Here is a 72,089-nt window from a genome sequence, read left to right as displayed (position 1 = left end):
GGATTTTCAGTTTAGTGCCCAGTGTTAGAAAGCTGGATTTGGTTCCTAGGCAAGGGTCTTTCAGCAGGACAATGACACCAAATATACTTCAAGAAGCACCTATAAATGGATGGAAGCAAAGCACTGGAGAGTTCTGAGGTGGCAGCAACATTCTGCACCTAAATCCAATTTTACATCTGTGGAGAGATCTTAAAATTGCTAATGACAGAAGATAACCTTCAAATATGAGACACCTGGAGCAGTTTGTAACAGAAGAGTGGTCCAAATTTCCAGTTGAGAGGTGTAAGAAGCTTGTTTATGGTTACAGGAAGCGATGATTGCAGTTTTTTATTCCAAAGGATGTGCAATCAAATATTAAGTTTAGGGTGCCAAAATTTTTTCCTGCCCATTTTTTTAGTTTTGAGTGAAATTTTGTCCAATTTGCCTTTTTTTCCCTTTTTATTTGTATGTTGTTCAAATATGAACTATGGAAATAAATGTGCATAAGAAAATGTGTAATTGCAATAATTTTAATACATTTAATACATTTTTTTAATAAAATTCTTCATTTTTTGGAACAATTTCAAGGGTCAAACACTTTTGGCTATGACTGTATATAAACAGGATGCATAACAGTAGCACAATATTAATTTTATCATATTTTTTGCGAAACATACAATCTAAAGTCTAAGCACCCTAACTTGTCTACAGTTTCATAATCGTAGATTAAATAAACTAATTGGCTATCCAAAAAAACTCAGCTAGCATAATAGCTACTAATAATATTATCCTCATGTTAGTCTATATATCATCCTTTAAGTACAGAAATACTTTTCAGAATGAACTAAGAAGATTTTAAACCCATTAACACGTAAATTCTTACCGTTGTTTCGTCAAACATTTCAAAAATGATAGTAGAATAACATAAAACAAACTTTGCCATATATCTTAGCTGAATATATGATTTTTTTTCCACTAACAAGCCTTTTCTTTATCCCCCACCTATGAAAGTCAATCTAACAGGTTCACCAGGTGCCACAAACCACTTTCTTTATACCCTTCCTAAAAAGCCCTTTTTATTGTCTAATTGATTACTTTATATGCCAAAGTATACATATTATATAAAATGGTGGCATTGTTTTTGTCAGACTAGTCATCTGAAGAATCATAGTATTATGCCCCTGTGGGTGTGAATAACATAATTTGCAACAACAGTGTCTTCACTAGCTCCTTGTACATCCCTGTCTCCCTGGCAATGCACACTAAGGTGAGTGTCTGCACCTTGACTTCATCAGCACAATACATAGGCCCAGGGAGGCAGCGGACACGTAAGACACAAACCTTAAAGGAGCCTATAAGGTGGACTTTAAGGTTCTTGGAGTTCACAGCTGGGGGCTGTCAACTCTTACTTTTACCTTTTAGGTTACCAGAGCTCATAGCCACTGGGTCTTGCAGCAGCTAACAAGCCAGTAACTTTAATGGAGCCTTGAAGGGAGCCATTAGGTTCCTCGAGTTCCTAGCTATTTGGACACCTGGAGGCTGTGAACTTTTACTAGAATTCACAGCCTCCAGATGTCCCAGCAGCTGGAAGCTCTAGGACCTTTAAAGTTTCCCTTAAAGACTCCTTTAAGGGAGCCTTTAAGGAGGAATTTAAGGTTCCTGGATATCTCAGCTGCTGGGACATCTGGAGGCTGTGAACTCTCTCCAGAATTAACAACCTCCAGATGTCCCAAAAGCTGGGAACTCTAGGAGCCCTAAAGGCTCCCTTAAAGACTCCTTTAAGATTTCTGGGTCTCACAGCTACCGGACTGTCAGACTGCTGTGCTGCCGTATCCTGCAAACCGACAGTCCAGCATTCCAGCAGTCAGATCACTGTAGTTTGCACATGGGGGCTTCACTGTTGCTCTCAGTGAACTCATGATAAAGTCGCCCCACGTGTCAGATGCTTAGTCTATGGAGCGCAAAAGCGTGTGTTTCACGTTAATCTCCATCCAGGAGTGATGGACACTTCCGGGTGTCACATGATCACAGACCGGAAATACATCACATACCAGGGCGGGACAATGCTATGTGCCATTGCGCAGAGTCCAGCTCCGGAAGAGCAGATTAGACATTGAGCCCCCAATACAAGGATGGTGTAGGTGGGAGGAGCGCTGCTGCGTCATACTGCGCTTGCTCCATTTCTGGAGCGCAGACGCTGCAATGCAAACATGAGGCAAGGGTGATATGGACAGTGGGCGTGACGAAAACGTCACAACCTCACTGTAACAGGTCCTCACGTATTCAAAGAGGTGTGTTAGGTTAATTAGCACTAGGTTGCACACTAGAACGCTGCTGCGTCGTATTGCACATGCTCCACTTCTGGAGCGCAGACGCTGCGATTCGAACAGTGATATGGATAATAGGCGTGACAAGAACGTCACAGACCCATTGTAGCTGATGGTCACAGATCCAAAGGAGTGCATAAAGTTAATCCTCACTGGGTTACACACGCTAGAGAGCGTGGATAGGCACATAAGGAGGAGAGCCTCCACAGCCAAAGTGCACCCAGGTCCCGGTTCGAGACACAGATCAACACCATGGTTCAGGGATCATTTTGAGATATCGTGTGGATTACTTCGGACCTGCAGGGATATTTTGTTGGTTAATAAATTGGTGAAAGAGGGTGTGTTTTTTTATTTTTTAAAATAAAGAATTTTTGTGTTTTGTGGGGTTTTTTTCTTTTTACTTACAGGGTTGATACTGGAGGGGTCATAAATACCTTTCCATTACTAACCCATGGCTGTAAAATCAGAGCTGACATCAACCCCATATATTACCCTGATTGTCATTGCATCAGATCAATCGGGATGAGCCGAGTAAAGCACCACAATTGGCGCATCTAATAGATGCGCAAAATGTGAGGAGGCTGCAGGCTTGTATTTTTAGGCTGGGGAGGGCCCATGAACCCTGAGCCTTCCCAGCCTGAGAATTCCAGTCTCCAGATGTCTCCTTTACCTGCACTGGTTATTACAAATAGGCAGGAGACCACATGTTTTTCTTTTTTTTTCACTACACCTGCCAATCACAGTAATGCCAGTAGCAAAGATGGTTACATCATTACTGTGATTGGCAGGCAATCCCTAAATGTTTTGTGGCTTAAAATCGGCACCAAATATGTGGGGAGAGGACTTGAAACTCAGATTGCGAATACCAATATACTCAACGAGTAATGAATATCCTGAATACCCTACTATTCATGCGAGGAATAAATATACAGAATATATTCGCTCATCACTAATTGGCACTTTTGTCACTACTGACAAATTAGCTTTTGTCGTGACTAATAAGGGTAAGGTTGGCATTTTGTGACGGGAGGATTTTGCACTGTCAACTTTAAATGAAATTGAGAGAAATGCTTGGAAAACTGGGGTTAGGGTGTTTTGGTGTGATTAATAATTAAAGGACTGCTGTGACTATTTGAGGACGGGAACTACTAATTAATGGGAGGCTGTTATTGAAACAGAGGAAGAATGAGGGGAACTGATTTAATTTTTGTAGGAACATGAGGACAATTATGTGATGGAGATGAGAAACAATACACTGCTATCTCTTAAGGAAACATCTACAACTACAGGAAAGTAGATTGGGTGTCATTATTGTAATTACTTGAAATGACTGCTGTACATTTTGAATACTATAATTTCTTTATGGAAAATCAATTGCATATTTTATGTCTACTGTAAGTGGGTAATCCACAAGTCAGAAATACTCCTCCATTTGAGATTAAATGTTTGTGCTCCTGTAAGCCCCTGACATTCATTCTGTTATACAAATATATATTAACACACAGTGAATGATATAGCAAGAGCCAACATTACTGCCAAGACATTACAGTGAGTTACAGGTTGTATTGCAGCTGCAGTAAAAAGCAACTATTCAAATCATCTGCTATAGTGAGTGTGAAACAGCTTGCGAGTGTGATTTGTTCTGAAGTGTGATTTGGCTTAAGCACCTGACTTTAGATTTCAAGAGTTCGGAAGAAAGTAATTTGTACTGAATAACTGTTTGTATCTTTTTAAATGATTTTAAAATTAATATTTCTGCCTTGTATAATCCACATTAGGAAAATATGTTCCATTATTGATAATTCCATCCAGTGTACATCTTGTTGCATGCAATCCTTGAACAGCTGTTGGAGAGTGCATACTGTTGTGTGAGATGTGTGCATGTTGTGCACTTGGAAGCCCAGGAATTAAATCTAAATAAATAGCTGGCAACACTGGGATCCATAGAAAATATGGAAGGGAGTTTGCTGCTCACTAAGCAGGTGCTTGCTGGGGCATATATGAGGGAGGACGATGGTATGGAGCTGCAGGACAGTGAGGTAGCTATGTGAGTGACAGAAGGCAGGGTAGCGAAGATTGCCAGGGAGGCTAGTCCTGATCTGGAACACCCCAACAAGTTTGCTAAGTTTGCAGATGAGGGGAGTGTCAGTGAAAGCTGGATGAGTGTCTACTCTAGTAAGTTGGGAAATAGTAGCACAGAGCAGGCAATACAGGTGCTGATAGTAGGTGACTCCATTACTTGGAGAACACATAGGACAATCTGTCACAAAGACAGGGATAAGCGAATAATGTATTGTCTTCCTAGTGGGCGAGCGTGCTTGGCACTGTTCAATTCTCAGTTCTGTATCGGGGTGTTCAAGCATGCACGTTACTAGATCAAGTATTGTGGGTGCTTGAGCACCCTGCTCAAGTCCACACCCCGCATGTTTCCAGCTGTTTTCTAGCCACTAAACATGAATGGATTGCCTCCCAATCATGGTAATGCCGTAGCACGTTGGCTACTGGCATTACTAGAATTGGCCAACCGCTTTGCATCATGGGGTCTATATAAAACTCGGTGGTGCAATGTGTGATGCCCTGGAGTAGCCAGGTAGTCACAGGTAGGCCCCCTGCACAAACACCAGCCCCTAATAAAGTGACAGCAGCCAACCTACAAAACCCTTGTCACCTCTCTCAGTGTTCAATGGTCACACCAGGGGGTGGAGCCAGGCGGTTGGCCACACCCACTGAGGAGTCCAGAGGGCCTGAGACAGGAAACAGACAGTCAGACAGTCAGTGAGTCAGTTCAGTACAGTGGAGTGGAGTGTAGGTCAAGTACAAGTGCAGCAGGCCTGTGGCGTCAGGTCTGCAGTGACGACACTGACCGGTGCCGGGGTCGTTGCCCTGGTACCGTGGCAAGGAGGCAGATGGTGGTTGCAGCCTGCAGGAGCCGGGAAGACGGCTGGTGGAACCGTAAGGGACCGGGACAGGGAAGTGGCCCGCCAGTACCGAACCGGGGAACCAACTGGAAACCGGAGCACCAGGAGGGGTACTCAGATCCAGAACGAGGTCCAGAAGCCACTAGACCATGTTGAATTCACTGATTGAGGTCTGGACCTTAGGTCCTTTCCCATCCCAAGACCCAAAAGATGGCAACAGCCAACCGAGGGGGATAGAAAGCCACCGCACAGGCAGAGAGATGCCATGGGCCATCACCTGTGGGCAAACTAGTTCCATGACACACATCAAGCTGGGGAACGGACTACCATTGCTGAAGCATAGGCAGTCAAGTTCTACCACAGAGGTGCAGGAGAAAGGCGGGAACCACCAACCTGAGAAAGGGGCAAAGCGCAGCCGGCTGCGGACACCGACCACCATCCTTTTTGGTTTACCAGAGACTCCGGTGTATCTGTCATAGTGAGTACAACAGTGCCCTCAGGCCGCACACCGCACCACACTATCTTGCCCGCACCTCACAACCACCGGGCCCCGGGACTATCACCCCCTGCCCATGGAGGGATCAACACCAGGCTGCATAACACCATCCCCGGGAGCCTAGTTAACGGCAGCGGTGGTGTCCCCATTCACCACAACCCGTGGGTGGCATCACAAACTTACACCCTTAAACTCCATGGCCTCGGCCGTGAACTTTCCCCACCAAAATCCCTACACGTAGAGCCTACTCCCCTTCAGAGTGACATGATCCCCTGGGTCCGGAAGGAGCTCGAGCCACCCACCAACGAGCACGGACCCGAGAGGCTCGGCAGCCGGCCGAGCCCCGGGGCGGTACACATCGACTCTTCTGGCGTCACGAACAGTATTGAACCCATCCACTTATTGGTGGAAGTGTGCCTTGAAGCAGAAGTCAGCGGTGACCCGTTGAAAAATTTCAGAATCTGCCATCTTGTCACTATCCCTTAGCGCGAAGTTTCCCGCCAAACCTGTCTTCCCTGCGAGAGTGGAATCCCCGCCCCCTGGGAACAGAGCGGTGCAGAAGTTTGTGCAGCTGAAAAGTAAAGCTGAACAGAATGAGAGCAGAGTGCCCCGAAAAGACCAAGGGGGGGAGGATGAATCGGCAGCTGCTGATGAACACGGGAGAAGGCAAGGATGTTGGCATTCCGGGAGGCGAGCGGAGCGGTGCCTGTCACCGGAGTAGCGGGACCCAGAAGCGGCAGAGGTGGAGTAGCCTTTGATGATGATGATCGCGGCCCAGGCAAGCTCCCTGCAGGAACCACTGCTTGGTTGGAGCGGGAGCTGGGATGATTCTGCGTGAAGTTGAGGGCGTAAAGTTTGCAGCATGTGCTCGACTGGAAGGCGGAGGTCCGAAGGATGGTTGCTGTGGTGTGGGCCCGGGAGCAGAGGGCCGCAGGAGCCGTGCAGCGCCGAGACAAAGCCACGCAGACCCCCATGTCATCCCTCATCAGCTGGGAGCTGGAGCCCGCCAGTACCATGACCAGTGACTCCGGGGTAGCACAACTCTTGGAAGAAGAGGTACCATGTACGCTGCCCCCGTCGCCATTCCCGCTTGAAGTTTACAGCCCATGGAAATACCTCACCTGGAAGGGGAGCCCAATAACCCGTCCGACGATGGCGCAGTGCGGCCCTCTGCAATGGTGCGAAGTGCCGCAAGTTAACCCCTGAAGTTCCAATGTTTTAAAGTTTTAAAGTTGCAAGTTTTAAAGGACCCACTCCTGCAGTAAACCTCCTGCCTTTGTTGAATGTCCCCAAATTCCCCGGGAGACGCCATCCAGCACACGGGTGGAAGGAGGAGGACCTTGCCTGACTTGTTGAAAGCCGCTGCGGTTTGAATCCCAGTGGGCGCCTTCAGGGGTCGGAGCCCCTGGTGGAGGACGGCAAGGAGATAAAGGAGTGAGCACAGTTCCCGTTGCAGAACCAGTCTACCGTACCCGCACCGCAGGCAGTGGAGGACGGGGTCTTTCTGGACAGTGTCACCATGAGTGAATGTGACATTGGGGACCTGTGCTTCCCTGTGGTGGACTGAGGGAAAGTGACTGGGAGGAGGCGGTGCCGGCAGCAAAGTCCCGTTTGTAAATAATTCCCTGACCACCCTTCAGGTTCCACACTCTCCGGAGAGGCAGACTGGAGGAAGGACCTGCGGCAGAGGAGGTCAAGGTCCCATCACCAATGTAACCGGTGACAACCCTCCAGGTCCAGGGGTCTCCTGGACGTGGGGCCTCTGAGAGACTGCCGGGTAAGGATTTTTTTACCCGGCCCGCAAGGGCAATACCCGGGCCTTGGCCTATTCCTGGAATGGGGAAAAGGGGTGCTGCCCATTTCTTAGAGACAGCATCAAGGCTAGGTTTGTTTGGGTGGGTGACTGAATGACGTGGTCCCGTTCCCGTTAAATAAAACTGTTTTATTTTGAAATGTTTAAAAAATGTGCCTCCCACAAGGGATGATTTACAAAAGTATGCTTGAACTGTAAAAAGTTTATTATACTTGTATTTCTGTTTTCCCGTTTTATCTTTTCAGCAAACAAAAATAAACTTGTGGTGGTCGAGCAGCCCGCAGACGGTCTGCATTAAACCAAGGGGGAATGTGACGCCCTGGACTAGCCAGGTAGTCACAGGTAAGCCCCCTGAACAAACACCAGCCCCTAATAAGGTGACAGCAGCCAACCTACAAAACCCTTGTCACCTCTCTCAGTGTTCAAAGGTCACACCAGGGGGCGAAGCCAGGCGGTTGGCCACGCCCACCGAGGAGTCCAGAGGGCCTGAGACAGGAAACAGACAGTCAGACAGTCAGTGAGTCAGTTCAGTACAGTGGAGTGGAGGTCAAGTACAAGTGCAGCAGGCCTGTGGCGTCAGGTCTGCAGCGACGACACTGACCAGTGCCGGGGTCGTAGCCCTGGTACCGTGGCAAGGAGACAGACGGTGGTTGCAGCCTGCAGGAGCCGGGAAGACGGCTGGTGGAACCGTAAGGGACCGGGATAGGGTAGTGGCCCACTGGTACCGAACCGGGGAACCAATTGGAAACCGGAGCACCAGGAGGGGTACTCAGACCGAGAACGAGGTCCAGAAGCCACTGGATCACGTCGAATTCACTGATTGAGGTCTGAACCTTAGGTCCTTTCCCGTCCCAAGACCCGAAAGACGGCAACAGCCCACTGAGGGGGATAGAAAGCCACCGCACAGGCAGAGAGATCCCACGAGCCAGTGCCTGCGGGCAAACGGGTTCCCCGACACACATCAAGCCGGGAATCAGACTACCGTTGCTGAAGCATAGGCAGTCAAGTTCTACCACAGAGGTGCAGGAGAAAGGCGGGAACCACCAACCTGAGAAAGGGGCAAAGCGCAGCTGGCTGCGGGCACCGACCACCATCCTTTTTGGTTTACCAGAGACTCCGGTGTATCTGTCATAGTGAGTACAACAGTGCCCTCGGGCCGTGCACCGCACCACACCATCTTGCCCGCACCTCACAACCACCGGGCCCCGGGACTATCTCCCCCTGCCCATGGAGGGGTCAACATCAGGCTGCATAACATCGTCCCCGGGAGCCTAGTTAATGGCAGCGGTGGTATCCACATTCACCTCAACCCGTGGGTGGTGTCACAAACTTACACCCTTAAACTCCACGGCCTCGGCCGTGAACTTTCCCCACCGAAATTCCTACACATAGCACCAACTCCCCTTCAGAGCGACGTGACCCCCTGGGTCCGGGAGGAGCTCGAGCCACCCACCGATGAGCACGGACCCATGCGGCTTGGCAGCCAGCCGAGCCCCGGGGTGGTACAAATGCTCAGAACACTCTAGCATAGAAACAGTGTAAGGACAGCTGCTGGAGAAGGGATAGTGTATTATTTTAGCGTTATAGGCATATATGCAGGGATTATTTCCTTACAGTACTTGCTGCATGCTAAAACCGAAAGTCCTTTTCAGGGTTACATATATTTTATTATATTCCCTATTAATATCAGTCTTAGCTGCATTTAGTGTAGGGAGAGTTGCAGGAGAAGCGATAGTGCATTAGTGTTGCTTTAAAGTCATATAGGAAAGGATTGTTGTCAAAAGTCCTTTCAGTCCTACTTGTATTCTATGCTAGTCCCTATTAATACTGCTCGTAGCTGCATTTAGTCTAGAAAGAATTGCTGGAGAAGGGATAGTGTATTAGTGTTATGGTCCCGTAACAACTCACAAGGGATATGGGTAACATACTAAAGACTGCAACTTACCCTGTCGATTCCTGTACAGACTACAGATTCCAACACTAAAGCCTCTAGTGTTTTCTGCGTGAATTGGAATAACCCTAACCACAAACTTAACTAAGGCAACTTGGACCTATTCTGCCTGATCAGCTGTCGTGTGCTTCACGTTCATCCTAAACCACTGAAGGGTAGAGCAGAGTTCAAATTACCTACAGAGGGGAAGGTGTGCTGATGTTTAAAGTTATCCCACAGTGTGTAAGACAAAGTACAAAACACAAGAGAGGCTGTATATTGCTAAAGAATATGCCATCTATTTACTAACAACAAACAGAAAATACATGTAAAGTAAGAAAATAAACAACAGGCATACTAGCTGGACTTCCACTGACTAGCATAAACAAACAGCAATTTGGCTGTACATCAAAATGAGACTATCACCACCAGGAAATATGAGAAGGGGAAAGTATTTAAAGCACCACCTGAAAAGTGATTGGGCAGACAAATGAGTAAATTATTCACCTATTACCCTAATAGATCTAAAGCAAGGATAAGAGAAACTAAAACACCCAGAGAAAAGGTCTATCTGCTGTAGTCCAGGGGACAGAGAAGCTGACCACAGAGCACAGAGTTTAGGGTTTGAATCCAGACACATGACAATTACTTTTGCATTAAAGGTATATAGGTAGGGATTATTGCCTTACAGTCCTCGCTGTTACAACCTAAAACTAAAAGTCCTTTTCTTGGCTACTTCTATTGTATTCTATGCCCTATTAATTCAGCTGTTAGCTGCATACCTAATTTAACATCCACAAGGTGTGCGGTAAGGGATGGAAAGTGCACATGTTGCTGATGGTACACTCAGAGGCCGAGGCCGTGGGTCAAGTGAATCTTTGCCTGTTTTAGGAACACAACAAGCATCTTCCATGAGACATATCTTCTTGTCTCACTTTAAAGGGGGGGGCACAGGACACCACTATTGAAGCCAGAATAGGTGGTCGGTTGTATGGCAGATAATGCTTCCAGTTGGTTTCACAGCACCCTATCTTCCATATTGTCCAGTCTTATTAGCCAAGAGTCTGGACCACATAATACTCACCATGGGTCTCCTTCCTTCCTCCATGATGAGTCTCAGGAGCCAAGTGATCCCACACTCGGACAACCTAAGGAGCTCTTTTTTCAGACCCAGCTCCAGGTTTTTGTGGGCCTCAGGCAAGAGTCTCATTGGCCTACATATACACACCATCACACACATAAACAGATTAATACACAAACAGGCATATATACAGTACATATACATACAGTATTTGAAAACAAATTCAACTAAATATATGAACAGTCATTTACAATGATATACATAGATATACACATCATACATGCTCACACATTAGATATATTTTTAATATGGGGAAGCCAGCAACAAGCTTCACTCACCTCCCCAATTGCCTCTTGTCCAGCTCGCCCGGGGAATGTGGCTGTTCACTTTAACAGACATGGCCACGCACAGTGCACACTGAGACTGCTGTATATACATCACAGGAGAGACTGAAGGTACATATACTACTGGAGGGACATAGACGTTACTGGGGAGCATAGACTTCACTGGGGGCATTCAGCACTGGGGGCATACACATTACTAGGGTATAGAGGCATAGAGAACTGGATGGCATACACGTTAATGGAGTAGGGGGCATATAGCGCTGGGGTGCATACACAATACTGGTGTAGGGAGGCATACAGCGCTGAGGCATACACATTACTGGTGTACGGGGGCATTTAGCACAGGGGGTGCATACAGCACTGGGGGCATGTAATTTATGGGATAGGGGTATACAGCTCTGGCGGATGCTGGAGCTGCATCTCCTCTTATTCTTCTGTGGGACAGGAGCGCATTGCATATGCATGCTTGCACTACAAGTGCGGGTTTAAAGGGCCATCAAACAGCAAAGTGTGGCTGCCGCCTGGAGCACTGTGGTCCCCAGAAATCAGCCCGGGACCTGCAGAAGAGATCACCGCCCTTGATGATGGCAAGGAGCTCCCCCTGTCTGTCCAGGGCCCCTGCACTTGCCCAGGTGTGCCGGGTGCTGACATCGGCCTTGCTCTTTACATTTACATATATTGATTCTGGCCTCTCACCCTGTATACTTGAAGAGGGAATGAGGAGATTGTATGCAGTGATGCCCAAATATTTGAACATAAACGATCAGAAGAAGACAATGGTGGGGAATGGCAACTACTGTCTCAAAAGGTGGATGATAATGAGACAGTTGCCAACAAGTCAGGTTGTTAAGTCAACAAATCAAGAGGAGGACCAGAGTGTGGAAGTAGAAGACGAGGTGGTGGATGAAGAATGCACTGACACGACCTGGGAAGATGGCATTTAGAACAAAGAAGGCAGTGGAGAAATATAGGGATCCACAGCAGCAAAATTGGCAGGAAAAGGCAGTAGGGAGGCTAGAGGGAGAAGGCAGGCCACTGTTCCCCAGAACATCCACAAGTTGCAAGTTCCCATGTCATAGGATAGGTATTCCCTAGTATTGTGCTTTTTCATGAAAGTACAGATGATATGAATGGTCATTTGTAAACTGTGTCATATTAAAGATTAGCAGGGGACTGACCACTACCAGCCTGACCATCACCGTCATGTTCAGGCACATGTCATCAAGGCACTGGACTAAGTGGGCCGAACACATGGGCCCACGATCAATTACTGCGGATGACATCACTGCCTCTTCTCTTGTGCTATTTGCATGGAAATGCAAGCAAAATACACGCAGCCACCCACTGGTCCAATCAATAAATGGCCACATTTCCAGTCTGCTTGCCCTGGAAATGTTGCCATTTATGCTTGCGGGTGCTGAGGCTTTCTGCAGCCTTATGACAGCATCCATCCCTTGCTACTCAGTCCCCAGCCGCCACTATTTCTCTCGGTGTGCCATCCCTACCTTACAAAAGCACGTGTCCTATAAGATCACCAGTGCCCTGAACAACACAGTTACTTGAAAGGTTCACTTAACTATCGACATGTGGACAAGGGCTTGTGGCCAAAGATGCTACATTTCCCTGATGGCACCCTGGGTGAAACTTGTTGAGGCTAGAACTGAGTCAGACCCTGGGATGGCTCATGTGCTACCAACACCTAGAATAGCAGGTCCAAGTTCCATCAATATTTACCAGACCTTCTAGATCAACTCATCCTCCTCATCTTAAGCTGCTTTCACACATCCGGTTTGAGCTGTGCGGCTCAATCCGGCTGTGAAACCTATGCAACGGACGCGGTGAAAACACCGCATCCTTTGCATACGTTTTTTACATGCGGCCCGTCCGGTTTTTGCTGCTTGCGGCATGCTACTGAGCTTGGGCAGTGGACAAAAGCGCATGCGGCGGCCGGATGCGGTTTTTGCCGCATCGTGCTGCATCCGGCGTCCATAGGGATGCACTGGAAAATGCGCCGCATCGGCCAGATGCTGCGCAATGTGGTTTTTTTTGCCAGAGCAAAAAACGTGCCAGGGAATGTTCCATCTGGCCGCCGCATCCGCTAAATCTGCCGCATGCAGCAAAAACCGGACGGAACGTAAGCCCATGCGGCACAATGCGGCCCCAATGCAAGTCAATGCTGGAAAAAACGAAACCGGCGGCAAAAAAAAAACGGTTTTGTTTTTTCAGCAGAGCACTGGATTGTGCCACACTGCTACAGCCGGATGTGTGAAAGCAGCCTTACATCTCCAAAATTGTTGCCCATATCAGCGGCAAGCTGAGAGCACTGCAGTACTACCTTGGTGCAGCAGCAACAGGCTCTAATTTATTTATGTGACAAACAGCACACCACCGCAGAGTTGTTGAAAGGTCTATTAGAGAAGACAGATCTGTGGCTCTCACCACTGAACCTACAACCAGGCATGGTCATGTGTAATAATGGCTGTAACCTGGTGGCGGGTTTGAAGCTTGGCAAGCTAACAAACGTACCATGCCTGACTAACATGCTGAACTTAGGCTGCTTTCACACATCTGGTTTCTGCAATGCGGCACAATACGGCACTTTGCAGGAAAATCGCAACCGTTTTTTTTTGCTGCCGGTTGCGTTTTTCCTGCATAGACTTTAATTAGTGCTGCATTGTGCCGCATGGCCTTGCGTTCCATCCGGTTTTTGCCGCATGCAGCAGATTTAGCTGATGCAGCGGCCGGATGGAACGTTGCCTGGCACGTTTTTTCGTGCGGCAAAAAAACCCGCATCGTGCCGCATCCGGCCGATGCGGCGCATTTCTCAATGCATGCCTATGGCGGCCGGATGCGGCGCAATGCGGCAAAAACCGCATCCAGACGCCACATGCAGTTTTTGCCACTGCGCATGCTCAGTAGCATGCCGCAAGCGGCAAAAAACGGATGGGCCGCATGGGTCGAAAAACTTATGCAAAGGATGCGGTGTTTTAGCTTGCACAGCCGGATTGAGCCGCACAGCTCAAGCCGGATGTGTGAAAGCAGCCTGAGAGGTGCAGCAGTTTCTGAAAACCTACCCAGATTTGCCAGAGCTACTTGCGTTTGCACCTATTTCCCACAAATCAGCTACAGCTGCTGCCTATCTGTCAGTGCTGCAGCAGTGCTTGCAAATGTTACCTCACCGACTGGTGTGTGACCCCCACATGGTGGAGCTCCACATTACAATTGATGGCAAGGCTTTGAGAGCAGCAGCAGGCAGTAGAGGAATGCCAGCTACACCATGCCCATCGGTTTCTGTAAGAACCGACGAGTGGGCATGGATATCTGTGAGGTTCTCCAAAACTTTGAGCAATAAACCAAGATGGTAAGCATCCTACGCTGCTCACAATACAAAGGAACCTTTGCATGTGCACCAGGTGGAGATGGAGGAAAAAAGTACAAAGCGTGATACTATAAAACACAGTCTCATCTCACCTTCTCAGTGTGGATTGGGTGATAAAGAGGTGGAAGAGGCTGAGGAGTAGGAATAATAGATGGTTGCCTGCATTACAGAAGGTACTACTCACTCCAGTTTGATTTTGTGTGTTTAGCATGGATGGCATGAGGAGGAAGAGCAGGAGGAGGATATGAAAACATATGGAGACTTCCCTGGTTGGGACAGGGAAGTCTTGCCTGTGGGAGTCTGGCACACATGAATGACTTTACTGTATGTTCCGCTGCCTTTTCCATGACCCTCGTGTTATATGTATTTTGGCCAACACAGATTACTGGTGACAGATTCCATAGGTCTTTGGATTTAAGAGTAGAGGTCTACAGTATTTTATCTTTGGTTTTGTATGTTTTATTGTCAGTCCATAAAAATGGCGAAATACTCTGAGAATATCTTTCTCAGCAGGGCGCTGGGAGTCAGAGATGTGTCCAGGCATCTTCCTAATGCTGTTTACATTCCTTTTGGGTACTGTTTCCATCCATTTCAGCAATTTTTTGGCCCTCCTTAGTAGAGATGAGCGGTGTTCAAATCGAACTGTTCGCCAATCTCAAATTCTACCTGTTTTAGGCGATGTTCGAGTCGTTCGACGAACACAAACAATTAGCTTCAAGTTCGACAGTTCGAGGTTATGTTTGATAACGGTTCGAGCACCAAAAGCGTAACTAGCTGTCATTCAATGTTAATACAGTGGAACCTTGGTTATCGAGAATAATCCGTTCTGGGAGTGTGCTTGTTAACCAAGCTACTTGTTCAGCAAAGCAAGATTTCCCATAGGAAATTATTGCAATGCAGACAATTCGTTCCACAACTTGTTAAATGTCCCATCCTGGTCCCCTATTGTGCCATTCCACACATGCACAAACACACAAACACGTACAAACACGTACAAACACACACAAACACACACAAACATACACCCGCACACACATATTATGCTCACCTTACCTTCCGCTCCATCGCCATCCTCCTGGGACTTGCAGTTCGCCGGTACAGGATGTGTATCGGGTAACCATGTGACCGATGCCCCGGAGCTTCTGCTGCCAGCATGCTGACGTCAAAGGCAGGAGCCGTTGCTTCTGATTGGCCAGCACGCTGCCTTTGAATAGCGTCTGACAGAGGAAATTCCTCCCTCATTGCAATGGTTACCCAATGCACGTAGTTTGCTGATACAGGATGTGTATCGGGTAACCATTGCAATGAGGGAGGAACTTCCTCTGTCAGACACTACTGAAAGGAAGCAAGCTGGCCAATCAAAGGCAAGCGGCTCCTGCCTTTGATGTCAGCCTGCTGGTAGCAGAAGCTCCGGGGCATCGGTCGCATGGTTACTCGATACACATCTTGTACCGGTGAACTTCAAGTCCCAGGAGGCTGGCGATGGAACGGAAGGTAAGGTGAGCATAATATGTGTGTGTTCGTGTTTGTGCACGTTTTTATGTGTTTGTGTTTGCCTGCCATTGTTTTCAATGTTGTTCAAAGGTCTTCGAATGTTCGACGAACACACCCGCCGTTCGACGAACCGAACTCAAACACTAGGATGGTGGCTCATCTCTACTCCCTAACCCTCCTTGAGGGCTTTCCTTTGACTTCCATTATACCCATTACGAATCCGATCAGCTCGATTCGAGTACCTAGCTCATCAATTCTGATCTGGTTGACAGATTACTTTGAAGGGCTGGTGAGGACCCAGAGGTCATGGTGCACATCGGTACCAATAACAACGTTAGAGGTAGGTGGAAGGTCCTTTTAGATGATTTCAGGGAATTAGGCTTTAAGCTTAAAACAAGGAGCTCAAAGGTAGTATTTTCTGAAATACTGCCTCTACAATGTGACAAATCAGAGAGGCCACGGGAGATTATGGTGGTGAATCCAGGAAACTAGTCTGATAACCATAGGTGGAGTTGGTAAGGAATTTTCTCCCTATTATGTAGCTAGTAGTGTCTGTCCCATAAACAATGATATTTTTAGCTTCCTCTCGATCAACATATTAGCCTATTTGTCAAACTCGATGGTGTACTTTCAGTCTTAAAAACTTGTAAACTATTGCCCTATTAATCTAGTTCTCCAAGGTTCCCTTGCCTGCTGTCCCTTTTTTTCCAGATAAGTTGTGTGCCTAGGGATTACGGAGAGAACCTTATTTTGTAAGTCATAGGGGAGTCACTAGCAGCAGGAATCTCAGCCTATTTGGTCAGGGTCTCTCATTATGCCACTGCATTTGTCTACATGGCACTCTGCCAATCTTTACTGATGGCAGCTTTATAAAGTCCATATTGACACTTCACACCTTTTCTGAATAGTCTGGCTGCTTGGCAAATGCACAGATGACCCTCATGTCTGTTGCACACTTCTGAACTCAGAGCAACAAGGGTAGAAGCTTTGAATAGGCACAATAAGAAGGGAGTATGAATATACAAACAGCGGGGAGAAACATGGGGGCTGACAGATACTTTAAACTGATAACAGGTCACGGTTTGATGTAAGGAGAAGCTGGTCTTCTTTTACAAGCAGCCCTCTCTCCATTCTGGCCCATCTGGCATTTTCCACAATTGCCAGATAAGTATTAGGCGGGCTTTGCACGTTGCAACATCGGTAACAATGTGTTACCGATGCTGCAGCGATAGTCCCGCCCCCGTTGCACGTTCGATATATAGTGAAAGCTGCCGTAGCGATTATTATCGCTACGGCAGCTTTACACGCACATACCTGCCGTGCGACGTCCATCTGGCCGGCGTCCCGCCTCCTTCCTTAGGGGGCGGGTCGTGCGGCGTCACAGTAACGTCACACGGCAGGCGGCCAATTGAAGTGGAGGGGCGGAGATGAGCAGGATGTAAACATCCCGCCCACCTCCGTCCTTCTCATTGCAGCCGGGAGGCAGGTAAGGTGAAGTTCCTCGCTCCTGCGGCTTCACACACAGCGATGTGTGCGGCCGCAGGAACAAGGAACTACATCGTACCTGTCGCTCCCCCGGCATTATGGAAATGTCGGAGGCTGCAGCGATGATACGATGACGACGATTTTGCGCTCGTTCATCGTATCATCTAGGATTTACACACTACGACATCGCAAGTGACGCCGGATGTGCGTCACTTTCGATTTGACCCCACCGACATCGCACCTGCGATGTCGTAGTGTGCAAAGCCCGCCTTAGAGCTCTGATACTAAACATTTTATGACTATATGGGTTTAATATGTAAACCCAGCCCTTAGTTAAAATTAGGTAATTCTCAGCAGCTTTCCTTTTAATGGATATACATATGTATTCTCTGCTACAGACAAGTAAAACCAAAGCCAAAAGTAAAAATAGTAGCAACGAAGTAAAAAGAAAACACTAAACATAATGACTTAACTCTTAGAAGCATTGAAAGGCCCATTAAAAGATATTACTTCTTAGTTACAAAGTAATAGTATAACAATGAGCAGAAGATTAAAAGAGTCCATCTATATGAATAACAGGAAGCTGAAAAGAATAGACAAGGCTAATGGACATGTCTGGTACGTAAGTGTTTTGTATCGCCCCACTGAGTATTCAGCACTTTCCTTATCTTTCATGGGAATATAGGAAATAGATACAATTGGTTTGAAAAACACTACACAAAAGAATTTCTGAAAGATGTTTTTGAGACTACTAAAGAGGTAAAAAAAAAGATGAACTACCTGAAACTCAACATAAAAGACTGGCGTCTCAGATGGGTCGCAGGGGAAACAATATTAGCAGAGGTTGTGTGCAGCTAGTGGTTAGACTTAGTGATATTCTAAAAGTGGAAGACTAAATACAAAATGTCATACAATCAGCAAATATTTCTTCTAGGACTGGTTACGGCTGTGGTAAACATGTTATTCACATCAGTTGTCACTTTGGTCTAACACATGCACTGGCATTGATCTGCTCCTGTTTCGATGAATACTTAATAGTCTTGTGACCAGTTCACCACAAGTCTAGGCAAACAGCAGGATTAACCCTTGCAGAAGAAATGCCTTCAGAATCGTGCATGCCAACAGCAAAAATTCAACTTTTGGAATGATAACTACTTCTAAAGGTCAATATATGTTTTGTTGTATTATACTTTAACTAAATATTTTTGTCCTATATTGACAGAATAGATGGAGTTCTAATGAGTATATATTCAAGAAGAAAAGGAAAGTGCCATAAAAATATAATTTTTATTGTACAAAAAATCATTACACAAATCCCACAAACGGGCAAAAAACACCAAAAAAGTTAAAAACACTTAAAATCCAAAATGGAAAATCATAACACCCATAGTCCTGGTAAATAGACATAAGAATATTATGCACTTGAATCATAATTGATAGGCAGTAAAAAATATACATTTGTTGCTATAGCAGCATTATGTGCAAAATCATAAGAACCAATGTTATACACAGCAATACAGACCGACACACCAAAATGCAAAGGAACATGTGCAAGAGCAACTGAAGGATATATAGAACAAAAGTAAATGCTACTCTAAGAAATCTGCCCAAAGTATGACTGTGATGCCCTGGCAAAACCAGGTAATCAAAGACAGGCCCCCGCATTACACCTTTCCCTCATTAGGAAACCTACAGCCAACCATTAAACCCTAGTCACCCTCTTAGGGACAGTTAGACACACCAGTGGGTGTGGCCAGGCGGTTGGTGCACGCCCACCCAGGGGTAGTCGCTTTTCCCTTTGCCTTCTAATGTCCACCGTCTATATTTCTAAATAAATCTCACTGTTGCATGAAAAACTACTGGAGAATGCGGTGAACTTTGTTATATACCACCCAGGGGTTTAGACAGCCCGGGGGCAGGAAAAGAAGCAGTTCTGTTGAGAGTTCAGTGTGAGTGGAGGTCAGACCTGTGTGTTAGGCCTGAAGTAAACTGACAGGTACCAGGGTAGGAGCCCTGGTGCCACTGGCTAGGAGGTAGACGGTGGTCTCCGTCAGCAGGAGATGGGAAGACGGCTGGACCGGGACAGGGTTGTAGCCAGCCGGTACCGAAACGGGGAACCGACCCGGAAACCGTAGCACAAAGGGGGGTACTCGGACCCTGAAGTCAGGAACAAGAACCTACTGGAACTGGTTAATTAACCGATTGAGGCCAGGACTAGAGGTCCTGTCCCACCCAAAGTCCCTCATAGAAGACAACAGCCGACCGGTTATGGATAAGAGGTCACCGCCAAGGCCCATAGATCCCATGGGCCAGCGTCTGCGGGCACAGCTCCTTAGGCCATATCCAGCCGGGAGCGGATTCCTACGTTTCATGCAAGGAAGTCTTTTCTACTTAAAAATGGTGCAGGAAAAGGATAGAGACCACCAGCCGGGTGGGGGATCCCGAACACAGCCGGCCGCGGCACCGGCCATGACCACCTCGGTTTACCAGAGACTTCTGTGTTTTCCTAACTGTGAGTACACTAGCACCCTCTGCGGTCATCATTTCCCCTGCACGCACCAACCGGGTCCCGGGGCCACCATCCCTGCCCACGGAGGGGTTAACAACAAACTGCACAACATCTCCCCCGAGTGCCCCGTCACAGCAGCGGTGGTGTCTTACCTCACTACACACCGTGGGTGGCGTCACAAACTCAATGCGGCCCAGTCCGTACATCTACATCCCCCATTTTATTCGGCATGTCCGTGAGACCCCCGGGTCCAGAGACCCTCGAGCCACCACCCCTGAAGGTCCGGATCCGAGCAGCGGCGGGTGCTTGCACAGGAGCGGCACACCCCAAAACTTGACGCTGTGAACAGGATACTTACCCTTCCACTTACCTTGTGGAAATGCGCCTTGTATTGGACAGTCAGCGGTGATCCATTGCAGAAATTTCAGAAGTTGCCATTTTGGTCGACATTTTGTCACGAAAAACTACAGCCCAGCATCTTCTTCCCCGCGAAAAGGGCGCGAAAGCCGAAGCCCCGCCCCCTGAGAACGCGGCCGGAAACCGAGGCTGGACGTCGCAAAATGAAACTTACAGGCCTGAGAGAAGAGTGCCAGAAAAAGACCAAGGGAGGGCGGGTGAAGATTCTGCAGCATGTGACCGAGCAGATAAAGGGCAGGAATGCTAGGACTCTGCCACATTTCCCGTTCCTGGATACCAAGATACCAGCTGAGCAGTATGTCTGCACATATGTATGTCTGCATATCTGGCAAGCCCGCGGTGGAGGAGCCCACGCCCGGAACAGCGGCCTGGGTGGAAGCCCGGACGGAGCAGATGTGCTGCTGCATCCAGGCCCAGGCGACCTGTCTGCTAAGGCAGTGGACAGCCGAGATGGCGGAGATAGCCATGGCTGTGAGGATTTGTGAAGTAGATACAACGTCGGAGGAGCGGGTAAGCGACCCATGCCATTGCGTGCCTCGGGGACCGGCTGTTCAGGCTGAAGTGCCCGGTCTACCCCTGCCCACCACGCTGCCTCCCTCACCGCCCGCACCCATGACTGCCTCCCCACTCAGTCCGCTGCCACCAACACCGGCAGCTGTGCCCGTGCCGTCGGCCCACGAGGACCAGCCCGAGGAAGCCGCCAGCAGTAAGCCCATCACCGCCCCGGCACCAACGCCGGCTCCACGCAAGGCCAGCGCCCGAAAAGTGTCCCGTCCGGTTGAAGACCCGACATCAATCCTGGTCCCAAAAGGAGACACGCCCAAGATGACAACGGCCCCGGCAATCGGCCCGGCCATGGCGGAGGCAGACCGGAAGCCAAACCCACAGATCACGCTGGCCGCTCCCAGGTACCCGGCCTCGGCTGAGGCACGGCGGGGATGTAGCTGCCAAGCGGCAGAGCAGGCCACGTCGCAGCGGAGTTCCCCATTGCAGAAGCTGTCGGTCGTGGCTGGCATGGAGGAACTCTGGCTGGGTCCATCCCCCGCACAAGTTGACCCGGAACAATCAATAGAAGCTCCGTACTGGGAGTGGCAGTGGCAGCAGCTGGGAAGGGAAATCGCCGCCAGGGAGAAGCGGAAAGCGGAGGTCTTGTCCCGGACCTATCAGGAAAAGGGCAACCTGTGGAATGCAACGTTCCGGATGAGGGGCCCGACACACGAAGGCCAGGTTCGGCACTTTGACCCCCGAAGAGGATGGGGTTTCATCTTTGAGCCGGGCATGGAAGCGGAAATATTTGTCTCCCGGAGGGATGTCTACCCGCACCTGCCCATCGGCCATCCCGACCAAGACCTGGAGCCCGGGGAGTTGGTGCTCTACACCCAGCACTGTGGAGAGAGGGGGTGGTTTGCCCTCAATGTGAAGAGGTGGGCCGGAAGCGGAGCCCAGCACCACGTGCACCCCTCTCTGCCACTCTCCAACCCTGATGAAGATGAGGAGTATTAGGTAGCGGTTCCAGGCTACCCACAGTTCAGTTCCCCGTTGGGACAGTGTGCCTTTAATTTTCCCGTTTACAAGTTAAAAAATAAAAAAAAAAAAGAAAATGGCTGAGAACTTGCAGGCCAACCCATAAACTTTTGGACCTTGTAAATAATCCTGAACCCCCCTTCTCCACACTTTGCAGCAGTTTCCGGAGAGGCTGATTGGAGGATGGGCCTGCGGTAGAGTAGGCCGACGCCCAGTCACCATTGGGACCGGTGACTATCTTCCGGGTCAGGGGTCCCCTGGACGTTGGGCCCTTGAAAAGGACTGCCGGGTAAGGAACTTTTTACCCGGCCCATTTGGACAACACCCTGACTTAAAACTGGACTTGGGCAAGGGGCGCCAACCTGTGTTTTAGTGGTGGCACCAGGGTTAGGTTTGTTTGGGTGGTAAAGGCGAGAAGGACCCGGTCCCTTCCTGTCCAAGTTATGCTATGCAACATTTAAGTAACCTGCCTCCCGTAAGGGAAGAAAACAAAGTATTTATGAACTGTAAATATGTTATTATGTTTATAAAATGTTTTATTCTTTTATCTTTTCTGCAGTAAAAATAAATCGGTGGTGGTCGGACAGCCCACGGATGGTCTGTGTTTAACCAAGGGGGAGTGTGACGCCCTGGCAAAACCAGGTAGTCACAGACAGGCCCCCGCATTACACCTTTCCCTCATTAGGAAACACAAAGCCAACCATTAAACCCTAGTCACCCCCCCTTAGGGACAGTTAGACACACCAGTGGGCGTGGCCAGGTGGTTTGTGCACGCTCACCCAGGGGTTTAGACAGCCTGGGGGCAGGAAAAGCAGCAGTACTGTAGAGAGTTTAGTGTGAGTGGAGGTCAGGCCTGTGTGTCAGGCCTGAAGTATACTGACAGGTACCAGGGTAGGAGTCCTGGTGCCACTGGCTAGGAGGTAGACGGTGGTCTCCGTCAGCAGGAGACGGGAAGACGGCTCGGTGGAACCGAGGTGGACCGGGACAGGGTTGTAGCCCACCGGTACCGACACGGGGAACCGACCCGGAAACCGTAGCACAAAAGGGGGTACTCGGACCCTGAAGCCAGGAACCAGAACCTACTGGAACTAGTTAATTAACAGATTGAGGCCTGGACTAGAGGTCCTGTCCCACCCAAAGTCCCTCATAGAAGACAACAGCCCACTGATTAGGGATAAGAGGTCACTGCCAAGGCCCATAGATCCCACGGGCCAGCGTCTGCGGGCACGGCTCTTTAGGCCACATCCAGCCGAGGAGCGGACTCCTACGTTTCATACAAGGAAGTCTTTTCTACCTAAAAACGGTGCAGGAAAAGGATAGAGACCACCAGCCAGGTGGGGGATCCCGAACACAGCCGGCCGCGGCACCGGCCACCACCACCTTGGTTTACTAGAGACTTGTGTGTTTTCCTAATTGTGAGTACACCAGTCATTTCCCCTGCATGCACCAACCGGGTCCTGGGGCCACCATTCCTGCCCACGGAGGGGTTAACAACTCGCTGCACAACATCTCCCCCGTGTGCTCCATCACAGCAGCGGTGGTGTCTTACCTCACTACACACCGTGGGTGGCGTCACGAACTCAATACGGCCCAGTCCGTACATCTACGTCCCCTATTTTATTCGGCGTGTCCGCGAGACCCCCGGGTCTGGAGACCCTCGAGCCACCACCCCTGAAGGTCCGGATCCGAGCAGCAGCGGCTGCTGGCAAGGGGGCGGCACATGACCATAGTAGTAAGGTATGTACCAGTAAGGACGATAATACATCCTGTAAGCCAAAAGGAAATAATATATGATCGACAGAGATGTCAAATGCATGAACCCAAATACAAATCGTACTGCATGCTGTGAAAAAGGTGCCTGCCTAGATGGATAAAGCACTGGTGCAATATTGCATCATAGCAAAAACATAAAGTGCAGGGTAACCAGGATAGGGTGTAGCCCTGCTATGATGCAATTTTGCACCAGCGCTTTATCCAGCTATGCAGGCACCTTTTCCACAGCATGCAGTACGCTCCTTAATATTTGTGGTTTGTACTTGGGTACATGCATTTTATGTTTTTGCTCCTGTCCTACGTTGATACCCACCATGGATAAAACGAGCTACAAGCTGCAGCCCTGACCTGTGAGCTTTACTGTGGTTGGATAGCAAAATAGAGGGGATCCTACAGTGCTAAAATTATAATAAACAATTAAAAAAAAGGTGTTGGGTCCCCCCCATTTTTGATAACCAGCCACAGTAAAGCAGACAGGTGGGGGCTGGTATTATAATGATGATAGGAGTCATGGATATTAGCCCCCCCAGCCTGAAAATACCAGCCTGTAGGTGGCCAGGATTAGCACATTACTCTTACAACAACCTGATCATCCAAACATAAAATGTTGGACCTGCTCATAAAATTAACAAAGGATAGGTCGCACACATCTCTTTAGACGGCTATCAGTACTTGCATCTTTAAAGCACGACTCCAAGGTTTTTTTCTTAATTGCACCACTGGAGTGGTGCTTTAAATGTAAATCCCCTGATCTCTGGCAGCTTCAACTTCTGCAGCCACTGTTCAAGCTGTTTGTGACCTCCCAGTGCAATCCAGTGTTTCATGAAGGTCGCTAGAGGCCATCAATCAATGCATCTCTATGAGAACCTCAATCTGGCCTTGTTCTGGCTCTCATAGAGATTGATTGGGAGCTTGTGACTAACATCTGACTTCCAGCCAGTCGGAGATTACTGTCACAAGATAGGGCAGTCGACCTGGAGCGGCGGCAGTAAAAGGGGAGGGGCAGGGGCTTACATTTAAAGCGCCACTCCAGCACTGAAAAAATGCTGTTTCTTCTTCTTCTTTGTTGTTTCTCCTGTTATTCGTCTTCTTCTTTTCCAATAATAACAGTTATTAAAAACTCTGTACTTCAAAATTTGGTGAAATTTATCTAAATTTATACAGTCAAAACATTATTTCATATAAAGCTAAAGGAATAATCATACATTATAAAGATGCCAACTTCTTTTTCATTAAAGAGATTTTCTACTTTAAACAAACACCAAACACCAACAAACCTGTAAAGTAACAAAATCAGATAATATTCACTCTGATCCATTCAGTGCTATCAGATCATCTCTGCTGCAGTCCTGCAATGGTAACATTACATCAAAAATGCCCATCACCACTGCAGCCAATCACTGGTCTCAGCACCTCTGTTGATGTACATAGCTCAAGCTATTAAGGTAAGTGACTGGTTGCAGCAGCGATGTGTGCTATTAAAGTGATATCAGCCCTGTAGCCAAAACAAAGATGGGCAATGAGCCCCATAGGGGTGAATGAGCCCATGACTATCGGGAGGGTATAGGGTAGGAAGGGGTTAATGTTGAGGGAATAGGGCTGTGTAAGGGATTAAGGGATTGGGGGTTTGGTGAGCGGCGAGGATTGGGCCAGAGGTCATGAGGGGTGGGGAGAAAAGGGGGGGTTTATAAGGGGCAGTTAGGGGCAGTACCTCCTCTTTTGCCGTTGGTGCCAGTCGTGTTTGGTCAGCATCGCCGGTTCCAGGATGGCTGACCTAGCTGCGCTTTTGGAGTGGGTCCGTGGAGCCTCTGAAGTCCTGGGAGTGGATGTGGTGCGGGAGCAGCTGCGCGCAGCCTGTGGGGACGGAGCGACGGTGCCCTCAGCTGTGGCTGCGGCTGCAGCACCCGGACCTGTGCTGCGTGCTCGGCGGTCGCGGCCGCCGGAGCGTTACTCCCCCAGCGGGAGGGGAGCAAGATCCAGGAGCCCCTTACGGGACCCTCCGGGGCAGGGGAGCCCTCACCAGCCTGCAGGAGCTTTGCCGGCCTCCGGGAGGAATCCTCATCGGAGATCCTGCGGGCCGGAGGTGGGCGGAGCTTGTTTGCGGCCTACTTCCGGTCCGCGGGCGGCAAGGCCCCGGACCAGATTAACGGCAGCCCCCGGTGATGTGCCGGCCGGGGGCAGAGCCCTGCAGACCAATGTAGCGTCGGGGACTCCCTGCAGACGGCAGGGGAGGCATGCGGATAGTGCAGCACAGGAGCTGCAGATCGCCAGACACAGGGCTGCGGGGGATGGGTCCAGCAGCCGGCAGGGCCACAGCAGGCTGTCGGTGGTGACGGTCCCCCCCAGCGTGGATCGTGCTGGGGGGAGGACTCAGCGGATATCGGAGGCCGGACGGCCTTCCTGCAGTCGGCAGGGAGGGAGACCAGTGGGGATGGCAAGTGGAGCCGAAGTGCAGCAGCCGACCTCGGGATCATCGTGGGTGGACGGCGGCAGGACGCCGCGTCGGGCGACACGAAAAAGGTCCAGCAGGAGGCGATTGGAGGAGCAGGGTGCGGTGACCGTGGGGGTTGACGGCCGCCAATCGCGAGCTGTCCCCTTGCTGGTCCCCCCTGAGGTCCTCAGCGGCGATTCGGACTCTGGTGACGAGGACGGAAGCGACAACACAGCGAGACGGATGGAGCGTCAGGAGACTCGTGATACGGCTGTTCCGGATCCGATTCAGAGGCAGCCCGGTGAGCGAACGACGAGTATGCTTAATGTTGCGGGTAGTGTGGGGGGGGTGTCTTCGGTGTCGGCGAGTGCGCAGGGCTCTGGGGTTCGGGAGCCGGCGGCGTTACCGGGGGCAGAGTTTTGGGGGCAGTTATTGGGGGTGTTGCAGGGGCTGTCGGCTGAGCGAGCAGGTGCGAGCGGGTCTGGTTCTCCGGCGGGGGTTTGGGTGGGTCCCTCGGGTGGCGTGCCACCGGGGGTGGCGGCGCAGAGTGTTGTTACGCAGGGAGCTGCAGTGGCGACAGAAGCAGGGCAGGTGGCAGGAGTAGCGGCCGGGTCGGACGCGGTGAAGGACGGGGGAAAAGAGAAGGAAAAGGAGAAAGAGGATGAGGTGGTGCGGCTAGATGATAGGGCGCGGAGCGAGGTATACGTTTGCTTCGAGAGTCCGCTGGGGGTGCATTTAAAAAAGGAGGTGAGGGAGAAGATATGGAAAGGGGAGTATGTGGAAATTTTTTCCCTGCTTCCCCTTGAGAAATTTAACTTGGATAAGGTGAAGCCAAGCGACTCAAAAAAGGAGAAGGAGGATGAGGAAAAGAGGAGGTATAGGCTTATTCCCAGGACATTTACCAACTGGTTACAGGCCTTTGCGATCTTAGCCAGTGTCATTGGGGAAAAGGAGCCGGAACATTGTTCCGCACTTTTCGGGTATATGGATTCGATTGGGGAGGCGTATAGAGTGTACGGCGGTTTAGGTTGGTTGAGGTACGATGAACAGTTTCGGCAGCGCAAGGCTCTGCGGGCCGGACTAAAATGGGACCACAAGGACATCTCCTTGTGGATGAGGTTAATGACAGCCCCGGCTCAGCCCTTTCGTGGGGCTGCCGGGGGTTCGGGTACAAGCAACGGGTCTTCGGCGGGTCAGAGAAAGGGAGCTTGCTGGCAATTCAATGAGGGACAGTGTAAATTTGGGGCCGCGTGCCGTTTCAAGCACGAGTGTTCCGGATGTGGAGGTTCCCATCCTGTGTCCAGGTGCTTTAAGAAAGGGAAGGGTAAGCCCGGGGAAGGGGCTGGAAAAAGGGAGGACGCCGGTGAGGGTAGAGGCGATGCTTCCCTATTTAAGTAGGTATCCGGATGTACGGGCGGCCGAGTTATTGAGGAAGGGTTTTACGGAGGGTTTTCGGATTCCGTTTGAATCTGGGGCCCCAGTTTTTCGCCCGGGTAACTTGAGGTCTGCAAGGGAACATCCGGAGGTTGTGAAAGAGAAGCTGGACAAGGAGGTTGAATTAGGGAGGATGGCGGGCCCCTTTCAGGACCCACCAATTTCCAATCTTCGGATTTCGCCATTGGGGGTGGTTCCCAAAAAAGAGCCGAAGAAATTTCGGCTCATACATCATTTATCCTACCCGGCTGGGTTGTCGGTGAATGATGGGATATCACCTGAGCTGTCAGCGGTTTGTTATGTGTCTTTTGACAGAGCTTTGGATTTGGTGCGGGCAGCCGGGCGTGGGGCCCTGATGGCAAAAGCGGATGTGGAGGCAGCGTTTCGCTTGCTCCCAGTGCATCCGGACAGTCAGCATCTGTTGGGATGTATGTGGGAGGGAGAGTTTTATGTGGACCGATGCCTGCCCATGGGATGTTCTATTTCTTGTTCTTATTTCGAGGCGTTTAGTTCTTTTGTGGAATGGGTAGTCCGGGACATGGCGGGGGTGCACTCCGTGATACATTACTTGGACGATTTCCTTTGTGTTGGGCCGGCAAGGTCCTCGGTTTGTTCATTGTTGTTGTTTACGTTGCAGCGGATAGCGCAGAGTTTGGGTATTCCTTTGGCAAAAGACAAAACGGAAGGGCCAGTGACTGCTTTATGCTTTTTGGGCATAGAAATCGACACGATGGCAATGGAATGCCGCTTGCCGGAAGGGAAGTTGGTGGATTTAAAAGCGTCAGTGCGGTCATTGTACCAGGCTAAAAAGGTGAAGCTGAGAGAGCTGCAGTCAGTTTTGGGAAAATTGAATTTCGCCTGTCGCATCATGCCGATGGGGCGCATATTTAATAGGAGATTGGCGAGCGCGACTGCTGGGGTGACAGCGCCGAATCATTTTGTCAGAGTGACGAGGTTGATGAAAGGGGATCTGCTGGTTTGGGATTCTTTTTTAGACAAGTATAATGGTAGGACACTGTGGATGAGCAAGGCAATGTCCAATAGTCAGATTGAGCTGTTTACGGATGCGGCAGGGGCGACGGGTTTTGGAGCGATTTTCCAGACTCATTGGTGCGTGGCACAGTGGCCACAAGCATGGAAGGAGAAAGGGCTGGTGAAGAATTTGGCTTTGCTGGAATTGTTCCCGATCATAGTGGCGCTCGAACTGTGGGGCTCGGAATTTTCGGGAAAAAAGGTTTGCATGCATTGTGATAATATGGCGGTGGTTCATTCGATCAATTCGTTGTCAGCAAAATCTCCCCCGGTGGTGGGGTATCTGAGGCATCTTGTGCTCCGTTGCTTGGCACTGAACATTTGTGTTGTGGCGAGGCATGTGCCGGGGGTTCAGAATGAAGTGGCTGATGCGCTGTCTCGGTTTCAGTTTCGCAGGTTCAGAAGGCTGGTGCCGGGAGCAGACGACGATGGAGCACTATGTCCGGAATGGTTGTGGGATCTAGCCTTGGCGTAGCTTGGGAGGGCATTAGGAGATCGGTGTCTGAGGCTACTTGGTGCCGATACCAGGCAGTGTGGAAGGAGTGGGAAGAGTTAGGCGGATCGGAGTTCATGGGGCCGGGTTATAATGGCCGAGTGGTGGGGGTTTTGGCGGTGATTAGTGGCGATTTTTCAGCGGGGCGGTCCGTATCGGTAATGAGTTACCGTTTGTCAGCCTTGGCCTTTTTATTCAAGTTGCAAGGTGTGCGGGATGCCACGAAGGATTTTCTAGTACGGCAGGCCATGAAGGGTTTTAGGAGAGGGGTGCGGTCGCGGGACTCTAGGCGGCCGATATCGCTACCATTGTTGGTGCGTTTAGTGGGCTGCTTGGGGGAAGTATGTGTGTCCCCTTCCGAGCAGAGGCTGTTTGCAGTGGCATTTGTGTTGGCCTTTTTCGGGGCCTTTCGGATTGGCGAGTTGGTTAGTCCGGCGAAGCAGGTAGTAGGAGGTTTGTTGTTGGAAGACGTAACGCTTGGAGTTGAACGAGTGGACTGTCGATTACGTTTTTCCAAAACGGACCAGGTGGGGCGTGGGCGCCTGGTGGTTTTGTATGGGATACCTGGACACCCATTGTGCCCGGTTGGGCAGGTGACGGAGTTTTTGAAGATAAGGGGAGGTTATCCTGGGGTTTTCTTGAGACACATGGAGGGTTCTGCGCTGTCCAGATTCCAGTTTATTGCGGTTTTAAAAACGGTGTTGGCACGAGTAGGGGAGGTGCCAGGTGACTATGGGTCACACTCCTTTCGGATTGGGGCAGCGACAGAGGCGGCCAAGTGGGGCTTGAGTGATGATTGTATCCGGCGTATTGGGAGATGGGAGTTGTCCAGGTTCCGTTTGTACATACGGCCTCACCTGCTGAGGGGTGAGGGGGAGTGACTCAGCTGGTTTGGGATTGCAGGGGTTAATAGGTGTTTATTGTGAGGCATGGTTTTCGTTCAGTTGCTGTTTACTCTTGGTTTTATATTTTTTAGGTGTGTGCCTGGTGTGGATTCTCGGGCATTCCTTTGTTCACTGGGGAGCGTTGCGGGCGGATGTGCGTCCCGACGGTCGGCAACTTGGAGTGGCGAGGACGGATGCACGGGTCAAATGGATCGGGATTCGGGGCATGACCTGGGGGAGAGTTCGGCCAGAGGTGGCTTACTATAGTAGGATCGACCAGGATCCTAATGTTCTCATTTTGCATGTGGGGGGGAATGATTTAGGGGTGAGGACAGCAAGGGAACTAAAAAGGGACATTAAGCTGGATCTTTTGCACCTGTGGAGAGCGTTCCCGGGTATTATTATCGTATGGTCGGATATTGTGGCTAGGGAAAATTGGCGTTTTGGGAGGTCGGTCGACCGTATTAATAGGGCACGAATTAAATTGAATAGGGCGATTGGCCGTTTTGTGGCGCGGAATGGGGGCTTGGTGGTGCGACATAAGGAATTGGAGGAGTCGGCAGGTCAATATTTGAGGAGAGATGGGGTGCATCTCACAGATATCGGCTTGGACTTGTGGATGCTTGGTTTGCGGGATGGTCTGGAGCAAGCCATAGGGGTGTGGGGGGCCCGGGCCACGTAAGGAGTCACGCGGCCGGTCTGTGGCGGGGGGATAGGTCCGTTCCTAGAGGCTGGGAGCACCGATAGTCGGTGGGGAGTATGAAGTCACTCAGGGGTAGTGGCTTCAGACAGGATTGGGAACTTGTGGGCGTAGGTCCTGCAGGTTCTGGGGAGGGGTATTTTAACGATGGAACGTTAGTACCCCACACCTTGGGTTGGTTGGACACAGCCGAGGTGGTCCTCTGGGCCAGTGGTATGTTACGGCCAGGGGATAAGGATGATTAGTGGCTTCTTGGACGGACCTATCGGTTGTTTGCCAGTTGGGAGGGTATACATGTATCGGTTTATGTTTAAAGAGGGTGGCATGCTGAGCCACAAGTTTTGATACATGTATACTGTTAAATAAAAGCTGTGGCCATTCGCCCAAAAAGTTGTTATGTCTTTATTTCAAGTAGAGTGGTTAAGAGGTGTTTTGGTACATGGGAGACCCAATTATCCCTTTTAGATACGTCAAGATGGGCAATGAGCCCCATAGGGGTGAATGAGCCCATGACTATCGGGAGGGTATAGGGTAGGAAGGGGTTAATGTTGAGGGAATAGGGCTGTGTAAGGGATTAAGGGATTGGGGGTTTGGTGAGCGGCGAGGATTGGGCCAGAGGTCATGAGGGGTGGGGAGAAAAGGGGGGGTTTATAAGGGGCAGTTAGGGGCAGTACCTCCTCTTTTGCCGTTGGTGCCAGTCGTGTTTGGCCCGCCCACCCGCCCTTAATATAAAAATAAAAATAAAAAAAAAAAAAAAAAAAGGGTGTAAAAATTATATAAAAAAAAAAAAAAAAAATGAAAAATTCAAAAAAAAAAAAAAAAAAAAATTGCAAAGGTTTATATGGTGGTTTTCTTTGTTTGTCGCAGCGGGGGGATAGGTCCGTTCCTAGAGGCTGGGAGCACCGATAGTCGGTGGGGAGTATGAAGTCACTCAGGGGTAGTGGCTTCAGACAGGATTGGGAACTTGTGGGCGTAGGTCCTGCAGGTTCTGGGGAGGGGTATTTTAACGATGGAACGTTAGTACCCCACACCTTGGGTTGGTTGGACACAGCCGAGGTGGTCCTCTGGGCCAGTGGTATGTTACGGCCAGGGGATAAGGATGATTAGTGGCTTCTTGGACGGACCTATCGGTTGTTTGCCAGTTGGGAGGGTATACATGTATCGGTTTATGTTTAAAGAGGGTGGCATGCTGAGCCACAAGTTTTGATACATGTATACTGTTAAATAAAAGCTGTGGCCATTCGCCCAAAAAGTTGTTATGTCTTTATTTCAAGTAGAGTGGTTAAGAGGTGTTTTGGTACATGGGAGACCCAATTATCCCTTTTAGATACGTCAAGAAATGGGACTATCGGTGGAGAGTTAGCAGTAGGGTGTGTACCACCTGACTTTGTTATCTTATAAGCATTTTGGGGTCAAACTAAGCTGAATGTAGAAAACTCCTTTAAAACGCCTTGGAAAACACCAAACTGCCTGGCCTCCCTAACAAGTTATGCATTTCAAGCTGGAATGGGTTTTATTTGTGTTATGATCATTTTTTAAAGTCCATTTTTAACAATTCTCTTTAAATAAGTAGTCTGGAAGCAGAAAGCTTAAAAGCTTGCTGTAATGAGGATTCTAGTTTGTTCCAAGCAACAATGGATTATCTCCTAATTAGGCATTATTTTAACACTTCCGCTTCCAGATTGCAATGCTTGTAAATAAGTAGATTTTACTCTTAATCTTGACAACATGCTGTCGTTATTTTAATTACAGTTTATTTACATGCTGCCTTAGGATTCATGGTGCAGTCCAATGAGTCAGGGTGGCTTTACATGCTGCGACATCGCTAGCTGATGCTAGCGATGGCGAGCGTGATAGCACCCGCCCCTATCGTTATGCCGATATATGAAGATCGCTGTCGTAGCAAACATTATCGCTACGGCAGCGTCACACGTACTTACCTACTCGGCGACGTCGCTGTGACCGACGAACCGCCTTCTTTCTAAGGGAGCGGTTCGCTCGGCGTCACAGCGACGTCACTAAGCGGCCGCCCAATCAAAGTGGAGGGGCGGAGATGAGCGGAACAAACATCCCGCCCACCTTCTTCCTTCCTCATTGCTGGCATGTGGCAGGTAAGGAGAGGTTCCTTGTTCCTGCGGCGTCACACGTAGCGATGTGTGCTGCCGCAGGGAAGAGGATCAACTTCGCCCAAGCGACAGCAGCGATAATTGGGAGAGGACCCCCATGTCAATGAGGAGCGATTTTGGATGTTTTTGCAACGATCCAAAATCGCTCCTAGGAGTCACACACAACGAGATCGCTACAGCGGCCAGATGTGCGTCACAAAATCGGTGACCCCAACGAGATCGCTGTAGCGATCTCGTAGCGTCTAAAGCCCGCTATAGACTATTTATTTAGCTTCAACAGAACAACTTCACAATTATTTATTCCTCTTTACCTTATCTTACCTTGTGGGTTTTGTCTAAGGATGCAGGTACATTGACTAAGGCCTAAGACACACGGCATGAAAATCGGACCGAGTGGAATGCGATAAAACATCGCATTCCACTCGGACCAATATTAGCCTATGTGCCGGCACCCATGAGCAATTATTTTCTCAGCCCCAATCGGAACGAGAAAATAATCGCAGCATGCTGCGATTGTAATGCGAGACTCTTTCTTTCGCAGCCATTCAAGTCTATGGGGTGAGAGAAAGAACACACTGCACTTGCAGAACACCGGTGTACCATGTGTGCAGGGCGAGAATGACAATAGGTGACTACGGAGGAGAGAGGGAGATAAATCCCCCCCCCTCTCCTCCTCCGTGCCGGCCTGCCCCTCCTCAGTGCCGGCCCGTCCCACGCAGTTGAGGTCCGATCGCATGATAGGACCTCAGTCGCAGTGACACTTGCATGACACTCGGCTCTTGCTGTGCGGCCAGCATGAGCCGAGTGTCATGCGAGGATTTCATTAGTCCCCGTGTGGTCTGGCCTTATTAGCATGAACGATTGTCCTTGCAACTTTCATTTCTTGACAATCACCCAGTGTTGCAAACATGCTGTCAATCACTCAACCAACTAACAAAACACTCGTTCATCAGGTGAAGTGATTTTTAAGTGTGCTTGAAAATTATCATTGTCATCAGCATATTGTCCTTTGTAAACAAGACCTTCTTCTAAGAAAATGAACATTAGTTATTAATCCCTTAAAGACCAAGCAGTATTTAGTTATTTTCACTTTCATTTATCTCACTCCTTCTCCCAAGAGCTGTACCTTTTTTATTTTACTGCTAACATAGCCATATACACTGATGAGCAAAAGGGTAACAATGTTTTGAGCTTTTGACTTTCAGGTGCGTTTCATCATCAATTTTATTATTTATTAACATTCCAGCTATCTTTTTGGGTATAAAAATGCACACCTTTGAATTTATATAATCATATACATTGCTGCTTTAAATACTGTTATTTAATTACATCCATTGTGGGCTTTGCGATTAGCCAAATGCACACCAGAACAATTTTGCGATTACAGTGTTTTTTTTAACAGTTTTGTTTTTATCATTGTAGTGACACCCCTTTTTTTTATGAATTTTATTGTTATTTGACCTTTCTATGCTTTATTTTGTTTGGTCCTGTATGCTTATTCTCTTATAAGGTCTTCCATTTGTCCGCTACCAATGCATTCTACTCCATTGGGATAGTGATATAAGCATACATCTATGCACATACATATATATATATATATATATATGCCTATCAGTTGCATTTATGGTTGGGTGTTCTTGCCCTAATTTCTTAAAAAATATACTATATATAGTTCCTATGAACTTGTCTGGTATGTTTAGATTTAAGAAAATGAGACTACGAGGCACAATGGGGTTATTACTCATGGTGGACATACCATATTTGTAACCTATGCAATTACACAATGGCCCAATAGATGAAGACACTCAAACACATTACATTTATGTTGTCTTATCCTGACGATTTTGGCCAATGTAATGTTTATGGGGGTCTTCTGATTCTCCCTCAAAAGATAATGATAGAAAAAAGAAGGATTCTGAATATCGAAATTCAACAGCTGACCCTTTGTTCGACGCGGGGATTAGCTGAAGCTAGAAGAGTGACATTTGTGTTATTACACACACAAATGTTTGCTCAAAAGATTGTCGTTGAGGTTGATGGAGATTCGATAGTCATTCATAAAAGCATGTAATATACGTTAATATCAGACCAAGATTTTAGCAGTTAGAGGTTTTTATGTGAATTTTGGGTACTTGTATAGTAATGGTAGGGGTGTGTAGTGTGAAAAAAAGGAGAAGTGTATAACTTCTAATGAACCGCCAAATAACCCTCAGTAAGGTAGTCACACCGTTACCACCATGTACAGATACAAGAGATATCTATTGGCCTTAAGAATTTTGCTTCACGTTATTGAGGTTGAAGGATTTGATCGTCCACCACCAAAGAAGCGCAGAAAAAGAATGTGGGCGCAAGAGATGGCTATGAAAGGGTGTAACATTTTCGCAGCAGTCTCCGGTGGCATGTGTTGACGAGGTGGCAGTAACTTATTACATGGTGAAATTTTATGCCGACAAGCGATAATTCTTAAGAAAGTTGAAATATCTTGTTTAGCAAAAATCAAATGATATTACGATCGTTAGCAACCATTACACACTACGGATATATCTCACAATGTTTGCCCGTCTAGTAAGAGCTTTAGGAGTCTACTATATTCTTTGCTTCATATCTCCACCTATACTTTTTAGGCTTCAAAGTAGTTCTTCTTTCACTGCATCCGAGTTATTAAGTAAACACCAATCTGTTATACAGCCATAAATGTGAGACGATTTTGCAGCGTTGTTAACATTTGCAAAGGTATTATTGACTTAAACCCTTGAAATTCAGTTAAACTGCTCTTCCGTGCTATATAGAATAATAGTCACAGCATTTATGTTTGCCTAGGAAAAGCCACTTCCTGCAAAAGCAAACAAATGAAACCTCACTCTCACCCACAGGCTGTCATTCATTTTTATATTTTTAGTTTTCCTAGCCAGACATAATGGCACAGTACGTTCCACATGAAAAGCTGCATGATACAGCACACTGGTGACTTCAAATATCTTTCCCCGAAATGATAAAATCAAAGTGTTCTGTGACCTATCGGTAACACAGAGAGCGGTTGGTTACTGTCAATCAAAACATATTGCATTAACTTACATTCACGGTGGACTTTCTTACTACTCGTCATTTAACACTGATGCAAGTGAAAACAGTATCCTGTTACATTAAATTCAGGGGTCAGAAACCTCAGGAAGCATTGGGAAGAGGTACAAGGGACTTGTGACTTGTTGAAAGGAACCTTTTTTGCAAGTCCAAAAGCAATCAAGAAAAGTATGATGACAAGTGTAGACATAGTAATAATAGTCTTCATCACTCCCTTGACCTTTGCCACACTATGTTCATGTTGCTTCATATCGCATGGTCCAAGGACTGTAGGAAGCAGAGACAGTTAACACTGAAAGCAAAAAATAATTATACTCAATGACAGTTGCTGAAATATTCAGGAGCAGACACAAACAGAAGAGCGCCGATGTGCAAGAACAGTGCATGGGTCCTTTTCAGTCCAAAAGCTCATTATACAGTCATATGAAAAAGTTTGGGCACCCCTATTAATGTTAACCTTTTTTCTTTATAACAATTTGGGATTTTGCAACAGCTATTTCAGTTTCATATATCTAACAACTGATGGACTGAGTAATATTTCTGGATTGAAATGAGGTTTATTGTACTAACAGAAAATGTGCAATCTGCATTTAAACAAAATTTGACCGGTGCAAAAGTATGGGCACCTCAACATAAAAGTGACATTAATATTTTGTAGATCCTCCTTTTGCAAAAATAACAGCCTCTAGTCGCTTCCTGTAGCTTTTAATGAGTTCCTGGATGAAGGTATATTTGACCATTCCTGTTTACAAAACAATTCCAGTTCAGTTATGTTTGATGGTCGCCGAACATGGACAGCACGCTTCAAATCATCCCACAGATGTTCAATGATATTCAGGTCTGGGGACTGGGATGGCCATTCCAGAACATTGTAATTGTTCCTCTGCATGAATGCCTGAGTAGATTTGGAGCGGTGTTTTGGATCATTGTCTTGTTGAAATATCCATCCCCTGCGTAACTTCAACTTCGTCACTGATTCTTGCACATTATTGTCAAGAATCTGCTGATACTGAGTTGAATCCATGTGACCCTCAACTTTAACAAAATTCCTGGTGCCGGCATTTGCCACACAGCCCCAAAGCATGATGGAACCTCCACCAAATTTTTCTGTGGGTAGCAAGTGCTTTTCTTGGAATGCCGTGTTTTTTTGCCTCCATGCATAACGCCTTTTTGTATGACCAAACAACTCAATCTTTGTTTCATCAGTCCACAGGACCTTATTCCAATATGTAACTGGCTTGTCCAAATGTGCTTTTGCATACCTCATGCGACTCTGTTTGTGGCGTGCTTGCAGAAACAGCTTCTTTCGCATCACTCTCCCATACAGCTTCTCCTTGCGCAATGTGCGCTGTATTGTTGACCGATGCACATTGACACCATCTGCAGCAAGATGATGCTGCAGGTCTTTGGAGGTGGTCTGTGGATTGTCCTTGACGGTTTTCACCATTCTTCTTCTCTGTCTTTCTGATATTTTTCTTGGCCTGCCACTTCTGGGCTTAACAAGAACTGTGCCTGTGTTCTTCCATTTCCTTACTATGTTCCTCACAGTGGAAACTGACAGTTTAAATCTCTGAGACAACTTTTTGTATCCTTCCCCTGGACAACTATGTTGAATAATCTTTGTTTTCAGATCATTTGAGAGTTGTTTTGAGGAGCCCATGATGCCACTCTTCATAGGAGATTCAAATAGGAGAACAACTTGCAAGTGGCCACCTTAAATACCTTTTCTCATGGTTGAATACACCTGCCTATGAAGTTGAAAGCTCGATGAGGTTACAAAACCAATTTAGTGCTTTAGTAAGTCAGTAAAAAGTAGTTAGGAGTGTTCAATTCAAGAAATTGATATTGGTGCTCATACTTTTGCATCGGTCAAATTTTGTTTAAATGCAGATTGCACATTTTCTGTAAGTACAATAAACCTCATTTCAATACAGAAATATTACTGAGTCCATCGGTTATTAGATATATGAAACTGAAATAGCTGTTGCAAAAAACCCAAATTGTTATAAAGAAAAAAAGGTTAAGATTAATAGGGGTGCCCAAACTTTTTCATATGACTGTATTGCACAACTGAACCTGCTTTGGTGGTAGAAGTGGCCTTTTTACCTCTTGAGCTTCTTGGGTTGTACCAATATGGCCACCCTTGGGAATGTTACTTTAACCCCATAACATATGATTCAAAGTGAATATAAAAATAAGTCCCTGTCATTCTATTTCATATATGATTTATAATGTGAGATGAGCATCACCTATCCAGACATAAATGTACTAAGTTAAAGAATGGAAGTACTCCAAAATCAAGGATACTTTGTGTGACATTACAGCACAGTCCATCCTAACTTTGTTCTTATCGAGCCATACATATACAGTGCTTTGAAAAAAAAATGCCTCTCTCCTAATCTTGTCTATTTCGGTAATTTGTCTCATTTAAAGGAATCTGTCATCAGGATGTTTCTACCCCATCTGAGAGCTGCATGATGTGGGAGCAGAAACTCTGATTCGTGCGATGTGTCACTTACTGGGCTGCTTCTTGTAATTTTGATAAAATCACAGTTTTTTTCTGTTGCAGATCTTCAGTTCTCTGAATGCTGAGCTCTGTATAACCCCACCCACACTACTGATTGGCAGCGGTGGTGGTGGATGTAGACTGAGCTTATGAATATGGAGGACTAAATGGCAGCAGGTTTACTTGTCCTCTCATGATAACATCCTCTAGTGATTATCTGTTGTTAATAAAAAATTGATTTTATTAAAACTACAGCAAGCCACCCAGTAAGTGACATGTTGTTTGAATTAGAATCTCTATCTCCACATTATGCTGCTCTCAGAATAGGTGTCAAAAACCTTATGACAGATTCCCTTTAAAGGGAACCAACCATCAGGATTTTCATATATAAAGTGAAGCCAGTGCTATACTGGCTGTAGGATGCTGAATGTAGGCATACCTTTTGTTCAGAGATTGGAGGTTTTATTTCAGAAATATGTTCAAGTAAAGTTCCAGCAAAACACTGTTATTTGATTGACAGGTGCTACAAGAACAAAAAATGTGGGTTGGGTCTTGCTATCTATTCCCACCCCTGTCTGCGAGCCTGGCCTCGTTCCCTCTGTCACCATCATAGACGTTAATTCTGGCACAGGCAGACAGACATGAGCGGGAATAGATAGCAAGACCTGACCCACATATTCCCTTCCTGTTGCACCTGTCAATCAAATAGCAGTCCTTTGCTGTAACTTTACTTGCCCATATTTCTGAAATAAAACCTCCAATCTCTGAATAAAAGCTATGCTTACATTCAGCATCCTAGTGCCAGTATAGCAATGGCTTTACTTTATATTTTAAAAACTGCTGGTTGATTCCCTTTAAATGTTTCAGATGATTTATTTTGGTCAACAAGTCAATAAAAATTTCAGTTCATTGAAGGTAAATTATTTTTGAAAAAACCTTTATCTATGAGATTGTGCCACTTTTGTCCATCACTACTGCAATCAAATACCTGAGATATCTTGTAATGAATTTTTTAGATCTCTGTATAGAAAATTTGACCCACTCTTTGCAGAAATGTTTCAACTCAGTAGCACTTGATGGTTTTCAGCATGAACTGCCCATTTAGGGTTTTGCCATAGTACATCAATGGAAATAAACACTTCAAAACTTTCATGTATTCTCTTTGGAGCTCTTGAAAATTGAAATGACAACACCAGGAAGGAATATTCATGGAATTACAGAAGGCACGTAATCGATAGACAAGTAAATGATCTGCAAAGTATGAAAAAAATGGACACTACATTTTCAAAAAAAATTGATTTATTCATTGAGCTTGAGCAGCACATGCAGAAATACCCACACTTAAGACCCTGTCACACAGAGATAAATCTGCGGCAGATCTGTGGTTGTAGTGAAATTGTGGACAATCAGTGCCAGGTTTGTGGCTGTGTACAAATGGAACAATATGTCCATGATTTCACTGCAACCATAGATCTGCCAAAGATTTATCTCTGTGTGTGACGGGGCCTTTACACACCTTGGCATGCTATAAATACAGTTATTAATGGTTGCATGAGGAATATCCTGCCACTTGGGCACACAAATCCTCAATATCTGTTGGTAGCTGGATGATTTGTAATTGTTGACCAATGACATCTGAGATGTACTCATGAGGACACAAGTCCAGAGACGCTGCAGGACATGGTAGCACATTCAGGTCACACAGGCTTCATCATTAATATGTCTCAGTATCACAAGCGATTTGCAGCCTGGAATTGTCATAGTCCAGAGACATTTTGGGGAAAAGATCTAACCACTGGCTCTATGATTAATCCATTCTGTTGTATAGGTAACATTGGACGTCACACACCAAACGTAAGGCATCAAATATTATCTGCACAAAGCATCTGAAGGTATTTGTGTGGCGCCTCTGACCCGGTCAGGCACCACTGAGTACTGCACCCATGCTGGGACAGTACTTCCAGGTAATCCTAAGGGCCAGAACGAGGTGTGCCACACCTTTAGAGGGGACTCTTGGGTAGTCTCTGGAGGGGGCTAGCTTTCAAATCTTTTCAAGAGGTGGAGCGGAGGGGCTGGGAGCTAAAGTGCAGAGGTTGTCAGGAAGAGAGGAGAGCCAGTGTGGTGGTCGTGAGCGCGGCAGTCGCAAGGCGGACACGCGCGCTCACACGAGTCAGACCCTATGCGGTGTAGTGACAGGTGGCGGGGGAGAACGGTCACCGAGTAGTCAGAGTAAAGAGGTGCTACTGGTGATTAGGCACGTACGGGGACAGGTCCCTAGAGCAGACTCGAGTTTAACTATCTGCTAAACCTGCCGGTGAGGGGAACTACAAGTACCTCCCCAACCACACAGAGTCCAAGCATCAGCAGCAACGAAGGGACCCATAAGGAGACAGAGCTTGAAGCCATCTCACCTGGTCCACGCTGCCGGCAAACGGGCCGAACACAGGGGAGAAAAGGCAGTTGTGACTCCCTGGATAGACCCCCATGGTACTTCACGTCAGGGGGTTATCCGAACACAGAAGTGATAGGAAGGTGAGCTAACTTGTTACCCTCAGACTGGCCCGAAGGAGGCCCTGGTCCTACCTGGTTCATCACAGCAATGCCCGGGTAAGCTCACAGAAACATCTAAGTGAGTAAAAACCAGTTAAAGACTTTTGGACCCAGCCTGTGTTATTCTGGGACCCGCTATCCTGCTTACCCGAGCCCCTGGGGCCTGCCTCACACACGCGAGGCTACATCACCTGGCTGCAGACCCCATCAGCCTCAGACACTCGTAAAACCTGCAGCGGCGGTCATCCACATCCCTGACTGCAAGCCGTGAGTGGTGTCACGACACATATACAAAACTAACAGTACCTGTTGCCATACTGAAGAAGCTCTTTGGCATCCCTGAAGAGGATCAGCATCCCTGGTGCGACACATTTGCATATCAGTGATCTATGACACACAGATCCAGCTATAATTGTCCTATTGATATCAAACAACCGCTCTCAAATCATAGTGCAGAGGAAGACTGCAATGGAGGTTGGAATGGAGGTCAATGTTCTTCAGCATTGAGTCCTGCTTTCATCTTGGACATAATGATAGCTGGAGATTAGTTACATTGATTGGGTGGTGAAACCTCTGGTACACTGATGTCTCTAAAGTGTCCCAGAGGCTGTTTTTCAACACAACAATAGCATGTTGTTCTTGCTATTGTTAGCTGCCTACATAGTCTTAACATGCTATCGTTACCTGCAGTGTCTCCCATCAAGCACATTAGGGATGTCATTAGTTGAAAATTGCAAAAGTAGCATGCCCAAGTGCATTTAGCATGGCAGAACATCAAGAAAACCGTTAATAATCTTATTGGGTATACCATGACATGCACCTCACAAAAAGTTAGGGATATTTGTCTTTCAGGTGAAATTTATTTAAAACAAAAAAAGTTCACGCTACAGTGATATTTTTATCATGTAAGCAGGATATTTAAGTAGGAGCATGCAATGATGATTTTCTCATCTCAAACATCTTATTGAAACAAAAGACAACAATAGATGTGGGTATTCCCCCAAAAAATGTCAATGTATCAATAACTTGTCATGTTGCCTTGAACATCATTTACAGCTTGACAACAACGTCTCATGCTGTTCACAAGAGGAGTTATTTTCTGCTGCGGTATTACATACCACTTTTCTTGAAGAGTGGCCGTCAGGTCATTGAGGTTCTGGGGTATAGAGTTATGTGCCTCTACACTGCGACTCAGAAAATTCCATTTATTTTGTATGGGATTCAGGTCTGCAGAAAGTGCAGGTCACTCCAATTGAGGTACACTAATATCCAGAAGCCGTTTCCCAATGATGCAACGTTGATAAGCTGGAGCATTGTGGTCTATTAAGATGAAACTAGGCTTTGTTGTTCATTGAGAGTCACAATGACTGCATTAATTAAGTAATTTAATAGTAGGGGCTTGTCACTGTACCATTCACAATATGTAGGGCAGTTCTATATTGACTAGACACACTGTAATCCCACCACCATAGGTTAGTCTGGTGGCAACAGTGGCTCTCACAGAGCTATCCTTGATGTCTTTAATAGTGATGAGCAAATTCATGGATATTCGGGTTCGCCAAAAGAGCACGGACTGCAAAAAAAATTGGGTTTGACAGCCAAACTTGACCCCGGACAACAAACCCCATACAAGTTAATGGAGACGAGAAGTTCTGGGCTGTATAATGGCCATAGTAAGAGCTAAGGGGACTACAATACAAATTAAAGTTAAATGGTAGTAAGAGCAGGATAGTTAAACATACCATGTTTCCTGGAGTATCACACTGTAGTCAGACTCTCCCACAAATTAAGGTTCATCAATATTCACTGCTTCTGCAGCTCACCTTCGGTGCCAGTATATTTGATTGGTTGCAGACTGCTATACATGCCCACCAGTATGCTGAATGGTAGTGTAAAAATAAATAAATAATTTATAATTCACATGGAATTTCACTTGACAGGGTGCGATTGGGGCCGAAAGTGCCCACCCCGGAAAAGCTTGCTGATTGTCTGCTCTACAACCTTTCAACAAGTTTTATTTGGATGACAAACCTGAACAGGAACCGAACATACAGGTAAAAGTCTGTGCTCGGGTCTAGGACCCAGAAACCTAGGGTCCGGTATGGATCATAACTTTACAGTTCGTGTTCGCTCACTCCTAGTCTCCAACATCATTAGTGGCCTATGTTTTTGCTCAGCATGAATCGACTTTCATCAGTGAACAGCCCTGAGGCCTACTGGTCTATTGGCCCTGTTCTGTGCAAGACGATGCTCCCTGTCCCTGGTGGTGTGGTCAGGTACCCTTGTACGTCACCAAGCACCCAGACCATGCTAATTGAAATGGTTTTGAATGCTCTGGCGAGACTGACACTCTAAGCTCTCTAGGAATGTCAGTCTGAGATCAAACAGCTTGAAACCTTGCAATGGCGAGGTACTGTTGATCATTTTTTATAGCAGAATTATGTTTACTTTTTCCCTATTTCAAAGCACTTAGAATTTTTTCAACATTTTTAAAAATCTTACAAATTTGCAAAATCCTTATGTCAATGGGGAAATAAAAAAGATATAGTTCTTGGAAGATGAGCAGAAATAAATTGAAATAGCTAAAATTAAAAATGGCTGCTTCCTATGGAAGCTGTCACCTGCTTTATGCTTCCCAAACCATCAGCAGCATAAATCAGATCTGGATACACGACTGCATCTAGGTATATATTTCCCTCAAAGTTCTGATGTTTCAGAATAAATATAATTTGAATATTTGTCTGTGGATCATAGCCAGAGATGAGGTTAGTCTGACTCCGTCATTGGTCAACTTCTCCGAGATTCCATTTAAGGAGTTAATCAACCAGGACTGTCCCATAAAATCAACAAAAATTCTAAATTATTTATTGATCAATTTTAAAAATGGTATATTGAGCAATGATAAAAAACAACCATGGCTGAATGTGTTTCAGCAGTTACAAGAACTGACAGGAGAGCAGCCGTTCCTACAGAAGCCAGGTGTGCTTTATTTTACTTTCACATGACAACTCATTAAAGAGTTTGAGATTCTGTTGATGTTGGACCTAAATCAAATTGTCTCAATGCCAAAGATATGAAGGTATTGCCCGTCCTGCTGAATGTTCCAATAATAACATAAAAAAAACTTTACATTTTCATTGTAAACAAGATTAAGGCAGATGTCTCATAATTTTTTTTGTTTTGTGTATATTTTATTGATGATGGATCTGGAAATAGTGAATGCATAAATCCAACTGCAAGACAAAAACAGAATAGAAAAGAATGCTTAGAAAAAAACATAAAAGTGAAAGAAGTCAATTTTCATCACATATATGTATATAATATTAATGTTCTAACGTTACAGATGTTCTACACAATAAATAGGAAAAAATGGATGAAAACAAAGGTTTATATGTAGAGAAAATGTGGCCTGCTGGTCACAAAGTGTGATAGAAATATTGTATAATATGGTCCATAAATGTGCAAATTGGGACTTTTCGGTCTACCTGACCTTTCTCAAACATTCACTATCAAAAATGACAATGTGACTTAAGAAATAAAATAATCCAACGTACGCATATAGATACATAGATATATGTATAGATATGTACAACATAGGAAAAATTAAATTGATAAACTAAATAAAATGAAATAAACGTATATCATGAGAGGTGCATATCATCAGACTTAAATGGAACCTGCCACATATAAATTCTATATTAGTGTGTAAATATGGGGTTAATCTGAAGGTTAATAGTGTTTGAAACCAGCCCGGTGCCTGTACATTAAACCCTGCTGCTGTGAGGAAACAAGCTTTAATCCTCCTGACAGCATTCCAGTTTCAGTCATGGAGGCAGCTGTGGCACTGGGACAGTCATCGCTCTGTTTATGGAGAGCAATGGGTGTAACCACGCTCCCTCTACTGACTGATAGCCACTCCTTATTAGAGGAGACTGTCAGTCAGTGAGGGGGGTGTGGTTATAGCGGCTTAGCATTAGACCAAGCTGTCAGTCAGTGTGGGGGGCATGGTTATAGGTGCTTAGCATTAGACCCAGCTGTCAGTCAGTGTGAGGGACGCGGTTACAGCTGCTCAGAATTAGACACAGCTGTCAGCAGTTACAGCTGCTTCTCCCCATACACAGAGCTGTGACTGAGTCTGTGCCAAGGCCATCCCGACTTATTCCCGAATACTGCCGGGAGGAATATATTTTATTTCCTCCCAGCAGCGAGGTTTAATGTGCAGATCCCAGGCAGGTTTCAAATGCTATTACCCTGCCAGTTCATCCCATATCTGCAAGTTACTATTGTTTTTACACGTGACAGGTTCCCTTTAAGTAAATATTCCCTTTGGAGATAATGAGAGTTGTGTGTATATATAGTAAAAGAACTAGAAGAAATATGACCATAGAAAACACAATCTGCTGAAATCTGTGATTTTTGTAATACAGAGCAGTGCTGGTACAATACAAGGAGAATTTCACTTTCATCATATTCAGTATACCCTGAATGACTATCATTGATTCCCCTACATTTTTCCATGAAAGTAACTGGGCAAAATATTTGCCAGACATAGTAACTACCACTGTGACCAAGGTGCATTTCTGATCCATGTGATCACTTGTCTTGATTGTTATTTGTATATGAATGCTTTCTTCCCCTCGGTGCCAGATTATCCTGTGCTTACCCAGTTGTAGGGTTGTAATCTTGTGTTTATTAAAGAATCATTAGTTCTCATAGTAATTCTCACCAGCCATCATACTTTTTGACATAACTGTGGGGATATATATGCATCTAATTTTCTTTGAAGTACAGACCAATTAAAAGAAATGTTTAACAAAACTTCATAAAAGCTGTCATTGTATTTGTGAGTATATGTTCATAGAAATAAGTAAGTGTGATGCTTATAAATGAATAAATGAATGTCATACCTCTATAAAGGCCGCTTTACATGCTGCAATATCGTTACCGATATCGCTAGCGTGCATACCCGCCCCCTTCGGTTGTGCGACACGGGCAAATCGCTGCCCGTGGCACACAACATTGCTCAGACCCGTCACACTACTTACCTGCCTAGCGACGTCGCTGTGACCGGCAAACCGCCTCCTTTCTAAGGGGCGGTTCGTTCGGCGTCACAGCGATGTCACTAAGCGGGGGGCCCAATAGAAGCGGAGGGGTGGAGATGAGCGGGATGTAACATCCCACCCACCTCCTTCCTTCCGCATTGCAGGCGGCCGCTGGTAAGGTGAGGTTCCTCGTTCCTGCGGTGTCACACATAGTGATGTGTGCTGCTGCAGGAAGGACGAACTACATCGTACATGCAGCAGCAACGATAATTGGGAATAGGGGGGCATGTCACCAATGAGCGATTTTGAACGTTTTTGAGACAATTCAAAATCGCTCGTAGGTATCACATGCAACAACATTGCTAAAGTGGTCGGATGTGCGTCACAAATTCCGTGACCCCAACGAGATCGCTTGAGCGATGTCGTAGCATGTAAAGCGGCCTTAAGACTCAACCAATAAGACTCGTTTAGCTTTTATTTTTCCTCACTGTTTTTATCTGTTATACTGATTTGTAATATGAGTATTTGCTAATTTTAGGAGGCTGGAATTCCTATGGAATCTATCATAAAATTCTACCATGTCCATGTGTCGTCTTTTGGAGTTCTTCTGCCACTAAAGACATGAAACGTGTTGCCAATAACATGCATAGTCAGTAGTTAAATTTTGTTACCATATTAAAAAGAGATGATTGAATTGATCAGTTGCATTTCAAATTTAAGTCTAATTTTGAGAACAGTTTGCTGATAGGACAGAGGGATGAGAGAGACAGAGATGGAGACCAGCATTGGCTACCTACTGCTCTGTGATCATGTGTGCAACGAGCGCCCACTATATACACGAGAGGGAAGAGAACTCTGCCAGTGTCAGGCTGTACAGCGCTGGGGATTTAGAGAAGGCAGCACTGTCAATCACCATAAGGGTTAGCAGAAGGATGGAAATTGAGGTGGGGCAACGGTGCAAAAAGATCTTGGTCACGCCAAGAGATCACTGAGGCCACCTCACAAGTGGCCCATAGGAGAGTTGGGAACGTACCTAGATAGTTTAATCGGGGTCATATACCATCTCATCTGCACTTTTCTTTTACCTGTTCTAGATGACCTAAACAGGCCGATGAGACTTGGATCCTTTTGTAGCATCATGCCATACTGTAGGGAGGAGAAAGCATAAAAATTCCCTCTCCCATTTAATTATAGAGGTCAAATAGCCATCTTCTAAGGGATGACTAAAATACTTAAAAAGCGTAGCCAAACCTTTCACTTTAGAGTGCAAATAATTGAATAACAACGGATTTGTGCTCCCAATAGAAAAATCCAATGGTGCATCAGAAGGTGGTGTATCTGAAGAAACTGATAAAAAGATTGACGATGGAGCTCAAGAGATTTAAACAGCTTTGTGAATTGATGTATACTATTCACGGAGTATAGGTCTGCTATAACAACCTTAACTTTACTATCCCAACAAGCTAAGTTAAAGTCAGCAATATATCATTCTAAAGACCCTGTTCTGGATGCAGGTTGTTCGTCATTCCAGGGGCAGCACACATCGCTATGTCTGACACCCCGGGAACGACGAACAATAGCGTTCCTGCGTCCTTCGGCAATGAGGTGGGAGTGACGTTCATGCGGCTGCTATCCGCCCCTCCGCTACTATTGGTGGCCTGCTGTGTGACGTCGCTGTGACGCTGCACGAACCGCCCCCTTAAAAAAGAGGTTGTTCGCCGGCCACAGCGACGTCGTTAGGAAGTTCATATAATGCGTACCTGCGATATTGTTTGCCATGGGCAGCGATTTGCCCATGACGCACGCACGACGGGGGGGAGTGTGATCGCTAGCGACATCACAAGCACTGTCGCAGAGTGTAAAGTGGCCTTAAGGCTCTCACCAATAACTTTTTTAAAAGACCAGATATAACTAAGTTCTCCTAACACGAGGCAGGTAAAGGCATAAATAGTAGCTAAGGTGACTAAAGGGGAATTAGAAGACTTTGATTCCAAAAGAAGGGATACCACAAATTTGTTAGGGGTGGAATGCAAATATATGAAAGATTTGATTTGATCCCACCTATGATCACAGTCTCCTTGCCAAAAAAACACACGAGTCCTCTAATATAGCTGCTTTATGATATGCTGAGACATTTGGGACCCTCAAACTCCCCATATCAAAAGGTAAAAATAGACAGCTCAAGGATACTCTCGGCTTCTTATCCACACAGATACATTTCCGAATCAGCATTTGTATAGAAGATATAAGATATTTGGGGATCAGGAGTGTCATACATTGTAGACAATACATAATTTTGAGGACGCACATCATTTTAAACGTTTGCACTCTAGCCAACCATGGTAAAGGAGTGGAGGAAAACAGAGCCAAATCTGCTTCAAGGTATTTATATAAAGCCCCTATGTTTTTTTACACCAACCTATTCATAGTAGTAACAAATATGCCTAAATAGGGGAAACCATCGTCTTCACACTTAAATGGAAACCTTTGGGATAGTCTCTCCCTAAGTAACTGAGGAATAAAAAAGGAACAAGAAGAGATTTAGTGGCATTAAGTTTATAATAAGAAATGTAAGACAATACTGCTAAAATCGCCATAACATTCTTCAGTGAAACATCTACATCTGAGCATGAGATAATAATATCATCAGCATAGAAACGCATAACATGTTTAGTGTTTCCCACATTGATATTAGAAATCCCACAATAGGACCTTATAGACTCTGCCAGGGGCTCCACCATCAGCGCATACGTAATCGGCGATAGGGGACACGCCTTGTTGGTTCCATTGGAATTAGGAAAACATTGAGACATACAGTGCCTTGCGAAAGTATTCGGCTCCCATGCAATTTTCAACCTTTTCCCATATCTCAGGCTTCAAACATAAAGTTAAAATTTTAATGTTATGGTGAAGAATCAACAACAAGTGGGACACAATTGTGAAGTTGAACGAAATTTATAACCCATATATATCTAATATATAAAGCTCAGTGTATGTATGTATGTATGTATGTATGTATGTATGTCCGCTAAAGAATTCGCACCGTGACATTTACAATCACGAACTCTTGCACAGACACTCCGTGTGACTTAGGGAATGTCATAGACTATGTTTTGACGGGAAAATTTAACCCTGCGCTTTACAGATACTCTCCAAAATCATGCCTACATTAAAGTCAATGGAGCTGGGAACTGATCTGTTATTATAGACTCCTATTATGACCAGGCTGATGTAATTCACTTGACCTTACCTGTATACTCCCTGTGTGGGGTTTTATGAGGTAATATATTGGCTGTTTTGACAGTTACCCTGGAGATTTATCAGGTTGCCTATAGCAACCAATCACAGATCTGCTTCTATTTTGTTAGAGGTCAAGAACCTCTGATTGGTTTCTATAGGCAACGAAAGACATTTTTAGTATAAGAAGCTTGTGTGTGAGGTTATATGATTTCTGTGGTGACACTTAGGTAATGTTGTTGTAGAGTCTGATGTAAGTCACAGGACCTTTACTGTATACTAATTGTGTGGGGTTTTATATACTGTCAGTTACAGACAATAATGCCTCGTAAGAAAAGAAAATTGATTGGACGATTGTTATCAGACGCTACGAGAAAAGCTGTATGACGGCTCAATGACCAACCTGAAGGAAGGGAAGCAAGGCTGGCAGACATGAGAACAAGAGCTGCTTCCTCAAGGGCCACTGAAACCTCTCAGCAAGAGAGAAGAACGACTTACAGACATGAGAACAAGAGCTGCTTCCTCAAGGGCCTCTGAAACCTCTCAGCAGACAGAAGGAAGACTTACAGACATGAGAACAAGAGCTGCTTCCTCAAGGGCTACTGAAACCTCTCAGCAGACAGAAGCAAGACTTACAGACATGAGAACAAGAGCTGCTTCCTTAAGGGCTACTGAAACCTCTCAGTAAAGAGAAGAACGACTTACAGACATGAGAACAAGAGCTGTTTCCTCAAGAGCCACTGAAACCTCTCAGCAGACAGAAGCAAGACTTACAGACATGAGAACAAGAGCTGCTTCCTTAAGGGCCACTGAAACCTCTCAGCAGAGAGAAGAACGAATTACCAGTATGAGAATCAGAATTGCTGCCATCAGGACAGAGGAAAAGGTTGGAAATTTAAAAAACTCTGCCTTCTGCTACCATCCAGATATCAACTATCAGGATAATCCAATAGTTAATATAGGAAAAATGGATGTGCTCTGCATGTTTGACGCCCTGGGCAAGCCAGGGGTCACAGGTCACAACACCACACGCACCCCACATTCCCTGCAGGTACACCAAAGTCAAAACAGAAATCCTTGTTGCCTTCATCCAGGGGCTGGTGTCCACACCAGGGAGTGGGCCAGGCGGTTTGCTCCACCCACCGAGGAGTTCACAGCTCTGGAGGCAGGAGAACCAGGCAGATAGAGTTTGGAGTTTGAAGTGTGAGGAGTAAACAGTGAAGGAGAAGAAGAAAAGTGAGAGTAGTGACAGAGAAAGTGACAGCAAGAAGCCTGAAGTTAGTCCGGGTGTGTGCCCCGGACTGAGACAGCAAGGTTGGCAGACGGCGGTGACCGTCTGCAGGAGAGATTGCTCGGAGGTTGCCGAAAGGACCGTGGGCGGGTGGTGACCCGGCGGTACCGGAGCAGTATACAAAGAACAGTCAGCACCAGGGCAGGAGCCTTTCGGATCCCGGCAAGGCTAGGAGTCGCCATAATTTGCCAAATCCATCAGTGAAGGGGACCTCTGTCTCCCAACAACTAAGTCCCGATTGAAGGCAACAGTCCGACCGTTAAGGGGAGACACCACCACCGCCAAGGCACCAGTTTCCCAGGGCCAGCGCCTGCGGGCAAGAGAGGGGCTCCTCCGGCTCATATCCAGGCCGGGGAGCGGGTTACCGGTGGGAATCCATCGCTACCAACAAACAACACATAGGTGCAGGAAAGAGACTATCACCACTAACTGTAGGGAACATCAGCACCGTGGCCGTCCGAGGGACCCGTCCAACCAGCCGTTTGTTTACCGAGAACTGTGTCGTGTTTACTGGCTGAGTGAGTACCTCCGTGCCGTGCGGCACAGCGCTGCCCCTGCGCCCCCTGCACCTCCACAGGTCCCATAACCCGCCTGTCCACAATCCTCCAACTCATCACTGGGCCCCGGGACAACTACCCCCTACCCACGGAGGAAAGAAACAACAACTTTGCTGCTGCCTGTCACCGCTCCCGGGATCCCCATATAGAGCAGCGGTGGTGTTCTTACCATCACCACAACCGTGGGTGGCGTCACGGACAATAAACTATCCCAAAAACCAAACCCCTTTCACTCACGGGCGAGGAGCGCCGCTCGAGTCCCCGGGATCCGGCCCATCGCTCGAGCCACCGAGCAGCAGCAGGCCGCAGCAGCAGCGGCAGCCGGACCCGAGCAGTGGGAGAGCGCGGCGTCCCCTCCTCCGCCCGCGACACATGTACTGCAATGCCCTGAGGTGGAAAGATTAACCGCCAGGTTTATGCTATGCAAATGGCAAGGTAAAACCTCTTCCTCTCCTGCCACCACCTGATCCCCTGAAGTCTCTGATAACAGGCACCACAGCAACATCAAAACATTTCTTGGACAACATAAGGAAGTACAACTCCTGCTTCCAAATGACTTCATTTGGTGCAACAAGAGAAGTTTGTACAACTGGATTTATGCCCATGTTCAAAGTTCAAGGACAGATTTACCACTCAATTGGCTCACTGCTTCCAATACAAGGAAAAGAACCTCAATTTCTTTAACTCTACTTTATGGGAAATGTAGAAGCAGAGGCTCAGCAGAGGTGCTCTTTAATTCCAAACACTCGACTTGATATTGTCACTAACTTGCAACAGTTCTTTCACTTAAATAATCCATATGTTCAACTTTTCAAGACTGCCCTTGAATGCATGCCAAGTGACGATTCTAATTAGAGCTGACAAAACACCACAAAGTGAACATCAGCGACGTTTCAATGCCCCCACATTTGATGAGGTAGCTATCTTGATTGTTGGAAATTAATTTCAAAGCCGTGACATTGTGCTTCAGAAAAGAAACAATGTGTTAGGTCCTGGTGGTGGATCCTCTGGGCCATGCACCGAACTCCTCCAGTGAGGCAACCCAGAGCTAACCTCTGTCCAGGGACTGTCTGATCACCCCACCAGAGGGCCTAGATGTACAGTAGCTGGAGCACTAGTGGTACTGCATCAGCGTCCTTCAGGGGACTGATAGCAAGATGTCTCTAGAGTCACAGAGTTCCTGGAGGCAATGCAGATGATGGAGACCAGGTTCAGGTACCGGGTAGAAACATCAGGCGGGATCTGTATCCTGCTGGACGTGAGGGCCTCTGGGCCGCAAATCAGCCCATCAACAGGGAATGACCGCCGACCCCACACCCTCCTCTTGGCCACTACACCTCTTACCGGACACCCCTTGTCAGCAGCAACGGGGAGAGGGAGAGTACCAGCAGCAGGAGAGAGGGAACCAAGGACCACCGGCTCAGTCATCGCGGTCTGGACACAGGACGGAAAGGCAGAGACAAAGGAGGCAACATCCTGACGGAGAGACGGCCACCAATGGGCCCGACCAATAACGCTCAGGGTGTCCTCCCGACTGGCGTGGTCAGTCGCTTCTGAAGAATGCCCCCACTGGAGGACCTCGAGTCTGTCGGACTCCGCGATGAAGGACATCCCAGAAGGAATCTGTGCCAGGGGGAATGTAGTCACCGGAACAACTTCATGAGGACCAGCGCCAGACTTAGTTGTCTCATCTTCTCGATCCTGGGGCATAAAAGACTCTAGTGCCAAAGACCACGGAACAACGCTGGGTTGCGTCGTCTCGTCTGCTTGTTCTCGCAGAACGAATGACTCCAGTGCCAAAGACCGTGGAACGACGCTGGACTGCGTCGTCTCTTATTCTTGTTCTTGCGGTAAGAAAGACTCCGGTGCCAGAGACTGAGGAACGGGCCGCAGACAGTTGTTGTGGCACAACGGGCCCCAACGAGTGATCGCGCCAGAGCGCCAACTGTTACGAGGGGGACCCGGGGAAGCGTGCCAAGATGAGAAATGGACAGCTTCCGCCGGTCAAGGTCCACTGTGCGGTGTAAGGGACCGCTCCTATGGTCAGGAAAGAGTGAGCGGGTTGCTACTAGTGATCGTCTGGAATGTCACAGATGATTTATGTACACCGGTCCGCCCTAACCCGTGAGGGTTGTATGGCTCGGGGCTCCTCGTTCGGTGTACTTGTTGCACGGGGACGCACAGAGGTGCCTACGCACGTGTGCTAGTGGGAGTCACAGGAATATGGCACGAGGGTAGGACAGAGGTGCCCACGCACATGTGCTTCAATAATAGGTGAGTCCGACAGAGACTCTAGGAGCTCACCTGGGACAGGAACACAGCCTGCTAAACAGAATACTGCCAGAGCAGCAAGGCAGGGGCAAGACCTGCAAACCAGGTGCTGCCTAAGCAGCAAGGGCAAAGCCCACAAAAGACAATGACGTCTGTAAAGTGGCATGGCAGCACGCTGCCAGACATCCAAACATAGAAGGACGGTCGCGCGCCGCCATAAAGGCAGGGGGAGCTTTTAAGGAGGCGTAGCTCCACCCAAGGGCGGGCGCGAGACGGACGTGACGCAATCAAGATTCGTGACGTCCTGGCCCGGTCAGTCAGGATTCAGCACATCACCAGCCTCGTCATCGGGCCGTGTGATATCAGTGAGCGAATCAGAAGACATCACGTGGGGCACATGCTCATCATCCTGCCTCTGGGTCATAAAGGCGGGATCCTCGGTTTCACAATGTGCAGAGATAAGAGAAGTCCTGCTGCTTCCCTGAGCATCCATCCTTTGCACACTGTGCAACCTCTCAGACCCTCGGTGATGCTCAGCAGGAGGGCACGTGGCAAGCAAGGGATGAGAGACCGCTTCATTCCTTGCAAAGGAAGAACCACTAGGTGTCACCCTTCAGCTGTGTCTGTGAGCAGGCATCTCCTGAAGACCGCGCAGTCTCCTAGACCTTCGGCGCTGCTGATCAGAAGGGCTCGTCGCAGACAAGGAATGGGAGACTACCTCATTCCTTGCAACCGGAGAGTCACGAGGTGTAACAGCCAACTGACGACAGGATCATGGAGTCGCAACAAGGCAGACCCAGCAGGAGTGCATGGGCCATTCTTGGGTTTACATATATAGAGCAATTGTCTCGGTGTGCAGAGTGCCAACACGAAGTCTCACAGGTTCGGTTATAAACAAGACAGGTTCATGTAAAGGTCTTCTGTCCACGGAGGCAAACCTGAGGTGTTTATCAAGCGGGATGTTGGGTATGCAATATCAGTCCACAGTAGCCTGTTGGATGAAATTGCCCGCTTCCCCCGAATCAATGTAAGCTTCTGCCGTGAACTGGGACTTCTCGGTTGTCACCTGGACAGTCTGTGTAACTGGAACTGAGAGGGTTCTGGTACCAAGGGTGGCGGTTCCCACCAACCCTTGGACTTGGGGTCTTCCTGGTCTCTCAGGGCAAGAGCGGAGCAGGTGTGTGCCATCTTCGCAGTAGAAACACAGGCCTTTAGCGAGCCATTCTGCTCGGCGTTGCTCGGATTATCTCAGTCTGTCTACTTGCATGGGTTCGGAAGTAAAATCGCAGGATGGCGGGGAAACGGTCAATTTCTGCGGAATGGAGGTATGACGGATTGGTCGCCTCTCCCGAGATACTTCCATGGATCGTTTCTGAAAACGTAGATCAATCCAGGTAGCTAAAGAGATCAGAGCATACGAGGAACGTCGCGACCGGCTAGTTCATACTTGATGCGGCCCTCCCAAAAGGGCCGCCGTCAATGCCTCATTGTTTCATCCTAGTTCAGAAGCAAGCGTGCGAAACTGAACGGCGTACTGGCCCACCGTTAGGGATCCTTGGCGAAGCCAGAGTAACGAAGAGGTAACCGCGGTGGTACGTCCCGGTTCATCGAAGGTGCTACGAAAGGCCAGAAGAAATTCCGAGATCTCAGTAGTCACTGGCTCCTCATTCTCCCATAAAGGATTTATTCAGGCCAATGCTTCACCTTCCAGGTGGGACATCACAAAAGCCACCTTTGCTCGGTCAGAGGCAAAGAGGGGTGGAAGCAATTCAAAAAGCAGGGAGCATTGATTTAGGAAACCTCTACAGGTCTTGGAGTCCCCAGCATATTGAGGCGGAGCAGCTAGGCGAAGTTTCGACACCGAGGAGGAAACGGATGCAGATGCAGTCGCTGTTTGCGTCGAAGAGGACGCAGCTGCGGTCTGTAATGTATACAAACGGCTGTCCACAGATGTCAGGAAATTCAGTATGCGGGTGAGGGTCTCGCGCTGTCGCACCAGTTCCTGGCACAGTTCAGCCAGTTCAGACGTTTGTGCTCCGGTGGAATCCATGGCCTGATCAATCTGTTGGGTCCTGGTGCTGGATCCTCTGGGCCGTGCACCGGACTCCTCCAGTGAGGCAACCCGGAGCTAACCCCTGTACAGGGACTGTCCGATCACCCCACCAGAGGGCCTAGATGCATGGTAGCTGGAGCACTAGTGGTACTGGGTCAGCGTCCTTCAGGGGACTGGTTGCAAGATGTCTCTAGAGTCAGAGTTCCTGGAGGCAATGCAAATGACGGAGACCAGGTTCAGGTACCGGGTAGAAACATCAGGCGGGATCTGGATCCTGCTGGACGTGAGGGCAGAGGTCACCAGGTGAAGTCGGGGATCGGAGACAGGTTCAGGCTGAAGGCAGATCATGGGATTCACAGCCGACAGTCACCGGAAGACTTCCTGGGCAATCTGCAGTCAGGACCAGGTTAAGGTAGCAGGGCTGGCTTTGTGGAAGACACAGGGTTAGAGAGAGGCAAGGCACTAGGAGACCTGAACACCTAGCTTACAGAACACGTTGATCAGGCGCCGCCCACATGGAAAGGGGAGTCTTATATACTCTGTCCCTGTAACATGTCATATCCTGCTTCAGGAGTGCTGGGCCTATAAGACTAGGTGAGTGGACGCGGCCCCGCCCTATACACATGCATGTGCCTAAGAATCAGAGTCAGACACAAGAGACCAGGGACAGGACGCAGGAGAGCACGAGCGGGAGCGGCAGCAATGACCAGTGGGCACGTGGACTGGATCAGTGGGTAGGAGCCGTGCCGTGATGGTAAGACCGGATCAGTGGGTAAGGAGCAGTGCTGTGACACCAGAAGCATGACACAATGGTTTACAACGAGTAGCAGAAATTCACAGGTCCTATGATGCTCTGCAAGCCCACGTCACATGCATGAATACACACAAGATGCAATGACTTATGTGAGGGAAGTATGGCCGTCCAGATCTTTTTATTACCTTCACTTGCAATCCTGATTGGGAGGAAATCAGAGGGCACCTTTTACCAGGTCAAAAATCTATGAATCGCCATGACATCATTGCACGAGTTTTTAAAAGAAAAGTTGCAAAAATGATTCATTTGATTACAAAAGCATACATTTATGGCGAGACACAGTGCTGGATGTATTCATTTGAATGGCAAAAAAGAGGCCTTCCTCATTCCCATATCTTAGTCTGGCTCAAACTCAAATTACAGCCTACCGAAATTGACAATATCATTAGTGCCAAATTGCCAGACCCTGAGAATGACCCATTGCTGTTTGACACCATTACAAAGAACACGATCCATGGTCCCTTTGGGAGCCTCAACAAAAATTGTCCCTGCATGGTTAATGGCAGGTGTTCAAAGAATTACCCACGAAACCTTGTACAAGAAACACAAACAGGACAAGATGGATATCCAGTCTACTGAAGAAGAGAACCAAGGGATGGCGGTTTCACAGCAAAACTCAAAATGCGGGTTGGAACATCACTCCAAGAGATCGAAATTGACAACAAGTGGGTGGTGCCTTACAATCCTCTGCTCTGTAAAATTGTTCAGGCCCACATCAACGTAGAATCTTGCCACACTGTGAAATCAATCAAGTACGTATGCAAATATGTCCACAAAGGAAGTGATCAAGCAGTTTATGAACTCCAGAAAAATTGACCTATTATTGATAAAGTGCAGGCATTCCAGATGGGCAGGTACATCAGTAGCAATGAAGCTGTTTGGAGAATACTAGGGTTCTCAATTCATGAGTGCTACCCATCAGTTGTGCATCTCAGTGTTCACTTGGAAAATGGACAGAGGATTTACTTTGACCTAGCAAAGTTGCGCGAGCAGCTTCTAACTACACCTAAAACCACCCTCTTGGCATTTTTTGAACTATGTCAACAAGATTCATTTGCAAAAATAATTCTCTTCTGTGATGTACCAAAGTACTACATTTGGAACGCATCCAGAAAAACACTGGAATGGAGGAAACAGGGGCTTGACATTGAAGGTCATCCAGGGGTCAAAGCAAATGATACTCTTGGTTGCGTCTACACTGTTCATCCATCAAATGTAGAGTGCTTCTACCTGCGTATGTTACTTCATGTTGTCAAGGGCCCAACATCATTTTCTGACCTGAAAACTGTTGGAGGCCATGTCTGTGAAACATTTAGGGAAGCTTGCCAGAGACAAGGTGTGACGGGGTGTACATCAGAGCAAAGAGAGACAACAGGCCGAGGATGATCCAACAGGTTTACTAACAGGAATACAGGAACAGCACACGACAAGTCCAAATAAAACAGATTCGGGGGCACCTCCCGATAATCCAAAGTGCCAGATCACAACGTAATAGTCCTTTTCAGAGTCCCAGAAATCCCACACAATCCACTGGACGGCGAGGTCTGTCCGCAGAATCAGATCTCGCTCCCTTCCTCTTCAAAAACTCAACTCCCAACTGCATTTAGAAACAGGAGTGAATTGTTTGAGCTCGTGGGCCCGCCCCTCAAGGGTAGGGGTCTATGCAATGGTTGGGCCCACTAGAAGATTCTAGAAGGTTGGCTCCGAGATGTCTACAGGTTTGTGTAGTTGGCGTTATCCACTGCTTACGAAACAATGAGAAGTTCCCCTGGCTGTGTGGACAAGAGATAATTGCATTATGGGCCCAGAGACACAGGAGATGGGGGGAAGGTATGGTTACTTACATCCCAAGACATTTCAAAGTGTTCAGTAAGTACAACCAAAGGAAAGTGACATCACATCCTGACATAGTATTACAGCAAATACAGTGAGAAGGTAAAATACATCATGACAATTCCTTCCCCTCCCAACTTGTGTACGTACTAGGGACCTCTACAGGTCGCTGGGTAAGTACACGCAGGCATGGCTGACAGGACTCAAGGCTCCTCTTGCCTGGACAGTCCATCTGCATTTTGGTGTTGGCTGCCCCTTCTATATTGTATGGTAAAGTTATAGGGCTGCAGAGCCAGGCTCCATCGCAGTAAGTGTCCATTGTCCCCAGAGACTCTGTTCAGCCAGGTGAGGGGATTGTGATCAGTAACCACAGTGAATTCCCGTCCATACAGATACGGCCGTGGTTTCTTAAGGGCCCACACTACAGCCAGACATTCCTTCTCAACAGTTGCATAGGCCACTTCTCGGTCCAGCAGTTTCCGGCTGAGATAGGCGATGGGGTGCTCGTCCCCAGCTGCATTCACCTGGCTGAGGACAGCTCCCAGTCCATAAGCAGAGGCATCCGTTTGCACAATGAATCTCCTCTTGTAGTCTGGAGCAGCCAGGACAGGATCGCAGATCAAAGCATCCTTCAGCCGGTTAAAAGCCTCATCACAGGCTGGAGTCCAGATCACCAGCCGGGGCATTGTTTTCTTGGTCAGGTCGGTAAGAGGCTTGGCCACAGTACTGAAATGAGAAACAAATTTTCGGTAATAACTGGCAGTGAACAGAAAAGCCATAACTTGTTTCTTAGTTTGGGGTACAGGCCAGTCTCTAATAGCCTGGATTTTGGCAGGCTCAGGTCGGAGCTTCCCTCCTCCCACTCTATGTCCTAGGTACTGGACTTCCCCCATCCCCAATTGGCATTTATCGGGTCGAATAGTTAGGCCGGCTGCAAGAATCAGGTCCAAAATAATGGCTACTTGATTCAGATGTTACTCCCATGTGTGGCTGAAGACGGCGATATCATCCAAGTAGGCACAAGCAAAGTCATCACATCCCCGGAGGATCTGATCCACCATTCTCTGGAAGGTGGCCGGGGCATTTTTCATTCCAAAAGGCATGCTTAGAAATTCATACAGACCAAAGGGGGTTATAAAAGCGGACCGTTCTCTCCCTTCGTCCGTTAGAGGGATCTGCCAGTATCCCTTACTGAGATCCAAGGTAGTGACATATCGGGACCCAGCCAGTCGGTCTAGAAGTTCGTCAATACGAGGCATTGGGTAAGGATCGCTGACGGTATGGTCGTTTAGTCGCCGATAGTCCACACAAAATCGAGTACTCCCATCCTTCTTGGGTACTAACACCACAGGGGAGGCCCAAGGGCTATGGGAGGCCTGGATTACCCCAAGCTGTAACATCTCCTCCAGTTCGTGCTGCATGGTGTTTCGAACTGATTCAGGTACCCGGTAAGGAGCCAGTTGTATGGGACGGATGCCCTGAGTGTCCACATGATGTTGGGTGACGGTGGTTCGACCTGGTTGGGATGAGAAAGCAGCCCGTCTCTGTTGAAGCACTTCCAGCATCTGGATTTTCTGTAAGGAGTCCAGGTAATCTCCCAGGGGAACCTGTTCCACAGTGGATGGGGCTCTCGCTGCTTCCACGAGATCAGGTAGAGAGTCCTCATCCTCTTGACCATCTTCTGAAGCCAACCGACAGCTTGCTATCATTGGAATGTTCCGGTCATGGTACTCCTTAATCATATTCACATGGACAGTCTTTTGCCTTAGCCCCTGATCATCTAAAGCAAGAAGGTAATTGGTATCATTCAGTTTTCTGAGAACCCGGAAGGGACCCTCCCATGTGGTCTGCAGTTTATTCTGCCGATGGGGAACAATCATTAAGACTTGTTGTCCTTCTACAAACTCCCGATAGCGTGCGTTACGGTCATACCATGTCTTCTGTCTGGTTTGAGCCATACGCAAATGACTCTGTGCAAAACTAGCAAGTTGGGCCAAGGTTTCTCGCAGCTTTAGGACATAAGGGACAACAGGGGTTCCTGTATCTTCAACTTGCCCCTCCCAGTATTCCTTGAGCAGGGTTAAGGGTCCTCGGACCTTTCTTCCATAGAGTAGTTCAAAGGGGGAGAACCCAGTGGACTCCTGGGGAACTTCCCGATAGGCAAACAAGAGATGGGGTAGGTACTTCTCCCAGTCTGAATCTCGGTCCGTGAAGGCCCTCAGCATATTCTTCAGAGTGCCGTTGAATCGTTCACAAAGTCCATTTGTTTGGGGATGATACGGGGTCGTTCGGATCGCTCGTACTCCACAGGTGCGCCACAGACACTGGACCAACTCTGACATAAACTGGGAGCCTTGGTCCGACAAGATCTCACTGGGGAATCCTACTCTGGTAAAAATAATAACCAAGGCCTCGGCCACCTTGGCTGCAGAGATACTTGACAAGGCCACGGCTTCTGGATATCGGGTGGCGTAATCCACAACAGTGAGAATGTACTGCTTTCCAGATTTACTTGGTTTGGCCAGAGGTCCAATGATATCAACAGCTACTCTTTGAAAGGGTTCTTCTATTATAGGGAGCGGTTGCAGGGGTGCCTTTGGGTGATCTCCGGGTCGCCCTCTACGCTGATATATGTCACAAGTTCGGCAGAAATGCGCCACTGCTTGGGAAATCCCCGGCCAATAAAAAGTTTGAGTCAATCGTCTCTCGGTGCGGGTTTTGCCTTGATGGCCAGCCGTAGGAATGTCATGAGCCAGGTGTAATAGGGGAATTCTGTACTTCTGAGGAACAATCAGCTGTTTGCTATAAGTCCAGGGCTTATCTAGGGAGTCGGCATTGGCAACCCGATACAGAAGTCCATTTTCTCTGATAATTCTTTCTCCGTTTTCCCCTAGCTGCCCTATTTCAGCCCGAGTTCTAAAACTAGCAAGGGTGGGGTCAGTCTCTACTTCTTGTCTAAACTGAACTTTATCCCAAGTAACATTCATATTATCCCCACAAGAAGAATCACTCACCGGCTGTAATGGCAGTTCTGGTGGCCTCAGTTCCATGGATTGGTTGTACACGTCCACATGGGCTGCTCTCTTGGCTTGACTTCTGGTTACCGCACCGACAAAGTGGCAATGAAGATTCCCCACATCATTTCCTAGAAGAACGTCTGCAGGGAGGCCGCTCATCACACCGACCACACATTGTTTTGCCCCAAAGCCATAATCCAGGGTCACACTCGCTCTTGGAATATATCTCTGGGTACCTCCTGCCAGTTCAATGGCAATTCCTGGTCCCTTTTGAATTGCTTGTGGTTGAATTACTCGGGGATCGGCTATGGTGAGGAAAGCCCCAGTGTCAAGGAAGCCAACAACTTTTTGGCCATCCAGCACGACCTCCTGTAGATGTTTGTCCTGAAGATCAGAAGAACAGTGGCTGGAGCTCGCACCCCATAGACTCCGGGTAGGGGAGCCAGGATATCTGAGTCACTTGGCAAGTCATCAGGCACAGAATCCAGCTCTTCTCCTGGTGAAGGTGTCTGTAGGTAATGAACAGGCAAAGGCGGTCTGTAGCTGTTCTGTCTACGAACACCTGGACATTGGAATTGCATGTGCCCAGGCTGCCCACATCCATAACATCTGCGCTCTGGGATTCTTCCTCCGCGTCGTATTCCCAAAGGTGGAGCATGAGTAATGCGAGGCACAGTCACACGAAGGTCCCCATGAGTTGACGGTCTAGGGTGATGGTGAACATTGGGGCCAGAAGGACCAGGGGCCACCAGCGTTGGGGGGTTGGTGTTTTTTTTCTCACTGGGTAGTAGTTTTTTCCACTGAGGCTTGATGGTGAGAGCCTCATCAGCTAGAGCTGCAGCTTCCTCCACAGTGGCTGGTCTCCTTTCACGCACCCATTCCCGGATCTCAGCGGGGCACTTGAAGTAAAACTGCTCTTTTAGGAGGACCTGGAGGACGGTCTCCAAGGTTAAGGCCTCCTCTGCCTCCAACCAACGATGCCACAGATGTTTGAGTTTGTGGGCATACATCTTGAAGGACACTTCCTCATCACATGCTAGAGTACGGAACTGAGTCCTGTAAGTGTCTGGCGTTACAGCATAATGTTCTAGAATAGTCTGTTTAATATCCGCATACTCACAGTTCCACCGAGGGTCCATAGCTCTATAGGCTGCAGCAGCTCCACCCTCTAAGAGCCCAACCAGATGCCGGACGCGCTCCCTTTCTGGGACTTCCATTAATCGACACTGATGCTCAAAGTCCTGGAAGAAGCCCTCAATGTCACCAGCAGCCTCATTAAACTGCTTGAAGTCTTTGCGGGACACTCTGGGAAGTTCCCTCATGATGGGTGCTGGGGTTACAGTCTGTCTGGAACCTCTCGCGGCTTCCACAGCGAGCTGCTTATCCAGCAATGCCATCTCCTCCATCCTGCGCTCCTTCTCTTCAGCTCCACGCATGGCCTCCCTCTTATCTTCTATGGTGGCCTCATCTCCAAGCAGTGCCATTTTTTCCTTGTACCACACAACCCATTGACTTTTTTGGGTATTCACCTCCGGCTCCCGTCTTTGCTCCCCTTGCTGTGGAAATTGTTCCTCGGTGCCATCTTGCAGGCAAGCGTGTTCCAATGCCTCAATTAGTTGCTCCTTAGAGAGTCCTTTGTAGCCGACACCTAATTCACGGGCCTTTGTTTGTAGACTCGCCACAGTCCAGTTCCTGTATCCTGAGGTTCTGGTTTCAGACGTCGATTGGCTGTTGTCCTCCATTTCTTCTGCTCTGATCCCGCCGCTGCCACCAGTTTGTGACGGGGTGTACATCAGAGCAAAGAGAGACAACAGGCCGAGGATGATCCAACAGGTTTACTAACAGGAATACAGGAACAGCACACGACAAGTCCAAATAAAACAGATTCAGGGGCACCTCCCGATAATCCAAAGTGCCAGATCACAACGTAATAGTCCTTTTCAGAGTCCCAGAAATCCCACACAATCCACTGGACGGCGAGGTCTGTCCGCAGAATCAGATCTCGCTCCCTTCCTCTTCAAAAACTCAACTCCCAACTGCATTTAGAAACAGGAGTGAATTGTTTGAGCTCGTGGGCCCGCCCCTCAAGGGTAGGGGTCTATGCAATGGTTGGGCCCACTAGAAGATTCTAGAAGGTTGGCTCCGAGATGTCTACAGGTTTGTGTAGTTGGCGTTATCCACTGCTTACGAAACAATGAGAAGTTCCCCTGGCTGTGTGGACAAGAGATAATTGCATTATGGGCCCAGAGACACAGGAGATGGGGGGAAGGTATGGTTACTTACATCCCAAGACATTTCAAAGTGTTCAGTAAGTACAACCAAAGGAAAGTGACATCACATCCTGACATAGTATTACAGCAAATACAGTGAGAAGGTAAAATACATCATGACACAAGGACTTCTGGAAAATGATGGACACTGGGACATGACTCTGAGTGAAGCAGCAGCCACACAAACCCCAAAATGATTAAGATACCTCTTTGCTATTCTTCTAACAACCTGTAACATTTCAAATCCCCTTCAAATTTGGACAAAGTACAAAAATGAACTCTGTGAGGACATCCTCATGCAGGTTAAAAAAGAAAATCCTCAGCAACTTGTCAACTATACTGAAAACATTTTCAACAAAGCCTTAATTCTCCTTGAAGACCAGAGCATTGAAATGTCGGGAAAAGCATTACATCTGCTTGGCTTGCCTACTCCAATAAGAAATCAGGAAGTTAACCAAATGTGCAGGGAGATCTTCATAGAAACAGACTACAACATTGATGAACTCACAGCATTTGTCTCTCATAACGAACCACTATTGGTACCAGACCAAAGAGATGCGTACAACCAAATTTTAAGTTTCCAAGTAACCAACAAAAGTGGGATTGTCTTCCTAGATGCTCCAGAAGGAACAGGAAAGACATTTTTAATCAACTTGCTCCTGGCAAAATTTCGGCAACAACAAAAAATTGCCCTTGCAGTGGCTGCTTCTGGAATTGCAGCTACACTTTTATCTGGTGGTAGGACAGCACATTCAAAATTCAAGCTACCACTTAACCTGTCTCACAGTAACAGCCCAGTGTGTAACATTGCTAAGGGATCAGGACAGGCAATAGTGCTTCAAAAGTGCAATGCCATCATTTGGGATGAATGCACCATGTCACACAAGAAGGCTTTGGAAGCGGTGGACAGACTGCTCCAAGACTTGCGTGGAAATAATTCTATTATGGGAGGTGCAGTTATTGTTTTGGCTGGTGACTTTCGTCAAACACTACCTGTAATTCCAAAGTCAACGTCTGCAGATGAACTCAATGCCTGTCTCAAAGCATCGCACCTTTGGAGACATGTGAAGAAAATATTGCTGCACACAAACATGAGAGTTCACAGGACAGCTGATGATTCTGCTGGACTGTTCTCAAGCCAGCTGCTGAATATTGGAGATGGGAAGGCACCAGTAAACTCAGCAAATGGATAGATCATGTTTCCAAGCAACTTTTGTAACATTGTGACAACCATTGAGGAGCTAAAAGCAAAGGTTTTTCCAAACATTCAATGCAACTTTAGAAAGTCTTGGTGGCTGTGTGAAAGAGCCATTCTAGCTCCCAAGAATGATAGTGTCAACAAGATAAATATTCAAATTCTAAATCTCCTTCCAGGTGTGTGCATGATCTACAAGTCAGTGGATACAGTGACAGACCCTGCTCAAGCATTATTCTATCCTACAGAGTTCCTCAACTCCTTGGAACCACATGGAATTCCTCCGCATAACCTCTTTCTTAAACCTGGAGCACCTATCCTGTGTTTGAGACATTTAGATCCACCAAAGCTGTGTAATGGAACAAGACTCTTGATTAAGAACCTGTTTCCACACGTAATTGAAGCAACCATTTTGACAGGATGTGCCAAAGGAGAGGACGTTTTCATTCCAACAATTCCACTCATTCCATCTGATTTCCCTTTTGATTTTAAACGCCTCCAGTTTCCAGTTCGACTGGCATTTGCAATGTCCATTAACAAGGCTCGGGGACAGTCCTTGAAAGTAGCAGGAATCAATTTGCAATCTCCATGCTTTTCTCATGGTCAACTTTATGTGGCCTGTTCAAGAGTTGGAACTGCCAAAAATCTGTTTATCTTTGCACCGGAAGGAAAAACAAAGAATGTTGTTTATCAAAAGGCTCTAGAATAAGAAGTAGAGTTGAGCGAACTTCAGGCTCGAGGCATGGGGTTCGGGCTTGGAAAATGCTGTGAAAATCTCTGTGCAGCTTTGTGCGCGCTGAGGAAACTGTGTGATTGGCTTAAATTTGACTCACATTCTGTGTTCTAAGATGTAATGTTCATGGAGAAATTAAAAAAAAAAATAAAGCACCGCCCACCCACCTCCGGAAGTGATTTGCTTGGAGCTGAAAGCAAAACATTTTCGGAGGTGGGTGGGTGGAGTTTTTTTTTATTTCTCCATGAACAATACATCTCAGAACGCAGAATGTAAGTAATATTTGAGTTGATCACGCACTTCCCAAAACATGCAAAATGCTCCATATCACTCAGACACCAGCACAGTGTGGTACTCACCAGGGAGATTTTCACGTCATTTTCCAAGTCCGAACCCTGAGAATAAGGTTGGCTCATCTCTAATAAGGAGTTCATGATAAAGTACTTTACATTACTTTGGTAATTAGTTTATTTGTGTTACATATCTGTGCTGTTGAATATATGATGTGAAATGCTTCTATGACTTTACTTTTTTTAGTTTTATTAATAACATTTCTGTCAGTTTAGTTTGTGACTTTTATCTGCAAAATATTTTTTTGTTAACGCTTTTTATTTTGGTGTAATTAAGAATAGTTAGTTACTATCCCGGGCAACGCTATGCTAGAAGGTGGCCCGATTCTAACATATCGGGTAGTCTAGAATAATGGGCTCCACACAGTCCTCCATACAGAATAATGGGCTCCACATAGTCCTCCATACAAAATAATGGTCCCTCATAGTTCTCCATACAGAATAATGGGCCCCACATAGTCCTCCATACAGAATAATGTGCCCCACAAAGCCCTCCATACAGTATATTGGGCTCTACATACTCCTCCATACAGAATAATGGGCCCCAGATAGTCCTCCATACAGAATAATGGGCCCCACATAGTAATCCATAGAGAATAATGGCCCCACATAGCTCTCCGTACAGAATAATGGGCTCCACATAGTCTCCCATACAGAATAATGGCCCCAGATAACCCTCCATACAGAATAATGGGCTCCACATAGTCCTCCATACAGAATAATGGTCCAACATAGTCCTCCATACAGAATAATGGTCCCCACATAGTACTCCATACAGAATAATGGCCCCACATAGTCTTCCGTACAGAATAATGGGCCCCACATAATCCTCCATACAGAATAATGGGCTCCTGGCATTTAGGGTGTTTGTTATTAGTCTTCACTGTTCGGCCCCTCCCCCTCGGTGATGTGAGCGCTGGAGCGCTGGGCCTAATAAGAGATCTCCCATATGATATATTCCCCACAAGACCGCACTGCCCCCTGTCACCTGTATATATATATATATATATATATATATACACCCTCATCTACACTGTTGTCACGCTCCCAGTGTCCCAGCAGCACTCCTTACCTACTGAGCCGGTCTCACCATCCAGGCACCGCTCCGTAACCACTGAGCCAGTCACACCTGCGTCACGCCACCGCTCTGTACCCACTGATCCAGCCTCGCCAGCGTACCACCGCTCCTTCCTCACTGGTCCAGTCCATGCGTCCACCGGTCACGCCTGCCATTCCTGCTCATGCTCCCTAGAGTCCTGTTCCTGGTCTCAGGAGTCTGATTCTGACTAATGTTCTGTATAGGACCGGGCCGCGCCCACTCACCTGGTCTTATAGCCCCAGCACTGCTGCAACAGGAAATGACCTGAGGCTGTGCTGAGTATATAAGACTGGCCTCTCCATGTGGGCGGGGCCTGATCATCGTTTGTGTTTCTATGCCTTGTCTTGTAAGCTAGGTGCTCAGGTCTTTGTTCCTGTTTCCTATTACTGCCTTAAAGTACGCTATGACCTTAGTGACCTGGTCCTGTCTTTGCTTCCTGATACCTGCACCCGTTCCTGCCACGTTAGTGCTCCAGCTACCGTGTACCCTGCCCTCCAGGTGGGGTGCTCGGTCCAGTGGATCCACCTCCTGGGCCTACCAGTCCTCCCCGGCCCTCACAACTGTATACAGGCAGCTCCAGAAGGTTCATAATCCAGAAGATCAGAGGAAGATAATATGGAGGATGATATTCTCTCCTCTAATTGCGGTTCCTCCTCTGTAGATATCATCCTCCATCTGTCTGGTGTCTGCGCTGTGATTCTCGCCTTCTGTTGCTTCATTTTCCTCTATGAAGACGATTCTCCAATGTTTTGGCCTCTGATGAGATTAGATGTAATAAATATTTTCCAGGCTCCCAGGAAGTGTTATTTTCTCTGTAATTGTTCCTTATTGTTTATAATATCTACATTATCTGTATATAAATTTCCCAATATCTATGTGACTTCTATGTGATATTTGTCATCTGTATATCTTATTAGACAATGCTGCCAAGAGGTGTTATCTTAGTGTATAGTTGGCAGATATTTGCAGTATATATATATATTTCCATAATTTTTCCTGTAGTACTGATTGTAAATTGTGTTTCTCGGCTGGGGACAGGTGACTATTCTTGTGTGTGTTCAGTGTATACATGCGGAGGGTGAAGTGTGGGGTTGTCACTGTAATAACATCATTTTGGAGCAAGACAGACAGAATAAGGCAATTATATATATAAATATAATATATACCCCATTTTTTCCTGAGGAAGCAATCTTTGAATGGCGATATGTGTTGGGGGGGTACTTTTTTGGTCTCCTCCACCATGACTGCACTTTTACCATCCTTTTCCATGCTTTAGGAATTTATCTTGCATGCCTTCTTCTTGCTTGTGATCCTGGCAAGCACTATAGCGTGTTGCCTACATCAGCTAATTAAAATCCTAGGTACACTCTGCACCACACCCACCAGACACACCAGTGGATGGCCTGAGTGGAATAGAGCTGCCCACTTGGGAGGTTGGTTAGGAGAGGTCAGGAGTGTCAGGAGAGTCAGTCAGTGAGTCGAGGGAAGTGTGTTGAAAGTGAAGGAGAGAGGAGGTCAGGAGCCGGGCTCCTAAGAAGCCATCTAGGTAGCAGATGGTGGTTTGGGCCTAGAGGAGCTGGACCCCGGTCACAGGGGATCGTGGCAAGGGGCACGAAACTGTCGAGGAGGACAGCCGGTGGCCTTGCACCATCACCATGCTGGGACCAGGGCACGACAGGTTACGTGGACCCTAGATCAGGGAGTAGCTTCAGGCAACCTGATAATTTACCCAACGAGAATGGAGCCTTAAAGATCTGCTCTCCACCTGCTCCAGAATCGGGGTACTAGCGCAACGAGGGGGATAGGACTTTCCACCAAAACGGTCCAGAAAATTAAAGCGTGAACCCTGAGAGCAAGCTCCCACACTTAGCCATAGTGGGGAGCGGGACTCGACTAGTTCTATACTACCAGGACCAACAGAGAAGTAAACTTAGTGCCAAGAGGCAGGTCACAGATCACCAGGCAGCACCATTGGGGATGGGACCCGAACTAGCTTCCCTCAGCGGTATCCAGAACTTTGATTTATCCAGTTGTCGGTGTCAGCTTTATGGACTGAGTGAGTACGAAAGTGACCCCCTTTGCACCCAACGTCACTCCCCCGCATCATCACCGAGTCCCGGGGCATTCCCCCTACCCGTGGAGGGTTCTAACACCTGGCTGCCCCATTCCATCACCCCGGTCACTCCCAACTGCAGCGGTGGTATGCCACATTACCACATACCACGGGTGGCGTCATGAACTTTAACAAAATCCCCTGTAAATACCCTCTTCAATGAGCGGCCGCGCCACCCCCGGGTTCGGAGACCCCCCGAGCCACCGCGGATCCAGATCCTAGCAGCCCGGCTGCTGGCACGGGGGCGGCACAGTTAGGTGATCAAATACTTATTTCATGCAATAAAATGCAAATCATTTATTTAAAAATGCAATGTGATTTTTTTTATTCAGTCTGTCACAGTTGAAGTGTAACTACGATAAAAATTACAGATTATTACAATTACAAAAATTATCTCCATTCTTTGTAGTTGGGAAAATTGCAAAATCAGCAGTGTATCAAATACAGGTGGACAGATAGATAGATAGATAGATAGATAGATAGATAGATAGATAGATAGATAGATAGATAGATAGACAGATAATAGATAGATACTGTGGATAGTTAAATAATAGAGAGATAGATAGATAGATTCATAGATAGATAGATAGATAGATAATAGATAGATTCATAGATAGATAGATAGATAGATAATAGATAGATACTGTAGACAATAGAGAGATAGATGGATAGATAGATAGAAATAATACACAACACATGCTTTAAAAACACACACAGTGAAGCATAAACTGATAATATTAGTAAATACCCCATATCTTCCCTGATCATCTGATTTCTTAGGGTCTGTGCATATTTGTTTCCTTTTGTAAAATTCAACACTTTGACTCTGGAAACAACATTGTGATTTCAGATGTGCTCCACAAGTCATCTTGAACATTTCAAGCAGAGCTGCCTAGCAAAGCAGTGTGTGAGCTTTGTAATGCTGTAGAACATTTTCTTATTTTTTTTTTTTTTAAAGAAACCTGAATTTGCACGATTTTTAACACTATAATGAGCAAGCTATAACCTACATTATTCAGATACTGGTTTTAAAGTTGTGCTGTCATTGACATTTTTTTTCTAATATCTCTTGCTCCTAGACCTGAAGCTAGGAATTTAAAATTAAACTCGCACAGTATAGTGATTAGTAATGAAAAGGGATTCTTTTAGATAATACTTAAGAAACCGTTTTGTGTATATAGACAAGGGAATGCCTCAAAGTAAAATAAAAAAAACAAACACATGTTTTATTGATAAGTTATCCATTAGGATAACTACATACAGAATATGACAGATGTGAGTACACCCCTCACAACACTGAAGATATGATACTTTGATACAATGTAAAGCAGTCAGTTTCCAGCATGTGTAATAGTGTAAATTTAGCGTGTCCTCTACATAACTCAACACACAGCCATTAACATCAAAACAAAAATGGCAACAAAATTGGAACAAAAGTAAGTACACTCCTAAGTGGAAAGGGCCAATTTATGATCAAAGAGCCAATATTTTGTGTAGCCACCATTATTTTCAGGCTCTATCTTAATTCTTTTGGGCATGAAGTACACTAGAGCTTCACAGGTCGACACTGGAATCCTCTTCCCTCTTCCATGATGACATCATGGAGCTAGTGGATGTTTGCAACCTTGCACTTCTCCACCTTCTGTTTTAGGAGGTCCCACACATGTTCCATAAGGTTTAATTCTGGAGACATGCTTGGCCAGTCCAGCACCTCTACCCTCAGTTTTTTTAGCAAGGCAGTGGTATCTTGGAGGCCCAGTTTCTAAAGGGTGGGGATTATTCTCTGCCTCACTATGTCACAGTAAATGTTGGCATTGATGATTCCGTCTATGAAATGTAGTTCCCCCCAGCCGGCAGCACTCATTCAGCCCCAAACCATGACAATATCATCACCATGCTTGACTGCAGGCAAGACACACTTGTCTTTGTACTCCTCACCTGGTTACCACCACACACGCTTCACAGCATCTGAACCAAATAAGTTTATCTTGGTCTCATCAGACCTTAGGCCATGGTTCCAGTAATCCATGTCCTAAGGGGTACTTCACACACAACGAGATCGCTACTGAGATCGCTGCTGAGTCACGCTTTTTGTGACGCAGCAGTAACCTCATTAGCGATCTCGCTGTGTGTGACACTGAGCAGCGATCTGGCCCCTGCTGTAAAATCGCTGCTCGTTACACACAGCCCTAGTTCGTTTTTTTATTGTTGCTCTCCCGCTGATAAGCACACATCGCTGTGTGTGACAGCGAGAGAGCAACAATCCTGAATGTGCAGGGAGCAGGAGCCGGCGTCTGACAGCCTGCGGTAAGCTGTAACCAAGGTAAACATCGGGTAACAAAGGTGGTTACCCGATATTTACCTTCGTTACCAGCCTCCGCAGCTCTCACGCTGCCAGTGCCGGCTCCTGCTCCCTGCACACACTAAGCTAAGCGTTGTGCGCTGGTAACTAAGGTAAACATCGGGTAACCATACCCGATGTTTACCTTAGTTACCAGTGTCTGCAGCTTCCAGACGCCAGCTCCGTGCAAGCGCAGCGTCGCTTGCGCGTCGCTGGGGGCTGGTCACTGGTGAGATCTGCCTGTTTGACAGCTCACCAGCGAACATTGTAGCGACGCAGCAGCGATCCTGACCAGGTCAGATCGCTGGTGGGATCGCTGCTACGTTGCTAAAGTGTGACGGTACCCTTAGTCTGCTTATATTCAACAAACTGATTACAGCCTTTCTTGTGTATCATCTTTAGAAGAAGCTTCCTTCTGAGATAAGTTCTGGGACAGCCATGCACACTAATTTGATACAGTATTCAGCATCTAATAATTGTGTCAACAGTTGTTGCCAAGCTGTTTGCTTAGGGTAAGTTCACACAGTGCGTTTTTCACAGCGTTTTTGCGCGTTTTTCGGGTGCGTTTTTGGTCTCAAAACTGCATGACTTTGCTTTCCCAGCAAAGTCTATGAGTTTTCATTTTTGCTGTCCGCACACAACTTTTTTTTTTAAGCTGCGTTTTTGAGCTTAAAAAAAAAAAATGGACATGTCAATTCTTTCCTGTGTTTTTCTGCGTTTTCCCCCATGCAATGCATTGGCAAAATGCAGAGATCAAAACCGCAGCAAAATGCAGCCAAAAACGTACCAAATCGCGGTTAAAACGCATGCGTTTTTTGCCGCATTTTTTTGCCGCGGGTGCGTTTTTGTGCGTTTTTAGCGGCCAAAAACACAGCGTCAAAAAAATGCAGCGTGTGCACATAGCCTTATTATCCTGCAGTCCATCCCAGCCTTGGGCAGATCTAAAACTTTGTCCCTGATGTCTTTAGACTGCTCTTTGGTCTTGGCAATGGTGAGAGGTTGGAGTATGATTGGTTGAGTGTGTGGATAGGTGTCTTTTTATACAGGTAACGAGTTCAAACAGGTGCAACACTACAGGTATTAAGTGCAGAGCAGAAGGGCTTCTTAAAGAAAAGCTAACAGGTCTGTGATAGCCAGAATTCTAACTGGTTTGTATGTGATCAAATA

The 72,089-nt window shown here is 47.1% G+C and overlaps 1 protein-coding gene and 1 pseudogene across 1 annotated transcript; both read left to right on the top strand.

Moving 5' to 3' along the window:
• Window positions 1–20,622: 20,622 nt before the first annotated feature.
• Window positions 20,623–64,284, top strand: LOC142297223 (uncharacterized; annotated as a pseudogene).
• A 3-nt stretch (window positions 64,285–64,287) lies between these two features.
• LOC142297222 (ATP-dependent DNA helicase PIF6-like) lies at window positions 64,288–64,995 on the top strand. The gene has a single exon (XM_075341481.1). It carries the CDS (start codon window positions 64,288–64,290, stop codon window positions 64,993–64,995), a length of 708 nt encoding a protein of 235 aa, XP_075197596.1.
• Window positions 64,996–72,089: the final 7,094 nt, after the last annotated feature.

Source organism: Anomaloglossus baeobatrachus, chromosome 3, assembly GCF_048569485.1.
Source record: "Anomaloglossus baeobatrachus isolate aAnoBae1 chromosome 3, aAnoBae1.hap1, whole genome shotgun sequence".
NCBI lineage: Eukaryota > Metazoa > Chordata > Amphibia > Anura > Aromobatidae > Anomaloglossus > Anomaloglossus baeobatrachus.
Note: the sequence above shows the minus strand (reverse complement) of the source record. Positions and strands in the feature narration are given on the sequence as shown.

Bases quoted from the DNA above. Each gene is read 5' to 3' on its own strand.
- LOC142297222 (XM_075341481.1), top strand. From the start codon at position 64,288: ATGTTTCCAAGCAACTTTTGTAACATTGTGACAACCATTGAGGAGCTA.